At 36.4% G+C, this 72,089-nt stretch overlaps 1 long non-coding RNA gene across 3 annotated transcripts; it reads left to right on the forward strand.

The window, feature by feature from the left end:
- The first annotated feature begins 8,858 nt into the window (after positions 1-8,858).
- On the forward strand, positions 8,859-45,269 carry LOC109503549. 3 transcript variants are annotated; one of them, XR_006585220.1, is made up of 3 exons: positions 8,859-9,166; positions 20,969-21,356; positions 44,829-45,269. It is a non-coding gene; the product is annotated as an uncharacterized LOC109503549 (long non-coding RNA). The 3 variants fall into 3 exon arrangements; XR_002162616.3 differs by having other exon boundaries at positions 44,832-45,269; XR_002162619.3 differs by lacking the exon at positions 44,829-45,269 and adding an exon at positions 29,750-30,776.
- The last annotated feature ends 26,820 nt before the right edge of the window (positions 45,270-72,089 follow it).

A 72,089-nucleotide genomic window follows, 5' to 3' on the forward strand; every position in this document is an offset into this window, starting at 1 on the left:
GATGAGTTTTGCTCTTTGCTGATTAAAACACCTGCCACCAAACCAAAAATAATGAAACAGGATGGCCCAAGAGGAGCTCTAAAGAATACTCCATTTTGCTTTTTTTGAAAGGATAGTTTTTTGAAAATGGAGAGTTTCAGTATTAATTCCAGGTAATGCAATTCTTTGGACAATAATAATAATAATCCTACTTTGGGGTCAACTGGGTCCCTCAATATATAAAGTGATGAAGATAGATTCTTTTGACTATACATTTACATTGTGTATTACTTTCATATCTGGAAGTAGATGATGACTTTACAACCTTATATTTAGACTACAGAATTAAATAATTAATGAGATAATCTGAGGCAATGTACTATATAGACTCCTGGAGAATAAGGAACTGAAGAAGAAATAGTGCTGCTATGAACATTGGGGTGCATGTGCCCCTTCAAATCAGCACTCCCATATCCTTCGGATACATTCCCAGTAGTGCAATTTCTGGGTCATAGGGTAGTTCTATTTTTAATTTTTTGAGGAACTGCTACATTATTTTCCAGAATGGCTGCACCAGTTTGCATTCCCACCAACAGTGCAAGAGGGTTCCCCTTTCTCCAGATCCTCACCAACATCTGTTGTTTCCTGAGTTGTTAATACTAGCCACTCTGACTGCCGTGAGGTGAGAAACTTAACAGATGACAATAGGGGAAGGGTAGGAAAAATAAGAAGAAAACAGAGAGGGAGGCAAACCATAAGAGAACAAACTGAGGGTTGATGAGGATGGGGAAAATGGATGACGGACATTAAGATGGGCACTTGTTGGGATGAGCACTGGGTGTATATACGTAGGTGATGAATCACTGGAATCTACTCCTGAAGACAAGACTACACTGTTTGTTAGCTAACTTGAGAATAAATAAAATAAAATTGGAAAAAAAATAAAAAAAGAAGAAATAGAGAACAGGATGTTAGTTTCCATTCAAACCACATGTGCAGCCACTGAGTGAAAAGGGAACACTACTGGGTCGGTCTATGATATCTAAAGTTACCAAAAAAAAAGGTCTTTGTTTAAGTGGCAACCAATAATATAAAAATCCCTTCAATGTCTAATAGTATGTATTCAGGACATAATGCTATTTTTGTCACTGTCTCATCAAGAATGAAAAGAATGATAGCTAGTATTTAGCTAGTGCTATGCTTACCATGTAGCAGGTCTTTATAAATACCATTGTGTTTAATCCTCATGATATTATTTCCCCCATATTAGACATGAGAAAGTGGAGTCTCTGATGAGTAGTCTTGCCCAAGTCATGCAATTAGAAAGCAGAAGAGCTACAACCAAAACTCAAGCCTTTAAAAGCTTAAACTTTTCCCAGGAAACCACGGCCTTCCCCCAATTAGTGCAGCTCCTTCAACCTCCTGAGACGAACCCTTCTTCTTTGTCTTGGAGGGTAAACCACAGCAGGATAAAGCACCTGCCATGCAGCCTCTCTCCTGGCTATAGGGAGAAGAGCAGTTCAAGGAGTAGGGTCTGGCTTTCATTTAAGAAGGATGACGGTGACAACAGGGGTAGCTGTTCAAAAAACTGCAGAAGCCACAGAAAACCAACATTTCAAAACAAAAAAAGTTTTAGACTTTTGCAATAAATAGTCTGCCATTCAGGTCATTAGTTTTTATTCAGCATTCATGGTGGTGCAGATCTCTATATTAGCTCCCCCCTCCCACCCAATTTGGCTCAAATAATTCGGCAGTTTGAGCTGAAAAGAAACAAACAGTGTTTGTAGGATTCCATTCTCCATTTCATAAATCCTCCTGCAGGGCACTGACTGACAGCTTGCTACATTTCTTATAGAGTATTTCACATCCCTGGGGTGGGCAAAACACTTGCACGAATGTACAATTGGAGAATATCAAATGAAATGTTTACAGAGATTTTTCTGCAGCTGCTACCTAGGAATACTTTCTCCTTGGAAATGTTGCCAGGATTCCCCCAAATTAAACAGAAATAAACATCCTTTTCCTTAGAGTCAGCAGTAAGGACATTTTGCTAGCATTTCCCATAGGGTCATGATGTTATATTCTAAAGGTAATTCTCAGATAATTTTGGGAAATATGTTATCAGGTACTACTTCGGAGTAGTCAGTCAAAAGGAGTTGCTCAAAATAAACAAAATATTGTATAGTATATAGAATAGTCTTAAGAGGTAGATAGACCTAGATTCTACACTCTGATCTACCACTTTTTGGCTAATTGTATCAAATAAAGACTGAAAATTTTAAGTTTTAAAAAATGTTTATTCATTTTTGAAGAAGAGAGAGAGAAAGTGTGTGGTGGGAGGGGCAGAGAGAGAAGGAGACACACGATCTGAAGCAGGGTCCAGGCAGGACTCGAACTCATGAGCCATGAGTTCATGAGATCATGACCTGAGCCAAAGTTGGATGCGCCACCGACTAAACCATCCAGGCGCCCCTGGATACTTAAAATTTTAAAGAATTATTCCAAGGACAGAATAATTTTTGAAAAGTTACCTTCAAGACCTTTAGATTTGTAGACAGAGTCCTTATGTGAGAACAAGCTAGTGGTACCAATTATGTCATATGTGGTTCTAGGGTTGTGGGATATAAAGGCGAATAAGACATAACCCTCCCTGGAATGAATGAGGTACTTGTATTGGCAATATCAGCTATTTGATTTCCTGAAATATTCTGCTGGGTAATATGGTTATATCTGTATTATTTGGAAAATGACCCATTCATAGGTTCCAAGTATTCCTTAACAGCAACTGCCAGTCAGTGTCAAATCTGGCTTGAACACACTATAATTTCAATTAAGTGGCATACCATTTAAATATGCACATAAATAAATTGCATAGAAAAATTATGGAAGGAGAGCTGAATGATCTAACAATAATGCATGTCAAACTTACAGTAAACACGTATCATGACAAATTTCCCTGACATTCTTCTCTCATGTGAAAATATATACAATAATATTTCTACTAAGGATGCTTTAAACAATAAACTTTGATGTCAGAAGCTTAGTTGTGAGAATGAGAAGGAGAGATAGAGATAATTTTGGAGGAATTTTTGTTTCAGCACACTTTAATGGGACACTGAACTCAACTGTTAAGTGTATGTCCCTGGAGAATTTGGTCTTCAGGGCTACATGACATATTCTGTCCACTTTTAAGAAGCCAAAGGTCAGGGAGCATTTTTGCCCTGGAGCCTGTTTCGGATTCTGTGTCTCCTTCTTTCTCTGCCCCTCCTCTGCTCACACTGTGTCTCTCTCTCTCAAAAAAATAAACATGAGAAAAAAAATAAAAATAAATGTATGAAAATTACCTAGACCATGATGAGTATTTATAAATGGTAGTTATTTTAAACTAAGCCCTCATTTGTGTGTCTACTATGTTTGGGGGTCCTGTGGTAGTTGTTACAGGGAGCAGTAGATTTACAGTGTGGCTGATGGACATCTTGAATGATGAAGAAGGAAGTCTCATATGCTTGTCTTGTGGTGCTAACAGCTGTCACAAATATATAATACCTCTAAACTGGTTTGAGGATAAAGTAATTAATTGCCTCTAAGCATTTACTACTTTAAAAACATTTTTTTAATGTTTGTTTAATTTTGAGAGAGACGGAGACAGAATACAAGTGGGTTAGGGGCAGAAAGAGAGGGAGACACAGAATCCGAAGCAGGCTCCAGGATCCGAGCTGTCAGCACAGAGCCTGATGTGGGGCTCGAACTTACAAGCTGTGAGATCATGACCTGAGCTGAAGTCGGACACTCAACCGACTGAGCCACCCAGGTGCCCTGTATTTACTACTTTCAATAGTTATCAAATGGCTTATTCTGACACTGAGCCCATATGTTATACATGCACATGAAAATTATTTTCTTCCAAATCACTTTTCATCTGGTTGATATGTAAAATATATTTTTGACTTTTCCACTAGTAGGTACAGTATAGACATAGATATAGACATCAAGATCCACTTCGCTGACCAGCCAGCCACCCAGCCACCCATCTATCCATATCTGTCTGTCTATCTGCTCAAATTTCACCAGCTTTAAATACAGTGCCATGTGCCCTAACATGTTCTGCAAAATAGACTCTGTGAAAGGAAGTGCCCTTTTAAGGCTGGTAATACATATTTCAAATATTTTTCCATAAACGCTTCTGGAAGATCAAAATAATATGTGCACATCCATATGGAATTATATTTGATTCAATTTTACTAAGCAGTGATAGGCTGATGAACCTGGAAGGGAATTGGTGCAGTCATCCAGAAGGAGGAAGAAAGGAATGTAGTCTTTACTCAGAAAAAAAATCATAGTTATATAGACTTGAGTTTTCTAAAAGGACAGGAAACTGACACGAAGAAATAAATGCCATCTGTAAAGCACTGGGGATGCACTTTCAGCACCATTGACTAACATGGCCAAAAATGACAGAGATCCCTTTGTCATATAATAAAATTTTATACAGACATTGCTTACTATTTGATAATGTTGCCTCTGAACTTTCAGGTCAATAATACAAATTATATTAAGATTTCTTTTAAGTATAAAATTCCATCAAAATATCATGAAATTATATCATATAAAAAATCAACAACAAATAGCACACTAGGGGAAAGAGCAACATTTAAATAAAATACCCTCAATTTTCCCTGAACTCAAGTGATAGCTTCTATTTTATCATATTTTTATAGTTTCCTTGATAGAAAAGTGAGATCAGGAGCAAAACCCTTATTTTAGAATGTGTGGTCACTGGACAGTATTTTTCTCTTCAGATAAGGTTATCTCCTGACTTTTGAAAGATTATTTTGACCATCATTTTGCTGTTCTCCTATAAATCTTACTTTCATCCTGAAATGAGACCAATTCCAGTATGGAGACCTCAGTTACAAATTATCCATGGCCAAAATCATTATCCTGAGAAAACGAAGCTCAAAGTAGTGTTTCTGAATTATGGTATGCAGAAAGTCACTGAAAGGCTTTGTTCTTTACGTTTCTATTATCTTAAATCTTGATTTACCCAACTATTCCATTCATGAACAATACAGTATGATACAAAAGCTAAAGGCACAAGGTTATTTTTAATTTTTAGTTGTTACTCCTTTTATTTTTGTAGGAAAGTAGAACCCAGGCAATACAGATAAAACTATGTGTGTTACAGATTAAAAGATAGATCAAAATATACTCTTTGTAGAAGAGAAAAACATACTTTAAAAAGAAAATGTGGACAAGTAGTTTTTGATAATAATATTTGAATGAGTGAATAAATAAATCTGTTAACTACCTATCAAGTGCACTGCACATGTATGGTATGAAAATCTCAGTGCTAGTTGCTGTGAAGGGAGACAAAGATGCATATACTGTAAAAACCACTGGGAATTAAAATCTAATGAACACTCTTCGAACAAATGAGTAATATTTAGAATCTTCCCATTGCAAAATTACAGAATTTCCATAGCAGCTTTTTCCTTTTAGCTTGCCTAATACCATACACATTTTATTTGTGCATGTACTATGAAGTAATCATCTTAACCGACAAGTTTTCAAATTCTTTGTTTCTTTTCTATTCCTATTTGCCAATAATCCTTCTCTTCCTCATTAACTAGTTATATTATATGTTAGTTATCATATATAAAATGATTATATATGACAGCAACTAAAAGGAGGAGAAATTAAGAAGTAGATATGTATGTTTGTATATATACATATTATATAGATATGTAATATTTGAGCTATTCTATCCTAATGCTTCATTATTATTCCAACACTTCCCTTTCAATTATTGCAGTATGTTTTTAAAAAACAGTCATGTTATCTGACCTCGAATACCTTTCTTTTTCAGATGTTTCTTTGCATTTTGCTTGTTTAGTCTTTCAGTGTACTTTAGGACCCACTCCCTCCCCCCACCCATTTGTTTAGGGTATTTATTGTAATAACATTATATTATTTGTTTCCCTGATCACTAATATGCCATAGTTGTACACTTAGTGTTTTAACATATCTTTTAACAATATTTAAAATTTTTTTCATATAAGTCACGTACTTTCCTTGTGAAGGTTTTCATAAAACTACGTAGAGAGTTAAAAGCATATATTTTGGGGCACCTGGGTGGCTCAGTCAGTTAAGTGACTGACTTTGGCTCAGGTCATGATCTCACGATTCGTGAGTTCAAGTCCCGTATAGGGCTCTGTGCCAACAGTTCAGAGCCTGGAATCTACTTTGGATTCTGTGTGTCCCTCTCTCTCTGCCCCTCTCCCACTCATACACTCTCTCCCTCTCTCTCTCAAAAAATAAATAAACATTACAATTTTTTTAAACAAAGAAAAAATTATTTTTGAAATGAATTAACTTTAGTTTTTTTCTGGCAGTTTATACTTGATCATAACAATTTTCCTTGGGTGTCTATTAAGAACTGGGCACTACAGCAGTGCTGACAAAATATGAGAATGCTCCTGGACTGTAAATATACAAGAGGGAGAACTATGGAATTTGGAGTCACCAGACTTTATTCAGGAGGTCCTTGAAGAATGAGTAGCTTTTAAGGAGGAAGGTAGAAGGGGCTTGGGGTATTGGCATACTAGGAAAGAGGGAAATCTGAAAGCCCACAGGTAGGCCCCTGGTCAGTGCTGCCTTAATTAGAGAAATGGCAGGTGATCCTTGAAGGCTTAAGGAGAACATACATCCCTTCGCTCTATCCCCACCTGAACCACTCTTAGGAAAAGTACTTTAGTTTTATTTTTACTCAAAGGTATTTAAAATGTTATGATGTAAAGTAAGAAAATTTGGTAAAAGTCCTCTTTTGTCTCTATTAGATTACAACCAGAAAGAAGAAAATAATAAATTAGTGACATATTCAGAATCTAAAATGACTCTGAAATAAAAGGTTCACAGATCACATAATGTCTTATATTTAAGCGTCAACCCTTCTTGTTTAAGAACTTGTATGAACTAATTTGGACAATAGAGTAAAATAAACATGCAATTTGTCAGACACCATGGATTTATAAAATCATAGGATTAAGTCTTTAACCTTTATTCATAAAGGATTAGTTGGAATACATTTTTAAAATTTATTTTAAGGAGTTATTTTCAGAATTAAATAGTTTACAATGGCCTAGACTAAAGGAATTCACCTAAGGTTCAATTTAGGGCTAGTTTCTATCATTTACCCGTGAAAATTGACTTCTAAACAACATATATTATTTCATTCTTGAATTAGTTACAGAAAAGATCTAATATGCACAATTTGTGTATCTTCAATTGCATCATAATAATATTCAAAATAGTGAGCACAAATAATACATCCAGATAGAGTTCTCACTTTGGGAGGTACAGAGAAATTAGTAAATTAATGTAGAGGTTGATTAGTGAAAGATACCCTATTGACCTGAATGACTTTACCTGGTAAGCCGTTTATATATAGTAACTAATTTATAGACTGGGAAAAGCTTATCACTTGTCTACTCTCTCTTCCTCCTAATATGTTGTTCAAAAAGCCTTTTAAAACAGTGTAATAACTTGCAGGCATAGACATGCTTCCATAATAATCCAGATAATCAATTAAAAGGAAATGAACTCAGAATTTTATAGCATGTGAAAAGGCCAAGTTTTATTTAATTGTTATAATATGACAAGGAGAACTAAGAATCAAAGGCATAAAAAATTTTATATGCAACATTTCTATCCCTTTTTAATTCCTCTTCTAGAATTATCAAGGGACTATTTGATTGGCAGAATGAGAGTATAATCCTAAACTAAAGCTTGTAAAAATCTAGTCTGCAGACTCTTGAGGTCCCTGGGACCCTTTCAGGTGGTCAATGAATTCAAAACCATCTTTATGATGATAATAATAACAGGTTACTTGCTTTTTCACTGAGTTGGTATTGTGCACCAAATGTGCGCAAACAACAGTGAGTAAGCTTCTGGTGACTTAAGACAGTGGCACTAAACTACATTAGTAGTCATTATATTTTTCACTTCCACTCAGTTACACTAATGAAAAAAGGCCAGTTTCACTTAAGAATTTCCTTGATTAGGGGCGCTTGGGTGGCTCAGTCGGTTAAGCATCCGACTTCGGCTCAGGTCATGATCTCGTGGTCCTTGGGTCTGAATGCCTCATAGGGCTCTATGCTCAGAGAGCACAGCTCAGAGCCTGGAGCCTGCTTGGGATTCTGTGTCTCCCTCTCTGCCCCTCCCCTGCTTGCACTCTGTCTCAAAAATAAACATTAACAAAATAATAATAAAAAAAGAGAATTTCCTTGATTAAATAGTTAAAGTTATTAGTTTTAATAAATCTTGCCCCTTGAGTACATGTCTTTTTAAAAAAAAATTAACGTTTATTTTTGAGAAAGAGAAAGAGCACAAGAGAGCAGGGGAGGGGCAGAGAGAGGAGATAGAGAATCCAAGGCTGGCTCTGAGCTGATAGCAGAGAGCCCCATGTGGTGATGCTTGAACTCACAAACTGTGAGATCACGACCTGAGGGGAAGTTGGATGCTTAACAGACTGAGCCACGAAGGCTCCCCTGATACATGTCTTTTTAAATATTCTGTGAAAGAAAAACAAAATGGGAATATGCATAAAGTACTTCTGTGTCCTGAAATAGTACAGTTGTTTCAACAGAAGCACTACAGTAGTCCACCCAATCCAAGGTTTGCTTTCCACAATTTCAGTTACCTATGGTCACTCATGGTCTGAAAGCAGATGATCATCTTTCAGTATGTCAGAAGGTCAATGGTAGCCTAACACTATGTCACAATACCTATGTCATTCACTGCATTTCATCTCATTAGGTAGGCATTTTTTCATCTCATATCATCACAATAAGGGTGAGTATAGTGCCATAAGATATTTTGAGAGAGATAAGACATTTACATAAGTTTTGTTAGAGTGTATTGTTAAACTTATTCTATTATTAGTTACTAATTATTAATTATTATTAATTTATTAATAGTTATTGTTGCTAATCTCTTAGTATGCTTAACTTATGAATTAAACTTTATCATAGGTATGTATGTACAGAAAATAACCCATGGAGGGAATAGGGTTCAGTATTGTCCCTGATTTCAGGCATGTGCTGGGAATTTCGGAATCTTGGAACATATCCCCTGTGGATAAGGGAGGACTACCGCATTAGGACTGTTTGAGTTGCAAGCCAACTTTATGGTAAGATCAGTGGTGATATTAATCAATATGATTTGATTTTTAAATATTGTATAATGAAATGTGTCAACATTTGGAAGGTTTGAAGTGAACTAATATTTTCCAAAAGACTAACAGTTTTTCAAAAACATGTGTAGGTAAAAGATCTACTCAAAGTGCAAAGAAACCCAATGGATTTTAATATAACAATGCACAAAAAGTCCACCAATATTGTTTCAAATTCCTTATTGAAATTATCACTTAAAAAACCACATTTGTCTAGTTTTGAGGTTGTATCAAAGAATAATATGCATCATTATCTGAAAAAGCTATTAAAATACTCCCTTTTCCAACTACACATTTGTGAAAGTCTAGATTTTCTTGATGTACTGCAAAATCACAACAGATTGAGTGCAGAAGCAGATATGAGCATTCAGCTATCTTCTCTTAAGCCATATATTATAGGATTTGAAAAAAAATATAAAGTAATGCCATTTTTTTCATGAGGTAACTACAGTTATTTCTAAAAAATTAATGTTCACATATAGTGGGTTCTTTATTGTTATTTTTAAATAAATTGTTAAATGTTTTAAGTTTCTCAGTTTCAGTTTCTAATATGATAATATTGATAGATACAACTTATATAAACAAGAACTCTTTGGGGTCTTAAGTTATTTTTAAGAGCGTAAATGGTTTCTAAGGCCAACAAAATTTGAGAAACAAAATTTAAACAAATACTTTAAATATTTAGAATTAGATTTTACTATTACCTAAGAGATGAAAGGTAAAGAAATAGTTATAGCACAATTTTTCTTTTTTTTTTTTTTTTTGGATAAAAAGACTGCTCTTCCTTTAAAGCTCACATTCAAATGAGCATAATGAGTTTTGTGTAAATTATTTGGAATTTCAACCCCCACACTTACATACTATATAAACTTGACCAGGCTGCTTACTCTCTCCATGACAACTTTCTCATCTGTAAAATGAGAATAATAATAATAATAACAATAATAGTGTCTATCTCAACAGTTGTGAGGTTTAAATGAGATAGTCCAAGTAGTTGAACACAATGCCTGTGACTGAACAAGTACTTGTTGTGTTGTTATATTTTGAGGTTAACTTCCTCCTTGATTTCATAGTAACAAAATGTGAACAATACTTGGCATATCTTTTGAAGTTTTTAAAAAAATTTTAATTTAATTTAATTTTTACATAAGAGAGAGAAAGAGAGAAAGTGTGTGTGTGAGTCAGGGAGTGGGCAGAGAGAGAGAGAGAGAGAGAGAGAGAGAGAGAGAAAATCTTAAGCAGGTTCCATGCTCAGTGTGGAGCCCGACATGGGGCAGATCCCAGAATCCTGGGACCATGACCTGAGCTGAAATCCAGAGTTGGGCATGCAACCGACTGAGTCACCCAAGCACCTCTCTTTTGAAGTTTTTAGGTATCTAAATAAGCATATTGGACAACATAATCCAAATATTCTATTACTATTGCTTCATCGATTTGTAGAGAAAAATAGTTAAAGGGAAATTTGATTGGCTTTTACTAAGGTTGGCAAATAATCTTTTTTCCTGCCTTTGAGAAAGACTGTTTTCTGAACATCGTCAATGTTTTAGTCTTATGATTTAAAATTATGTTTGTGCTGCATCCTTTAAAAAAATTTTTTTAATGTTTATTTATATTTTGAGAGAGACAGAGACAGAGACAGAATGTGAGCCGGGGAGGGCAGAAAGAGAGGGAGACACAGATTCCGAAGCAGGCTCTGAGCCCAAGTCAGACGCTTAACTGACTGAACCACCCAGGTGTCCCCGTGCTGCATCCTTTTTATTAAATCAGCCCAGCAGAAGGATTAGTATCTTCTGATATATTGGTTTATGCTTTGGTGTAATTGAAGGAAAAGTGTTAAGACACTGAATAACCTGCCTTTTGACACAAGTCAATAAATAAATATTCTAACATAATCAAAGAGAAGGGAATTAGCTCTCTTTGGGAGTAGGCTGTGTTACAGGAGATACTATGCAGTTACTTGCAATCTTCTTACATCCTTCAAAAGAAGAATTTATGAGAATGAGTTAGGTAGAAGTGAAAGTTGAACCATATAAGGTGCAATTTTTATAATCCTAGGATTATTCGGTATATATGTGAGGTTGAGAAAGTTTATCATATATCTCTGAATAATCACAAATCATAACTGAGAAGTAGAAAGCTAAACTCAAGTCCCTTTCTACATTCAAGACATAGTCTTATAAATGTAAATATTTAGCTTAAATCATTGAATAGCATATGCTTCTTTCCATTTAAAAAAATATTTATTTATTTTTTTGAGAGAGGGACAGTGGGCAGGGGAGGGGCAGAGAGAGAGATTGAGAGAAAATCTCAAGCATGCTCCTCACTGTCAGTGCAGAGCCCAAAGAGGAGCTCAATCCACGAACCATGAGATCATGATCTGAGCTGAAGTTGGACGCCTAATCTACTGAGCCACCCAGGCACCCCTGAAGAGCATGTTTACAACAGTATTAGTGAGATATGCTGCCATATTTCCCTCTTCTAAATTTTTATATTTTTACTGAAAAAAAAAAAAGAAACAAAAATCAAACCTTTTTAGCTCTAAGAAGTTGTAAAAGTAACAAGAGAGTTAGTTATGATTTTTCAGTTCCTTTTTGGCATTAAGAAAATTAGACAGCTTTTCTAGGGGTGCTTGTGTGGCTCAGTAGGTTGAACGTCTTACTTTGGCTCAGGTCAAGGTCACACTTACAGTTTGTGTGTTCAAGCCCTGCATCAGGCTTGTCTTGTCTGTGCTGACAGCTCAGAGCCTGGAGCCTGCTTCAGATTCTGTGTCTCCCTCTCTCTCTGTCCCTTGCCCCACTCACACTCTGTCTCTCTCTGTCTCTCGAAAATAAATAAACATTAAAAAAAAAGAAAGAAAATCAGACAGCTTTTCTAAATGCCTTTAAAAAAGAAAAAAACCAACACAGTCATTGATTCACTTCCCTAACAAGCTTTCAGTTTACTGGAAAGATACAGAACAAACATGATGAGCTCAGAAGATTTTAAAATCCTAAGCCTATTTTCTAATTGTACAAGCTATATGTCTTTTATCCTTTAAAATGAATGACAAAAAAGCCTATATAAAATAAGGCATAGAAAGGGAAGCTTTTTGTGTTTTGCATACCAATATCTACCAAATCTAGGAAGACACTGTCAGAAAAATAAGGCAAAATGGATCCAGAATTTCCCACATTTGAAGTGTAATGTACATACCTTGAAAGAAGAAAAAGCTAAAAGAAATGACTTTAATTGTGTGATTTGTATCATAAGGCTTACAATTCTCTTAGTGTCTCATACCACAGACCCTGTTACACCTTAGCAGAAGAGTCCAAACGGAGATATTTACATGTTTTGAGCTAAGAGATCACCAATTTTATACACTGCAAGTAAGCATGGACTTTCAAAAGTCCATGGTGCATATAACTTACATAAGCCAATAATTTAAGACTTTTGTCTCTTCAAAATGTTGCTTAACAGTCAAGCTAATTGTGCATGTTGAAATTTATGATGGGCAAGTCACATCATAATTTTAAAATAGCTTTATGACTTAACTGATCATTTTTGTTTCTTTTTGTGAAATTTTTAGTCTGAAAATTTCTTTCTGTGAAAATTTCAGTCTGACTGAAAACCCAGCACTAGTGCTTATTCTAACTTGCCAACCCACAGATTTTGGCGTTACTATGAAATATGTTATAAGACTTTGCTTCTGGCTTTAGCAATGTGCTTTTTTTTTTTTTTTTAATGTTTATTTATTTTTGAGACAGAGAGAGACAGAGCATGAACGGGGAAGGGGCAGAGAGAGAGGGAGACACAGAATCGGAAGCAGGCTCCAGGCTCTGAGCCATCAGCCCAGAGCCTGACGCGGGGCTCAAACTCACGAACCGTGAGATCGTGACCTGAGCTGAAGTCGTACGCTCAACCGACTGAGCTACCCAGGTGCCCCGTTTGCTTCTGGCTTTATATTTAGCTTATTTTATTTAGTTGGCTTAAGTGACTACATTAGTTGTTAACAATGAAACTTAACTCATATCGGGTGAGGGTGAACTGGGGACTACATCTGGGACCTGTTACAACCTGATGCCGCATGGGTTTGTTTCAACAAGGAAAGGAAACGCATTTAAACTCCAGCTCTGATTCAGAAATGATTCTGAATTCAGTTATTCTGTAGCATTTGGACCTTGTCCATGTATCAGTTATTACAAATCTTCCTCCCACATCTTGTCTTCCCAACTGGAAATAAGCAAACTTTGTTTTTATCAGTCTCTAAGTATTTAAATTTGCATATGGCACCCAAAAAGCATTTTGCTTTGCATTTGCAAACTTCGGCTTCATTAAAAAAAAAATTTTTTTTTCAAATCATGTGTCTTGTGAAGAATTACATGGAGAACATTTTGTTGTTAATAGTCATTTAAATTATTTACTGGCTTTTTTTCATTTCCCTGGAAAACACTGAGAACGTTCTCACAATGTGTCTGGCTTCTCTTGGAAATTCATGTTGGAATGTGAATCCAAAGCATCAGAATTTGTGAAAGCAGAGTGTTTTCCCAAAAGTGTCAAGCAGCCAAATGGTACCAGTTTCAAGAATGATGCCAGAGTGTTTTTCAGAAAGACAGTTTTTGTTTAAATCCCTGCTTTTTGTCTAGTATCTATAGTTGGTCTATTTGTCCCAAAGACAAAGGGCCAGAAGCACCTGAAACTTCTTTTACTTCCTTTGGAAAGTCACTTGACATTTTGCTGCAATATTTTAATTTTATTATATTATTTATTTATCTTATTAAATCTCTTGTTGATCAGACATAATTGAGGGAAGATTCATATTTTATAAAATAGTACATATATTTTAGACAAATAATATCTTTTTACTCAATATCTTTTATATTGATGTGTAAACACAAATGTAAGATATCAAAGACTAGATTTAGGTTGATTATTATTTATCATTTTTCATTCATTCATATATATATATTTATTAAGCATATACAAGGTAGTTGCTAGATTTTATGAAGGAGCATAAAGATGAATCAGACATAAATCTAATCTCATTCCCCTCTATTAAAAAAGGTAATATTGGGGCGCCTGGGTGGCGCAGTCGGTTGAGCGTCTGACTTCAGCTCAGGTCACGATCTCGCGGTCCGTGAGTTCGAGCCCCGCGTCAGGCTCTGGGCTGATGGCTCAGAGCCTGGAGCCTGCTTCCGATTCTGTGTCTCCCTCTCTCTCTGCCCCTCCCCCGTTCATGCTCTGTCTCTCTCTGTCCCAAAAATAAATAAACGATGAAAAAAAAATTTTTTTTTAAAAAAAAGGTAATATTAAATAGATAGCTAAATAAGAGAGGGAGGAAGGAGGAAGGGTGGATGTGTGAAGGAGAGAGAGAATAGCAGTGATAAAAACAAATGTGGCAAAATGTTAACAATTGGTGAATTCTGGACAATGAGTATAAAGGAGTTCTTTGCACAATTCTTATAACTTTTCTGTATGTTAGATATTATTTTAAAAGAGAAATTTATTAAATGTCTGTTCTGGAAAAAAAGTAGATGAAATATCTAAGGGACTGAGGTTTGGGATGTCTAGAGTCCTCCTCAATGATGGGAATTGCATCTCAAATCTTTTTTACCTCCCTAGTTTCTAAAATCATTCTTTCAACTTGGGAGACGCTCAAGAAATGTATAAACAGTGAGTGCTTACTTTTTTATTTGAAATCTTAATTTTCAGGCCAAATTTCTTCAGATCAAGCCATTAAACTATTGTAAATGCACATACAATACACAAGAGAAAACGTGCTAGAGACAACTTTGAGGCTGGAGCTTAATCTTTCTCATCTTTATACATCCAGCAGAGACCCTGTGTGTAGTAAGTGCTCAATTCCTATTTGTTGGCCGTATGAATGAATAAACACAGACTGAAACACTTTTGCGCCAAAGATCTTCAAATTGGTTTCTCTTATTTTGCTTCTCACACCAAGGCTACACTGATCTTCATGAGGTTGAGTTAGCCCAGAGTGTTCAATTTGACACATAGGATTCTTTACGACAGCCTTTCTAATTAGAACTGCAATGTGCAAACAATATTTAGGAAAAGGTGTACAAGGATTTGTCAACAGGAAAGTAGATTTAAAATCTGGAGAATATTCATGGTCAGCTAATATATTTGGCATGTGGTTAAATAAAATGTTTTATTGTGTCTCTTTAAAATCAAAAGCCCTATATTATGTATATGCTTTTCAAATGACATTTGAATAAAAATGTAAAAGGCATCTAAAGAGATGAAGGGCACTTCTGGAGTTAGAGCTCTCAGGTTTGATAATAACATTTTGAGTAATCTAAATGCATACCTATTATCACTTAAGTGAGCACTGATGCTGCCAATGGATCTTATACAAATATTCAGATTTTTGTTTTCCTCGTCATTCTGAAGGTTATCTCCCTGGTCGCTCTGAAAATCAGGTGACAACCATTTCCCATGATGCTTTAAGGGCTGTCAAACTGTCCATCAAGCTGTCACCTGACCAATCGTTCCCATGGTTCTTTTAGACTTCCAGTATGATAAATTGAAAGGCACTATTATCTGTCTGTTGTGAAGAGGAACTGTTTGGGCTTTGATAAGATATCACTACTCCCAGGTGAGAGGCGGCTGACAGCACATCAAGGCAAAACAACACGTAGAAACACTGAACAGGGGAGCACAGGTTTACAAACATCTGTTGTCATTTATTACTTTTCTTTGGGCTTAAGTTTCTGACTCATCCTTAGATAATTCAAGAACAGATATTTTGCTTTCTAGCTTGCAAGCAACAATTGCTGCTCTTTTCATCTTGGGAGAAAAATCTAGAAATTGAAAACACAACCGCCTACCTTTTTCATGCATGGCACACAAGTGTTCTGCCTCGTAACCAACAAGTTCTGTGATGTCATCATTTGCCTTTTTACAAACGTATTTGAGAATAAGTATATTTAACTATGATAAATAGTTGGGTGTGGGGGGCCAAATAATAAAATTAATTACCTATGTCTTAGAGGTTATTATCAACTTACCAATAGACAAACAATATGAACTAGTTTAAGTGTTTGCACATATTGGTTAATTTATATTTTAGTATTGATGATGAGGTTAGTAAGTCCAACATTTCATGAGAAATAAAGTTTGTGATTTATTATGACAAGCCTCACTTTTTAATTGTTCTGAATTGTGCTAACATAAACTTCAAAACTTGAATTTATACACAAGAGACGAATAGAGGATAAGACATTGCCCTCAATGGATCAACGGTGTAGTCAGGGTTGGGATAAAGAAAACTGTTTGTAAAGGTTGCAGGGGGAGGTTGTGAGGTAAAGGCTTTCTGAGGAAATCTTTCTGAGAAGTGGGAATAGTTTATTAGAGCTACAGAAACAGTTTTACGTTTAGGATTTAATCTTTGGACTTAAACATCCAAATACGTGTCAACAGAAACTTATTAAAAGGTATGAAAAGCTGGATACTTGAATCCTTACTACATGTAAATGTAACTTTATTCTTTAGAAGTTACTCTCTTTTTCGTGATTTGTCTTTTTTCTTTTCCTTCCCTTTGACTTTAATGACCCATGATGACAGGTTTCTTATGTGCCCTGTGCCCTTACATACTATCATTATATGAGTACCTGAACATACCCTTTGGAGACCACTCAGGGAAAAACAATCTGTTGTTATTTATTGTGGAATAAAAGTACTGTAGTTGGTTGCTAACATCACCACCTTGTGTACAAATATTTTTTTGCACGCAGTTTCCTGATGTCATTAAGCAGTATTGTAATTTCATTACATAGTAATGTAGCACTTCGATTAGAGACAACATTTAAATGATTTTGTAATTCACAATCTGAAAAAATAAACTATGGTTTATTTTTAGTCCTTTGTAACTATTTAACCACCTTACACTCTTCTTCACTCATGCAAGAAGCAAAAATGCCCCCAGAGTCCTCAAGGACAGAATTTGTCAAAATGCTCTCTAAAACAATGGCCAAGGAATTCAGAGTAAAAAGGAAAAGAAGAATTAAATTTCCTGAATATTCATAATAATACCAACAGTACGTGCATTCAGTGCCTACAGTCTCTATTGGTGAAACTCCAATTTCAACTGTTTTTTTCCCTAAGCATTCTTAGCTCACCCAATAGGCTAATATTGGAAATTATTACTTACTTGAAAGTATCACTTTGGTCTCTATCCAAAGACGAGGGGAACCTCTTCATGAGGTTCTGAATATCAAAATTCTTTTTCTAGTGGCTTCTGGTGTGTGAGAATCCCACAGCAAGTTTTACAATTTTCAACAGTCCTTGGAGATCCATGAAGTAAGCTGATTGGACTCCATTACTTTTCCAAAAGGACATACCTTTTGGTCTAATGAAGGAGGTAGTGGCTGGAGAGAAAAAGACCAGAATATTCAATAAATTCTGTGTAGGTCTCAAAGGAGACAAACAAACAATGCTCCTTGTTAGTCTCTCTCTCTCACAACAAGCATTCTGATGGATTTCTAGAAAAAACTATTTCAATTTGGATTTTAGTGTTACTTCTTTCATAATTTCTCATTCCCTCTTTCGGTATCTTTAAGTGATCTTATAATGTATTACCTCACATAGTAGCTAAATAACAGTTGTTATAAATGATTGAAAGTAGAATCCAGTGCTTCCTTCACTTCTAGAGTTTTCCTACGTAGTTTGATTATATGGTAAAAACTTTAAAATGTTCCTAAAGATCCTAGGCAAAATATAACAATCTAAATTTGGGGTGTGTGTGTGTGTGTGTGTCTGCCTGTCTGTGAGAAACTTGGGTATTTTTAAATGGAAGTTCACTTGACAAGCCTAAGAAATCCTGCTACATTAACTAATGGTTTAATTTTCTTCTAATTTTGACTTTAACCGGATTTTCTAACAAGAGACTAAGAAAATCTTGGAAACACAGGTAGCTTTGGCCAGATGAATTCGGGGGTATTTTTACAATGATAATTTTTCTTGTAAATTTAGCAGCGAAGTCACAAAGTAAGGCTAGATTTCGGTACCTCTTACTTGAATTCTAAAACTTCTTGTCAAATCTTTTAGCTCTGGTTTCTGACTAATATTACATGGGAGGGTTATGAAGAGGAGATGGATTGTCTCAAGATTATTTTTCATGATGTTTTCTAAATTGTAATCATATTAACGTTATCTTCATTGATAATCTCATTTACAAAGTTCAAAAATGATTTCTTTTGTGTCAACAACTATACTATGAGGTAGGTAGGGAAGGCACCCAGTTTCACAGATGAAACTCTTCTTCACTGAGTTGTGAATCTCTCTTCACAGAGAGATTGAAGAGTAGAGGCATGACAGGGAAATGCTCACAATCATATAGCTGTTAGTAGCAGACCCGGTGAAGGAAAGTTTTCGGATTCTTAGTTCGATGTTATAGTCCACCCTCACACTGCTCTTGTCTTTGGAGACAAGAATAGCACCTTAAAAATACAGCTTTTAGAAGTGAAGGCCATTTTGGTAGATGTTTCCTCATGTTTCGTAGAGGTTTCTTCCTGTAGAATTCTGTGCTGAACAGTCACCCGGTGCAGTGCTGTCAAACGCGAAGTAGGGTTATTGCTGACTCCTTATGTTTTCAGAATGAAACACAGTCATTACAGTAGGCTGCTTTATTTAGCTTTGACAAGCAGTAAATGGGTACATATTTATATGCATGGTAAGTATGTAGAACTTGTGAGATATCTAATGATTTTAAAAAGCACAAAATAAAGTTGTTAAAAATGTGCCGAAAAGGAATGAAAATCCATAGGCACTTTCCGATTTTACTTAATATTAAACAAATGTTTCAAGCATTGGTGTTTAAAAGAGGCCAACCACTAATGGTCTTTAAAGGGAGAAAATGAACTTGCAAAAGCTTCAGATGTTTGGATGTTTTCCCTTTATGTTGTATCTACTTAGGTCAAGCAGTGTGAATTGAATGAAATCGAACTGAATAAAACTGTAATGTTAAACTGAGATTCATTAAACCCTTCACCTTTTTTGACCAGTTACTTGTATTTGTGAAAAGCTGCAACAGAAATGAAAAATAATGTTTTCCTATTCTAACAAAAGTGATATTTTGAGACTACAAAATAGGATAAAATAGCATGTATATTATTAAAATCTCATTTTAATTTTTTTAATGTACACAGAATAAACTAATAGTACTTGTGGAAATCATTTAACAATTTCTCACTTTCCCCAAAATATTCAGTTGATGAAACAGACTTCTGTAGGACGAAATACAGCTAAGTGCTCTCTTTGGCAAATGCTCCAACTTACTTCTATGCTTGAATTGACCACACCTATCACTACCTGGAAAAGAAAGAAGTAAACAGTGGAATGTGATCTAAGCTAACTTTATATCCCAAACTCAAAATCATAACGATGAAGTTCTTTACAATGAGGAACTTTGTGAACTGAAGGAAGGGGCTATAATTTCTTCCCATGCCATCCAGCTCAAGAAATGAAGGGAGAAAATCATTCTCTGTTAGCCTCCTGTGTAAAATTTCTTTTCTTATCATCCCATCTCGTCATATCTTTCTGCAGTTTGAATTACCCTCTTTTCCACAGACTGGTAAGGCAGTGAAAGGATGTTTGTTCTGCTAATTAACTTTATTACCCTGATAACTCCCTGCAGCCTTTTACGAAAACAATTACCGTTACTCCTTTTTTCCCCCACTGGCAAAAAAAAAAAAAAAAAAAAAAAAAAAAAAAAGGAAAAGAAAAAAAAAAGACTATTAATTAGAAACGAGGCCCAGGTCCCTGCCATGTTATCCTGCCACGTTCCCAGGCCCTCGAGCAGGATAGCATTACATTGTCAGTAGTAATTTAGCTCTCATCTGTCTCTGCTAATTATTGTCACATTCATCAAATTCATCAACAAAAGTGCTCTCAGAAGGATTGCATATTTGCAGTTAATACAGCATAAACTGGTATTACCCATCACCACATTTGTGATGATGAGAGGGACACAACTTATTCATCCCTAATTAGAGCAAGCTGGGTAATTAATTATGCATTCCGCCTTATTACTTCTGAGTTCCCAGATATTGTTTGTCTAAAAAGGGGGAGAAAGCAGGAGAGAGAAGCCTGAAAATGCAAAAAAAAAAAAAAAAGGGTGATGTGTTTTGTCACATGCGCTATGCCATAATTCCCACCTGACAAACTAGCTGAATCAGTGGAAAATTGCGACTTGTCAGCAGCAGAATAAACTGCCGTAATAGCTGATTAATGATCAGCACCTGTGACAGGTGCTGTACGGGACTGTAAACTTGGTTTGATTAACAGTCACTGGACGAATAAATATTAGTGACAGTCAGCGGAGAGCAAGTTTGCTTGTTTTCTTCCCTGTTAACAAATCGCACACATTAAAGTTATTGATATTTCTGTCTGAGACACTCTATTTTTTTGTAGTTATCTGGCAACATTGGCAGTGAGTTATAATAGATTGTTTCTGTTCTGCTATTTTATTTCAGAACCTAAAATTGTATTTTGACAAAATGACCTGTAGGGGTTTAAATTTACCAGGTGTAGAAGAAAAGACTAAAAAGTGACAGGATTCACACTTGCTTTAATTTATGCTCACCTGCTAGTAATCTCTGTGTGTGTATATATACACATACATACATATATTCATTGTATCCATTTACGTGTATGTACGATCACTATTAAGGAATGTTCATACTAAAAAAATCACATACATACGTTTAGGGTATGTGATGTTCACTTATTTAAAAAAATGTTTTTAATTGTCTTTTTTTTCAGAGCTGAATATTTTCCTGAAACACTGGCAGCGTGATTTCTCCCAACCATGTGTCTCCATCCCAAACTGAAAAGACCATTTTCCTGAGGCAGCTATTCAAAACTGCGGCCAGCTTGACCGCTTTTCTTGAATTGAGTTACGAACAGATTGGTCAGAAAGCGATACCTGTTTGAGCTGACTGATTATTAACCAAGAGTCAAATTATGTGCCTAGACAAAGTGTGAGTTATGGGAAGAACCCAGTCTCTCTCTCTCTCCTTTAGGTCAGAGTAAAGGGAACCATTGACTTCACTGTAGTTTTGGATTATGCAGGGAATGGTCAGGGTTGTTTTGGAATCCCAAAGATCTACTTTCAAACTTTGGTCCTACTGAGGTAGCTGCGTGAGTTTGGGTAAGTTATTTAACCTAATTTTTCAGCTTCTCAATGTAAAATGGGAGCATTTCCAGTCTATATAATAGTGTTATTGTGGGGATTAAATGAGATAATGTAGGTAAAGCACCCTAGCACAGTGTCTAGCATGAAAGTGCTCAATAATGAACAATTATTATTAACACAACCGTTTAAAATTTGAATAGTCCAAGTACCTTCAGTTTCTTTCACATAAAAATGTTTTAAGAACAACTAATGATCTTTTTTTCCTTTGCACACTCCAAAATAAACAAAACAAAACTTAATGCTCATTTATCCCTGAGTGAGAACTGAGAAAAGATGAATAGTGTGCCTGGATAGTAGATATCCCAAGGTGCTACTTTGAGTTATTTAGCCGCTTCTCAGAGGCACAAAAGTCAGAATTGATGGGGCGGGGCAGAGGCTAGAAGAGGGTGGCCTATTTCCCTCCAAATCTCTGTAATAATGTCTTCAGAAACTTCTGGGGTGATGGTAGAGACAGATCTGTGTCATGTTTACTTAGAAGAATCTCATATTCTGTAGAACTGAAACAGTAAAGCACCAAGCACAAACAACAAAAATAAAAATAACATCAGAACAAATGCGTTTTGGTAATTTAGTATGTATTTATTTTGATATTAGCCATCTAACAGAGAATGAAAGTGACAAAAGAACACAGAGAGACAGTATGATGCAATTATAGTTTTTGAAACACTGTTGAGAAGTAATAAAACTGTCATATTTCGAGGACATTAGGGAGTATGTACTTATTAGATCCCATTTAATCAATACCTAAAGCCAATTTATTTAGGTTAAAAAAATAAAGGAGGCTTACAGTTTTAGTTGTATGTATACTACTCCTAAGAAAATGTTGGAAGTAGTTTTCACAAAGAGTCAGAATGATTCTTTTCTCCTTTTTAAAAATTTTTTAACGTTTATTTACTTTTGAGGGACCAGGAGCAACAGAGAATGAGCAGGGGAGGGGCAGAGAGAGAGGGAGACAAAGAATCCAAAATAGGCTCCAGACACTGAGCCGTCAGTGCAGAGTCAGATGTGGGACTCGAACCCACAAACTGTGAGATCATAACCTGAGCTGAAGTCAGACGCTTAGCCGACTGAGCCACCCAGGTGCCCCAATTATTTCTTCTTTTAATAGTGTACCTAATTCACTTTAAAATTTTAAAAGGGTGTATTATAAAACTTTCAGAAAAAATAGCAATGTTTAATACTAAAGTGTATCACTCTTGTTTGGTCATCACCAAAAACAGTTTTTTTTTTTTCAACCACCACACACTGGAATTATCTGGAAGAAATTTTTTAAAATAAAATTATCAAGAGGCACCTGGGTGACGCAGTCAGTTGAGCATCAGACGCTTGATTTTGGCTCAGGTCATGATCCTAGGGTCAAGGGATAGAGCCCTATGCTCAGTGTGGAGCCTGCTTGAGATTCTCTCTCTCCCCTTGCCCTCTGTCCCTCTTGCCCACTTGCACTCTCTCTCTCTCTCTAAAATAAAAAATAAAGGGGCGCCTGGGTGGCGCAGTCGGTTGAGCGTCCGACTTCAGCCAGGTCACGATCTCGCGGTCCGTGAGTTCGAGCCCTGCGTCAGGCTCTGGGCTGATGGCTCGGAGCCTGGAGCCTGTTTCCGATTCTGTGTCTCCCTCTCTCTCTGCCCCTCCCCCGTTCATGCTCTGTCTCTGTCTCAAAAATAAATAAACGTTAAAAAAAAAATTTAAAATAAAAAATAAATAAATAAAGATATCAGGACTCTCCACCAGATCCTCATTTTATTGGTCTTGGGGAGCCTGGTGGGCATTGGCATGTTCAAAAATTCCCCAGTTGATTCTGATATATATCCAGGATTTAGAACTGGAGATAAACACACACAATTAAAAACTTATGTAGCAAGATTTAATGCATAAAGTAAAAATTCTTTCAGACTAAAAGAACTAATATTGTGAAGTGGATGTCTAGAAATTGAAGTGTATCACACGTGCGACCTTTAGCGTTATCTGAAGTTACTACTTAAAGAATCATGTTGGAAATACTTTTTAAAAGGTAATCCAATCAGAGAGAAAAAGATCTAAAAATTCAAATGGTAAGAATGATATTCTGAATTCACCAACTCACTTCATATCATTTATTAGAATTGCAGGGTCAATTGCCTTATCTCATTGGAAAAAAAAAACAAACAAACAAAAAAAACAAAACAAAACAAAAAAAAACCATTGAAGGCGGCCAGACCATTTCTGTGGCTGACTGATGAACTAGATGGTGGCAGGGCTGACTGGTGATTGTGACCTGCTTCCAAACAGATATCCTGCTACATAAATGGTGACAGAAAATCAAGAGACCAGAATATTCCTGCCATTTGGCACATATTAAACATGGATTAAAAATCAGCTAATAGGCACTCTGTGCACTTCTGTCTGTACTTTGTTATGTGAGCTTTGGACCATTCTTGTTGCATATGAGTGCATGGTTGTAGGACGGTTCATTGGTTTATCACTTCCTCGTTGCTTCTCATGGTCAGATCACCCAGGCAACCACATAAAATAAATTGGAAATGGCCTGTTTGACTAAAACACTGATATTCCAGATTATTAAACAGTTCCATTAGGGAGGTAGCTCATTCTGTGAACTTCTACATCCATGTTCTAGAATTCCTATGTTTCTATAAAGTCTTAATTAAAAATTTTAATTATTAAAGGAGTGAATTATATTTCATCAAGCTTGCTCAAAACAAAAAAAAATAATGCATCTCTGGTAATTTAAAGAGGGAAGTCTTTACTAAATTAAAGTATAAAGTCTTACTTGGCACATGGGACTTTGGGGTGGGTCAACAGGGAATGCCTCACTTCAAAGAACAACTTGATCCTACTGAATTTTTCATAATCCAGAACAAGGATAGGAAAACAATGGCTGGTGGGAAAATCTGGCCTGCCACCTATTTTTCTAAGGCCTTGCAAGCTAGGAATGCTTTTTACATTTTTAGGTGATTCAAAAACATTTAAAAAATATTTTGTGACATGAAAATTATACGAAATTCAAATTTCATTGTCCATACATAAAAGTTTTTGAAACATAGCCATGTTTACTTATTTTCATATTATCAATGGCTACTTTCTTATGAAAATGGCAGAGTTTAGTACTTGCAATAAAGACTGTACATTTTGCAAAACTAAAATATTTGATATTTGTCCTTTCTGGAAAAAGTTTGCTTGTCCCTGCTCTAGAGTAGTGCTTCTCAAATTTTAATTTGCATACAAATGTAGGATCTTGTTAAAATATAGATCTGATTCAGTAAGTCTACAGCATCTGAGATGTGATTCTGCATTTCTCATAGGCTACCTGGTGATGCTGATGGTTTGAGAACCATACCTGAGAAGCAAGGCTATAGAACATGACCTTCACTATACAGGCTCACAAGACTGATGTCAGTCTGATCAAGAGCAGATCTTTCAGGGATGGACTCATTAACCTAGTTCACAAGATTGATGCAGAAACCTGGGAATCTAATTTACTAGTCTGTAAGGAGAAATATGATAGGGACTGATCCAGAATCTTCTGTCCCTATAGACATGCTACCTGAGATGCTGAATTAGAACAGAAGGAAAAGAAGGGACAGGAAACAGCAGGAGATGGCTATGTGTTTAGATTATTCAACGATTTCAGACGAGTAGAGATTTGCTAGCTCACTGCTACTGGCACCAGAGTAATGGTTTTAAAATGTACCTGGGATATATGGAAGTGACTGTTATGAAGGAATAAGATCCCTAGAAATAGGAGGCATAGCATGCTATGCAAGGGGGGAGCAGCACACAGGGAGGGATTAGGGTTGGTCAGAAGGCAGAGGCAGCAAGGGAAAAACATGAACAAGGGCCTTTATTACGGTTGTTTAGGGTATGGAAGAGGCAGGATAAGCAGGTTTAGGATTGGTTTGTTTTAATAATTTCAGCAGGCTCTGGGGTTTAGGGGTATCTCTTGGGTCTGGTACTGAGCCCTGGAGTGATTAGGGCAGGTGGGTAGTGGCCCAGAGTCTAAAAGCTAGATAAAGGAGGGATTAAGGGGTATGGGCTTTGATTAGGTTGGTTTGCATATGAAAGTATAGTCTCCTTGAGTTGTTTGCTCTCTAGGAATTAGCTAGCCCTGGGAAGTGTCCCCAAGGCCCCAGACACCAAAATACCAGGAAATACAGAAACTAAAAAAGTATGATCAGTAGCGGGTCCTTGGACCAGGGCACCTTGTCTAGGATAGTTATGGGATGGACACTGCCTATATATACCTCTTTGTTTATTTTCTGTTTTTGTAGTTGACCAAACTCTTTTCTAATTGACACATTCTTCTGTCAGATCTGCTCATTCTTTTAGGTTATGGAGAAGTCCTTCTGGTCTGGGCATCCTACAGCCTCTTTTAATTGATTTTGTGTGTTGATGATCAAGTTTGACATGGCTCCAATCTAGCAGATGTTAATTACCTAGTTTAACTTGGACAACGGGATTGTTTTGCTCACTACCAAGTTGGAAAGGGACCCGATATAGTGCCCAAAATAGACAACACCCTATTTTATATAACTTTGACTTAATATGACTATTTATACACTTGTAACGCCCTACCTCAGACTATGGAGCCCTCAGTCTTTTCCAGATTGGTAATGGTAACACTTAACTGCTGTATCTGAGTGGGGGTCATTTTTTATGACTCTACGATCACCTGGAGGATGGAGGTAACATTGTGATCATCTATAAGCTTCTGTACATCCTGCTTTCTGCATAGAGATGCCTACAGGCCAGAGCGAGAAAAGTTGTAGCAGCTGTTCTTTGTGCGATTAACTGCAGCATCTACAGGCTGGTTTTGAGTGATCTTTCTGGGAGTCCTGCCCTCGCCACTCTAGCCAAGGAGAATTAATTGCCTATAATGGCAGTAACTTCATTCTACCTCTCATTTTCATCACACAACAATTCCCTAGTCTTGGTTCACTGTTTATGATTATCTTACAATATTATGCCATGCCATTTTAAAGGATTTCCTTGCAAATTTCGTTTTAAATATGTCATAACTCTAAAATTACCAGGAGTAGCACTGATAGAACAAGATCTGTCTCCTCATACTAATTACTGTGTGACCATGGTCAAATTACTTCTTTTTGGCCACCAGTCTCCTCATCAGAAATAGAAAAATTTTGGATTATATGATTTCCACAAACCCCTCCAGCTTTAAAAAAACTAAGCTCAACTGGAATGTTTCTGTAAAATATGCATAAAAATGGGTTTATTTCTTTATTGCCCCACTCTTGGCATATGCCATATGGTAATCTGGACCTCTATTTAGCTTTAATTTCTTTTTCCTGGTGTTTTTGTAACTTGTTTAAAAGTCTGTTCCCAATTTTCTTCATCAAAAAAGGAAAAAAGTATAAAATTTTGGGGGCAGTTATCTTATTTGACTTTGTATTCCACAGCTTTTGTATAAATAGTCCATTTGATAGATGTTGGCTGAATTACATTAACGTGGGAGTACCCTGAAAGCAAATTACTTTGGGGTAAAGAAATCTTAAAAGCTTGAGAGGCTGTAGCCTTGACAATAAGGCAGGACTTTGACAAGCTAGTTGACTGGATGTGTGGCAATTGTTGGCATCATATTGCAGTAACTGCAGTTTATAAAATTATAAAATAGTTTTGTTTCTCTGGAAACACCGAAAGAGTAACTTGACTTTAAATTTCCTAATGGTCCATTTATTTCTGATGATTAAAGTGATTTCTGATAGTTCTATAATTAGCTTCTATCTAAATCCTGTAAGGATGAAGGAAATTTTTGCATTGAGGTTGGAATTTTCACATTTTTCATGGATGGTAGGAAGGAAGAAAGTCCATCCAGAATAATGTCACTGCCATACCTATATATCCTTGGTGGGATCAGAAAAAATCTTCAGAAATGTATTTTTCTCCTCTTAATGCATTTCCACTTATGTGCAACGATTTTGATCAGAAAACTAAAATGTAGCAGCGGGTGGGAAGGGGGGAGGCACTGAATATAGAATTGGTGCCAACAGATGCAAAAATGCCATGGAAATCTTTGGCCCAGAAATAATAGCTTACCAAAATACACACACACAGTTGTTGGACTCTTGAACAGATACACAGCCGTCTGTATAGACAACAGTGCTGTTGGCCAAGAGTCCCGGAGACAGGCCAACCTCCCATCCAGATGCCACTGCCAGTGAGGAGCCATTTGGCATCTACTTCTCTGGCTGCCAACCTTCTTTCCCATTCTCTGGCATGAAATTTCACAGGGGCTGCTCAAGGAAATTAAGACTCTGAAGAGTTCTGTATTAATATGCTGTAACAACGCAGTGCCACAGGAGCCCTTTATGCTATTTGAATGTTTTATCCCTTTATTTTTTTTTTTAAGTGTCAAAGAAACCTGATTTCTATGTATTTGCCTACAGATAAATGCAATTGCTTTGGAAATTAAGAATGATGTATTTTGATTTCTGCATGGAGCCAACTTTCCCTAACCCAGAAATAAATACCTTGAGGATTTTTAAAGCAAAAGCAATTTGAAGCACACAGCAGAAAAAGAAAGAGAGGAAGGAAAGAAGGAATGAAGGAAGAAGGAAACAAAGAGGAAAAAGACACAAAATGTACTGATCTTTTGGGAGAGTGAAAGCAATTGCTCACATCTCTTCAGCTCTAGCAAAGTGAACGCTAAAAAATCTACTGGTCAGGAGAATTTAATAAGCATACTTTTTTCTCAGTGAAAATCGAATAGGTATCAATATACTTCCACAATAGTTTGCATGTGACACCAACTTCCCAGGGGAAAAACAATCAGTACAAGCACTGTCTTCTCCCCTTGTAATGTCATCAAATTCCAATTTCTGCTTGTGTGAGGTTGTACTTAGCACTTGCACCATTTAATACTTCCCAGCCCTTCCGTGAGAAGCTTTACCCACTGCCTGCTTAGCCCCTCCCTCCCATCAGTGGGGCGGGCAGCCAGACAACCTGCTGAAAGAGCTGGCTTTTTTTTTCTGCAGCTACTTAACAAGAGCAAAGTTTTAAGATTCATCTGATCAAAGGGGAGACTTATCAGAGGCATAATCTCTGATGATTTTGATGAATTCAGAAACATGTCATAGTTCAAATCACATATTTTAATTTGCACAACAAATGGTACTTTTAAAGTTCTGTAGTGTCAAAATAAAACATTGAACTTCTATTTCATGCTTCAAGAGGAAAGGATAAGCATAGAGGTCGGCTTCCATGGCTTATCCTGCCTCTGCTAGCTAATTTCGCACAAATGTAACACTTGAACTGGGGAAATATTTTTTTGTGGGTGCTCATATTCTTGCTCCAATTTGTTCACAAAAGTACAATAAGCTCTTGAGATTGGCTTGTTAGAGTTTTAGTCACAGAGTAAGTGACCTTAAACATATAAGAAGCAATGTTTTCCCTGGATACTTTCAATGGGGCTGCCATACTAACTTTGCTGGAAGCAACATGAATTGCTCTCAGACCTCTAAGTATCATTGACATTGATAAATCATCGGCAGAGAGACATGAACAAATGAATCAAATGCTCATCATCGCATTCGGGAAAGATAAACATTTTTACAACAAGGAATAATATATCAGGCAGCTACTTATGTAATGCTGTGTTGCATAAAGATTTCTTGATGAGCCATACAAAACTATCCAGGTATAAATTGTGTGACTAATGCATGGAAGAGACAGCTTAATCATAAAAAAGCATGTGGCCAATGTACACTGTAGAAAACATAATATTCCATTCCCCTTTTGACAAAAAAAAATCTATACAGTCATTAGAGTCAAGTGTAACTATTTGTTTCCCAACAGTACATTAATATTAATAAAATCTTCCATTTGTCTATTGTGTAAATGTGATGAAATTATTATTGACTGCATCAAAGTGATGTTTAGAGAAAGTTCTTCAATAATATATAAGATATGTGGTTGTGTAGCAAAGTAATAGCTATACAAACATATGGAAAATGGCAATATTAGTTGTCTGATATTTCCTTAGGATTTACTAATTCACCAACCTAAACGAAGTCTGCTGCATTTACTTCATATTATTTTCTTTTATGATTTCACCTAGCTATAGATTTTAGAAGAAAACCAATTGCTATTTTTCTCCCTACATAATTCTTTACTTTTTGTTTCAAAGAAAGAACATGACTTATTTTTCTTTGGGAACGGTAATCACTGCAAAAAGCATCTGTCCTCTTTGTAAGTTGAGGAAAGAGGTGAAATTAATGGAAAGACAGATACTCTTTTTCCACCGACTGGTTAAGAGTAGCAGCAATAGTCAGTGCTCCCTTTTCTCTCTGCCTTTTCTTTATCTGCCTTTGTGTACCAGCTTTCTCTTTATCCTTCCGTAGACCATCTGTGTGCCTACAAACATCTAGAGAGACATCAGCAGATCCCCGTAATGGCTACAACACTGCCTGGCCTTTCATCCCTGAATGAAAACTCCAAACTCTGCCAGGACTGCAAATCGTCTTCCTCACAAACACGAGCTACCTGAAAGTCTTACGATACATTTTGTATTCTCAGCGGCAAGTTATAGACCTACAGCAATTACTCGCATATGCATTTTTATGCATTTGTCTGAATGTTTACGACGGCATGTTCAATTATGTTCTACAAACACTAATTTTGAGGAATGCTAACAATTTTAGTACATTTGTTAAGCACCTAGTATGTGCTTTACATGAATTTTCTCATCAAATGCTCACAAGTGGTATTAGCATTATTTCCATTTTATGGATGAGGGAAGTGAGGATTTGAGAGGTGGCATGACATGGCTAAGCAGTTGAACTGGACTTTGAATCCCACAGCCTGACTCTGGAGATCACACCCTTAAATGGTACAGCATAACTGTTAGGTAAAAAAGGATGTTGGGGTCAATGAATTTGGAAATACAAAGCTAAACTAAATTGAAAAACTTCTTTCTTGCACAATTTCTCAGTCAGTCATTGAGTCTCTAAGGTGAAATATAACACACAGTATTTCCTAAACTTACCAAACCCCATCGATCACTCAAGTGCTTGGAGCATGAGCGCCTAGTTTCAGATGCCAGTTTTGCCACTTGCTATGTTTGTAACCCTCAGCAAGTGATTTAACTTCTTATTAAGTTACTTACTCACCCAAAGAAGATTGAACTATATTTAGCAAATTGTACCTACCAAGACAGAAGAATGGCCAACATGTCTCTGAGTAAATTTTCAGAAAGACTGGAAATGGGATTTTTCATTAATATTCAGGTTAGTGAATGAGAAATATTTAACTAACCGGAGTGTCTTTTTTTTTAGAACAGTTTAATTAACCAGTGTTTGACTTTTTCCTGAGACCTTTCTGATTTAAAGTTTTTCTATCTTTTAAAGTTTTTCAGGTATTTACATTAAAAAGGAGGTAATAATAATTACAATCATGTCCTAAGTAATTAGTGCATTTTATAGTAATAATTTCTTTGGATGTTTGTATTATTTACTCTAGTTACCTTTTCATAATATTAAATATGGGCTTTTTAAGTGTGTGCGTGTATATATGTACATATACACACACACACACACACACACACACACACACACACACACACACATATATACATACATATATGTCTATACACATAAAGGAGTAGGGCAGAGTTCACTAAACATTATTGGTATTTTTTTCACAGTGCCACTAGGCCAAAGGAAATATTTAATAGTTTCATTTATTAAGCAGTAAGGTTCCAAAGAACTTAATAAATATTTATGTTTTAACAACTTCGCAGCCTTTGCAAAAAAATACTACACATAAATTAAAAGAAAAATATTTTTATTTTATTCTTTTATGCATTTTTATTTATTTATTTTTTAAGAGAGAGAGGGAAAGCACAAATGGGGGAAGAGGGGCAGAGGGAGAAGGAGAGAGAGAATCTTAATCAGGCTCCATGACCAGCATGGAGCCTGACACGGGGCTTGATATGAAAGACTGTGAGATCATGACCTGAGCCAATATTAAGAGTCAGTGCTCGGGGCGCCTGGGTGGCGCAGTCGGTTAAGCGTCCGACTTCAGCCAGGTCACGATCTCGCGGTCCGTGAGTTCGAGCCCCGCGTCGGGCTCTGGGCTGATGGCTCAGAACCTGGAGCCTCTTTCCGATTCTGTGTCTCCCTCTCTCTCTGCCCCTCCCCCGCTCATGCTCTGTCTCTCTCTGTCCCTAAAATAAATAAACGTTGAAAAAAAAATTAAAAAAAAAAAAAGAGTCAGTGCTCAACTGACTGAGCCACCCAGGCACCCCTATTTTTATTTTATTCTTGAATAATCACAATTACTTCCTAATGGGACATGTGCACCTGTTGGCTGCTATAAAACTCCTCAATCTTTGGAATCAGATTGGTTCCCATCTTTCCTATTTCCTGTTCCACATTGATTTTAGTATGGTACTTGCTTTTTATCAAAGCAAGCACAGAAAACTCTGCTTTGCAAAGACATGAGGTCGCCAAATGGGAAGCAGAACAATCTAATGTTGAAGCTATGGACCACCTAGAGCTGGTAGTTTGCACTGTGTCTGTATTTCCTCCCCAAATAGAAAATATCCTACAGTACTCTCTGTGAGTTCACTAGGGCACTCTGAGATACTGTAGTGCATAGTTTGGGAATTATGGTATTAGAGTACTATATATGATATCCTATCTTTTAATATAAAAGTATTTAAGTATTGAAAGTGTATTTTATATGCATCTGTGTATGTGCGTGAGAGAGAAACCCTGTTATTTAAAAATCAAACTGACTGTAGCCTTTTCCATTTTTGAAGAAAGGTGGCTTAATTCATATGAGGAGAGCAAAACATCTTATGCTATTCTTTTCCCTTTTTAGTGGAGCGAAGAAGGAAGGGTGAGACCCAGTAGAAGAATGAGTCTGTTGATATGCAATGGGACACCAGAACCTAGTTTAAAATAGACTAAAAAGAACTGAACTGCTCTGCATAACAAAGCAAGCAGTGGAGTGAAAGTAAGAGGGGGATACGCAACATGATAGGAAACAAGATCTCCAATCAGTACAAATGGCTGAGCAGATTTTTTAAGAATAGTGAAATCTGATACTCTACTTTGTTATGTTACTGGGTTATGAACCCAAATCATCTCCCCAAAGTTTCAGTGTAGTTTGCTCCATACACATGCCTTATGTGAGTGGGTTTTTTGGTGAAAATCAAAGAGGGCTGAGGATTACCCATGGATCAGCCCAGAAGAGACACTAGGAAGTGGTGATGTATGCGTGACATTGAGAACTCCGTGGGGATAGGCTTTCAATGTCAGAAGTGACCATAACAACCCAGTTCCCAGGAATACCCAGAAAGCTTGGGTAGGAGGATGGGAGGCTTGACAAGAGATGTTGAGAGGCTCACTTAAGGTTTGGGTAGATCATGAGACACTGAGCAAGGGCCACAGCCTGGGGATAGAGGGAACAAGTCATTAACGTAGAAACTGTTGATCTAGTAGGAAGAGCTGAGATTGGAGACTATCTTTGGTGAGTCAAGAGACTCAGTTCCCATTGGAGGGCCAGCACAAATGTGTCATCTAGATCCATAGGCAGAAGTGGCATAAATCATGACATAAACAGAACTGTTCAGGCTAGAAGCAAAGATTTTATACCAGATACTTGACAGAATCAGAGTGATTCCTTCCTTTTACCCAGCCTAATTTTGGTACTGCTAGATAAACAATGATGCAGAAGTTTCACTACTTCAAGAGACCCAGACATGAGGCAAAGAGTTGTTTTACAATAGTTTTTCTCCACTCAAGACATTATAATATCCAAAATCCTTCCAGGATTAAAACAACTCAAAAACTAGGAAGTGAAGGGAACTTCCTCAACATGACAAAGGGCATTAACGAAAGCACCAATGGCCAATATATTCAGTGGTAAAAGATTAAAACTTTTCTCCCTAAAGATATGAACAAGATAAGAATGCCCTGCTATTCAACACTGTATTAGGAAATTCTAACCAGAGAAATTATACAAGAAAAAAGAAACTCAAAGAGGGAAAATAAAATAAAACTATCTCCATTGACAGATGACATGATCCTACGTATAGAAAATCCAAAAAAATACAAAAGAAAACTACTACAGCTAATAAACAAGTTTGACAAAGTTGTAGAATATAAGATCAACCAACAAAATTAGTTGTGTTTATATATGGCAAAAATGAACAATCTGAAAAGAAAATTAAGGAGGCAATTCCATTTACAATAGTACCTAAAAGAATAAAAGACCTAGCAATAAATTTAACCAAGAAGGTAAAAAACTTCTACACTGAAAACTACAAAACATTGCTGGAAGAAATTAAAGATGTAAATAAATGGAAAGACATCTCATGTTCATGGATAAAAAGCCTTAAAATTGTTAAGATGTCAATACTATTCAAAACTATTTACAGATTCAATGCAATTTGCATAGAAATTCTAACAGCCTTTTTTCCCCCAGAAATGGGAAAGCCAATTCTCAAATTCATATAGAATTGCAAGGGACCCAGAATAGCAAAAACAACCTGGAAAAATAAGAACAAAGTTGGAGGACTCACACAAAATAAGTTTGAACTCTCATATGCTGCTGGTAAGAATGTAAAGTGGTACAGTGGCTATGGAAACCAGTTTAGAGGGTCCTCAAAAAGATAAAGCACATTATACAGCAATTCCGCTCCAAACAGGATTCACATACTTGTATGCACTGCAGTATTATTCACAATAGCCAAATAGTTGAAACAACCCAAGTGTCCATGAACAGATGAAAGGATAAACAAAATATGGTACATACATTCAATGGAATATTATTTGGTCATAAAGAGGAATAAAATTCTGATATATACTACAACATGGATGAACCTTGAACACATTATGCTTGGTGAAATAAACTAGACACAAAAGTATAAATATTGTATGATTCCACTTCTATGAAATATCTAGAATAGGCAAATTTGTAGAGACAGGAAGTAGAATAGAAGTTACCAAGGATTAGGTGGGAAAGAGGAGAAAATAGGGAGTTAATGCTTAACAGGTAGAGTTTCTATTTAGGGTAATGAAAAAGTTTTGGAAATAGATAGTAGTGATGGTTACACAACATTGTGAATGTAATTAATGCTGATGAATTATATAGTCCATCAACGGGATGAATGGATAAAAAAAAATGTGGTGTATATACACAATGGAATACTACTTGGAGATGAAAAAGAATGAAATCTTGCCATTTGCAACAACGTGGATGGAACTGGAGGGTATTATGCTAAGTGAAATAAGTCAGAGAAAGATATCATATGATTTCACTCATATGTGGAATTTGAGGAACTTAACAGAAGACCACAGAGGAAGGGAAGGAAAAATAAGATACAATCAGAGAGAGAGGCAAACCATAAGAGACTCTTTAAAAAAATTTTTTTTAATGTTTATTTTTCAGAGAGAGAGAGAGAGATAGAGAATGAGTGGGGGGAGAGGCAGAGAGAGAGGGAGACACAGAATATGAAGCAAGCTCCAGGTTCTGAGCTGTCAGCACAGAGCCTGACATGGGGTTCGAACTCATGAACTGTGAGATCATGATCTGAGCTGAAGTTGGACGCTTAACCAACTAAGCCTGCCAGGCACCCCAAACTGTAAGAGACTCTTAAATACAGAGATCAAACTGAGGGTTGACAGGGATGGGGTAAATGGGTGATTGGCATTGAGGAGGGCACTTGTTGGGATTAGCACTGGGTTTTGTATTTCAGTGATGAATCATGGAAATCTACTCTTGAAGCCAAGACTACACTGTATAACTTGACATTTAAAAAAAAGTTAAAATTGCAAATTTTATGTTATATAGATCTTACCACAATAAAAAAGGAAAAAAAATTGGGCAGTATTATTTAGGGGAGCTGAGGGAACAGGTAAGTATCAGAAAAATTAATCTGTGTTTTAAGGGTGTTAGAATTCTTAAGATGGGAAAATCTGAATAAATCAGTCAAAAAACTCATTAATGTATACAATTCAGACATTGGAAAACAGTTTCAGGTCCCTATTTTCTTCTTTTGTCTAAGTCTAAGTATATGTATATTCTCTAAATTGTAAATAAACTGGATATTTGCTTCAAAGACATGTGGAGGCACTCTGGCAATTTTTGATTGACAATAATGACATCCATTGTTTCACTGGAGGAACTAATTGGACAAATCACACTTAGTTCTTTGGTTGTGACATTACACAGAAAATGAGGAAACTTTTGGACAAATACTTCCCACAAAAAAGTTGCAAACATTGTCCTTCCCATGAATTCAATATTGTTACATTTTTCTTTTTGAGGGATATGAATATGGAAATTACTATGACTCCTTGAAAATACTATCCATCATCGTATATTGTTTTCCTTATTTTTACCTCAAGAGGCTCTATAAAAGAGTGTTTGATCAAGGATTCCTTAAAACAGATTGTGATGTAGATCTGGTTATCTGGGACATAGGAGTTGAAATGAAGGACTTTGGGGCCACAAAACAGGATGTAGGTGGTGCCAGGGTGGGCTCTGTAGGAGGGAGCTGGACCAAGTAGGTGAGATCCAGCTACTGGGTGCCAGAGCAGTGGGTCATCTGCTGGGGGAGGTGGGGTGATGAGTATCAAAGCCGATGTGAATAGTGAGTCGATCTCTTGTTATCTATTGGAATCCTGCATAAGGAATGAGATAGATTTAAATAAATGAGTAATAAATAATTCATGCTTCCTGCTTGGGGTTGAACATAAAGCTAAACCTACCGGTGGGGGCAAGAAGGCAGCCTGGACTAAAGGAACATGGTATAGGAAGAACCACATTCTTATGCATGTGAAAACATATTGTCAGCATTATGAAGCACTAAACAAACCTTAGGGTTCTGGCTATTCATGGATGTGAAATTTAAGACCTATTCCTCAGTAGAAGGTTCTGGTCATTCTGAGAGCCCTGATGGTGAAGCAACCTCATTTGTCATTATACCACTGCAAAATGATGAGAATTAGGGTCTAAAGAGGAAAAATAAAAGTTCAAATGGTCATGTTTTTAAGCTAGAAAAAAGGAAATCTCTCTGGTTTTAATCACAAATTTTAGACTTTTTAAAAATGGGCTTATCATTTGAAGTCTTCGGGAAAAACCTCTACAAAAATAAAGAACGTGTCTTGTATAGCATACCCCCAAATAGATATGGAGTTGTCCTCATAAAGAAGGATATTTGGTGCAAGTGCTTATTTGCTGTAGCAGTCAAGAGCTAATATTGAGAATTTATCATATGCTAGAAGGTGTCCTAGGTACTCCAAGTGTGTCAAGTTATGTAATGCTCACAATAACTTTGTCTTCACTAGGTACTACCATTTTGCCCACCCTAGAGATAAAGAAATTGAAACCAGGAGAGGTCAAGTAATTTTTCCAAGGGTCCACAGCAAATCCCAGAGTTTAAATGCCAGCAGTCTGGTCCAAAACCCACTCTCCAAACCACTGCATTATTCTCCCTTTCACAACTAAAGAGAAAGGTCTCTCTTGGTGAAGAGAAGTGGTGCCAAATCATTGTCTCCAAAACATGACCCAAAAGACAATGGCCCCTCAACATGTTTCATGGCCAAACAAGGGTTCACTGGTGAAATGCTGAACATTATATTTCTTTCTTCCTTACACCCACTGCAGGCTCTAATAAATTTTGTCATTAATACATCTTTTTATCATTTGTTTCACCCAGCACAGGATCTTTACTTGTATAATATCTTATTACTCTTACTCAGAATCAGTACTTTATAAATTGTATGTGGGGAAGTGTTGGATTAAAATATAAAAATGCTGCTCTAATAACTGGTCATGTTACAAAAATAACCATTGCTAATTGTTTCTTTGACTAATGTAAACCTGGAATCTTACTTTTGAGAAATCATATGAAGTTAGCAAGGCAAACTAGATTTGGTGAATGGGCCTTAAAGTTAAAACCTTACGTGTGCCTCAGTCAGAGAAATACTATTCAAATGAAATTTTTCTTTTTCCCAGGTTATAGAGATATATTTTCTATCTTCTTTGACTTTATTTTACTTTCCCTATATTATTTTGGTCCTATGCTAGTCTATATTGGCTTTGGCCACTTTAATTCAGGACCCCTTTACTGTTTACAGATTATTTTTGGACTGTGCTAATGAAATCTCTCAAAATTCACTTAAAGGAGCATAAATTCACCAAATGATCTTCATGAAAGTTTGCTCTTTCTAACACACACAAAAAATATAAGTGACTTCTCTTATTAAAACTGTGTAGTGAGTCTGTGCTCTATGACATGCTATCATGATGGAAGAGAGAGGGGTTAGCGTCTTCCTTTTTAGCTAAAAGAGTAATATCTGAATTGGTTGTTGAGTTGAAATGTATTTCTCCAAATGGCCAGAAACATAAGCATTATGAAACCCTCCATCCTCTGTACGACTCCCACCCGCATAGCCTTCTGTCCATTTTGTCAGAATTTGCCTTCTTAAATCTGCTTTATTCTGCATGTGCAGTCTTTACATTGCTTTCCATATGACTAATCTTACTATTGGATAACACATGATAGTTTCTTTCTTAAATTTTTTCTTTCAACATTTATTTTTGGGACAGAGAGAGACAGAGCATGAACGGGGGAGGGGCAGAGAGAGAGGGAGACACAGAATCAGAAACAGGCTCCAGGCTCTGAGCCATCAGCCCAGAGCCCGACGCGGGGCTCGAACTCACGGACCGCGAGATCGTGACCTGGCTGAAGTCGGACGCTTAACCGACTGCCCACCCAGGCGCCCCGATAGTTTCTTTCTTAATTATGTGATACTATCTCTCCACCAATGTTCTGACAGCTTTATTACTGCCAAAATCTATATTTCTTTTCAGAAATGAATTTAAGAGACACAAGTTCCAGGAGTGAGTATAAAAAGAGGATAGATCCCAAAAGCCACAGAAATAAATCAGTGCATTTTTTTGTTTGTTTGTTTTGAGATGGTGGAAATTTTCAGGACCATGCATGCCTCCATATTTCTTTAAAGTAATATGTTCACTTACATGCACAGAGTCGTGCCCTGCCATAGCCCCAGTTGGGATTTCTACAAAGCAGTTATATGTCATGTGTCCACATGCATGTACATAGGTGCTTACATGTTTATAAAATGCAATAATTTTAAAGGTAAATCAGTGATACCTATCACCCATAAATCCACCAACAGAAAACAACTACTATTAATAGTTTGGTGACTTTCCTTTCAATTATTTCTACCATGCCTTTGTCAGCATTGGATATAGCATTAAACTTCTTGTTGCTATTGTTAACTTCACAAATTAAAACATTTTCCCCCTTAAATTCCCATTTCTTTAGTTATTATGTAGCCTGAGCATTTCTCATAACCAAGTTACTAGCTCTATTTCTTTTTTTATAACCTTTTTCCATATATTTTTGCATGTTAACTTGTTAATAGTGTTTTTTTTTAAGACAGACTGTATTTGAATCTTGGTTCCACCATTTACGTGAAAATTAGGCAACTTGTTTAAGCTTTTTGCATCTTTGGCTTCTCATCTATGAAGTGAGGTTAATAACATTCACTTTCTAGTGTTCTTGTACATATTAAATGAGTCAATATATATAAAGCACTATCTAGCTATGGCAGATGCAATATTATGGGTTCACTACCCATTTCATTTTCCTTGCCATGGGGGTAAACTACATTTCCCTGTTCCCCTAGAATCTAGGTGAGGTCACAAGACTACGTTTCACCAATGGAATGTAACAGAAGTGATATGTCACTTGTAGGTTGGGGCAGGTAAAAGTCCTCTCTATTCCATTCAAAATATAGAAGAGACTTTGAGGTGACAAAGTTGCAGGTTGGAAAGAAGGTGTCTCCTTGAATCATCACTTAGAGAAAAGCCACAAGGAAGAGCCATATGACCCATATCAGATTCCACTGCTATCTATTAGATTCTTTTTTTATTAAGCTGCTGTGAGGGTTTAGGGGTTTACTGATTGTAGTAGTTAGAGAGATTTACCCTGCATTACATTTGTATGGGGGAAAAACACTTAAGGAATGGAAGCTATTCTTCTTCTTCTTCTTCTTCTTCTTCTTCTTCTTCTTCACAATGAAAAGGAATGGCCAATGTCAACTTTAGACTTGAATCATACTTAATATTAACTGACCAAAAGAACTAAAACAATTTTATTCTGACTCTGAAAACTTTTCTCCTTACCCCACTTTTAAAAAAGTAAACTCTAGGGGCGCCTGGGCGGCGCAGTCGGTTAAGCGTCCGTCTTCAGCCAGGTCATGATCTCGCGGTCTGTGAGTTCGAGCCCTGCGTCGGGCTCTGGGCTGATGGCTCAGAGCCTGGAGCCTGTTTCCGATTCTGTGTCTCCCTCTCTCTTTGCCCCTCCCCTGTTCATGTTCTGTGTCTCTCTGTCCCAAAAATAAATAAACGTGAAAAAAAATTAAAAAAAAAAAGTAAACTCTGAATATCCTCAGAAGACTGTGTTTACATGAAGTGTGAAGAAGCACAATATTTTAGATTTTACTATAATTAGCTAAATTTCTTTAAGATCTCCACCTATCCTGAACTCCTTAAAACCACTGGCTCTTATTCATCTGAATGACTGCTTTTATGAAACGGAAATGAGTACAATACATTGGTAGACAGTACTAATTAGTACAGTTATCATTACTCATAAATCTGCTTGGACATAACTTTGGGTATTTATAAACTAATGAATTTAAGTGCATGGACATGCATCCTGTTAAAGTAATTTGTTCACAGACACTGAATAGATATAAAATGTCTAAAATAATACTAGGTAGAACAATTTAACTTCATTCAAACCCCCCACCCCCACATACTCCATGTATATTCTGGAAATGAGAATTTCTAAGTGCTCTGATATTGAAGTATTTTATTACTCTTTTTAAAAGTTTTACATTAGAAATTCATCCAGTGGCTAATGTTTTGAGACTCTGATAGTACCCAGCTGAGTGAATAGAAGGAGTCAAAGGGTAAAGGAAAGTGCTAGAATGGTTCTTCTTGGTTGAATTGTGTTTTTTGGTGAGCTCTGGGAGATTCTCCCACTTTTTCCTTCAACCTCCAGTTCCTTCCCTTCTCATCTCTTCTACTTTTTTTTTTCTTTCCCAGATTTTTCAAAAAGGAAAAATGACCCAAAGGTCTTTCTTATATACTTAAGTGACGGGAGGCTAAAATCTTTATTGTTCCCTTTCCCTGATTTCCTCAAGTATAGTCATGACTAATTATGAAAATGGGAGTGAGGAGGATCTCTTGTCAGCAAATGAAGCATACTTGAGATCAGTGTGTTTCCCAATACACAAAAAGGCACCCCAACCTTAACTTAAAACACCAAGCACAAGTACTCGGCACAATTCCTAAAATGGGTAATTGCATCTCCATATTAATGTCTCATTTGACCATCAGAGCAGCCTTCCTTGTGAGACTGGAAGAAAATAATATTCCTTTTATTGAAGAGAATACATGTTCAAATATGATAATATTGGTAAGAGCCCATGTGTAATGCTTAAGCCTGTCTCCTGACTCTACCATGCTAATCGTCAGATACACCAAAAAATATGGAGAATGTGTGATGGCCAGGTGCCACTTAAATGCTGTGTGACTTTGGGCAAGTTACTGAATCTTCCTGTTTCCTCATCTTTAAAGTGGGGATAATACCAACTTTATAGGCTTGTGAGAGGATTGACTTAACTTTAACAGAGTCCTGAGAACAGAGCGTATCCATAAGCTGATATAAAACATAATGTGGTAATTATCACTAGTATTTCAAATTAGTAAGTGGAAGAATTTGGTTTTTAAAATAAGGTGTAACTCCATCCACATCTAGTGCTTTTTTAATCATAGAACACTTGTCTTAGATCACCTCACTATTCCTCAGAAGTCAACTAGGTGTAATATAGCACCACAGAAACACACAATTGAATAAAATTAGTAACATGTATTAAATAAATATCATTGATTTAGTACTCCAATGCTAAATAGCTACTTAAAATTATAAGCATTACTAAAGTACACAGTATTTTTATTCATCACAAATAATTTATATGCAGCAAAACTCATCCTCTTAAAGTGTACAGTTCTGGGTTTTGACAAGCACATACGGTTGTGTAACTACTATCCTAACCAAGGCATAGAACAGTTTTTAGAGTTTATTTTTGAGTAAAAATTTATGTGAATATTCTATAAGGAATTTTTCTAACATTAGAAGCCAATAGAAGCATATTTCCTTGATTCAGGGACTTCAAAGTTATTTGAAAATTGGATAATAATTCTCAGTCATTTGTACACTGATTCAAGAAGTATTTACTGACTTCTTCCTATATGCATAGCATTGTGCTGTTGTCTATGAAGATGAGGAGAAAATATAACAGTTTTCTTTAGTATTTCTACCTCAGTGCTAATAGATTAATCAAGAGAGGGAAATAATACAGATTTTCCTACATTCATTCTTAAAAGAGGGCACGAAAAGTGTCAGTACCTCTCTAGTTAGCATGTATTAAAAAATTATAACTCCTCCCCCAATAAAATCTACAACTCAGTTTAATTCCTCAAATATTTGTGGTAGACAACCTATCATTGGGTGGACATAATCCTTATCCTCAAGCAGTCTGTAGTAGGGTAGAGCAGATAATTACAATACAAGGCAGAAACCAATCAGAGGTATAAAATTATATGTATTAAGAGACACGTGGGGGAATATTGAGGTGGGAGAATCAATAACGGCTTTATAAAAGGGGTAGTATTTAAGCAGGGTCTTTAAAAAGAGGTAAAATTTCAACAAGTGCTATTCATAGAGAGAGGAGAAAAGCTTGGTATGCTATAAAGCTGCTGCATTGTCCAATATGGTAGCCACTACCCACGTGTGGTTATTTAAATTTCAATGAAAATAAAAATAAAAATAAAAATACAGCTCCTCAGTCACACTAGTCACATTTCAAATACTTAATAGCCACATGCAACTAGTGGCTACTGTATTGGACAGGATAGAGCAGAACATTTCCATCATAACAGAAAGTTCTATTGGATAGTGTTTCTATAGAAGCAATGACAATGAAAGGTCAGAAGGTGGGAACAATGAATTACCCAAATCTCTGTTCAAGCCTTTGAACAAAATACCAGAAATAATGGTATATCCATGTTTTTCCTCCCCAAATATAAATTGGAAATATAAGCCTATGTAAAGATCAATGACTCATTTGTTTCACTGGCTGCTCTGGTTCAATAATCATGCTGAGTTCATACTATAAATCAATAATGAAGACATAAGACTTAACAGGCCTATCTAATTGCTCCATCTATCTGAGCATGCAGATCATAGTGGCTGAAAGCCAGGTCCTAGGGCCCAGCCAAGTGTGGGTGCTGCTGTTTTCTCTGGCAGATTCCTGTTAGCTCACTGGGTCCAAGCTGAATGGCTTGGGCCTGTCATAGTTGCAGTCCCCTAAGAACATGCTCATTGTTAAATCATTTGCTTCTTTTTTTTGAAAGTAGTGACAGTATCCATTGCAAACCTAAAGGCAGGTAGAGGTATGAGGAAGCTATAACTCAGAGAAACAAATTCTGCCACATGAATATGGATGAAATGGGCGATGTGTGACTGCAGTCATTGATAAACTTGTAAAGCCGCAGACTTTAGCCTTTTGATAAGAGCTGTTGTCTGCTGTGTCTGAAGTGTGGTTTGGCTAAACCACACAAGGTTGTAGTGCTGTTTTTATAAAACCAGTCATGTCATCACTTCCCTGGGGTCCAAATGGATGGTGTGTAGGACCAGAAAACCATGTATCATGGCTTTATTCTTTATCCATGAGAGTCCAAAATGTGTGCCTTCATTGGTTTGGAAAAAAAGTTTAGAAAATCAATTATCTGAGAAAATCAAAGGCAGCCACAAATATACTGAATTTGTATCTTTTGGTTGGGTGGTCCCACTTAATTTTAGATTCAATCATTGCTTACAACTTTACTTTGAGTCCTTTAAAATATTATTCAATAATAATTGACTTTTAATGTGCATATTTGTTTTTGGACACCATCACTGGTATCACATTTTATTTACACATGCTCATTAAACAGCAAATAAGTGTCTTCTCTTAAAAGGGCTTAACAGTACCAGGAAAAGGTGGGGAGAAAACCCAGCAAGATATTAACTTTAAATAATTACTTTTCAAAAGTGAGATATATTATATGGGTAATATACATCCTATAGATACATGTGCACTTATTTGTTTTTCTTATGAGGAAGCTCATCCAGCCATATTCTTCCTCTAAAGACTGGCATTTAGAAGAGCCATCTAAGCCATCTTGCAACACTATTAACAGATAATCACCTATTTTCATATAGTGTCAACCATTAGAGTGTCAAGGGAAAACATGAAAGTAAGAATCTGCATATCAAGAAAACCTATATAAATACAGGTTTAATATTTTTCAGTTAATTAGTTTTTTTAAGTGCTTAAAGAATTATACATGGGTTTCAAACATCTGATGCTTTTTGCCTTCACATTTGGTTGGACTATTCCCTCAGTGAATTCAAAGGACTGAAGGAGAAATTATTTGTCTTTTTGGAACAGTCAAATAAGGGAAAAATGATTAATCTCAGTTTTCTTTATTTTCAGAAGGCTTCTATATTTCATAGGTGGGGAAATCATACTGATGACTCAACCATCCATAGTGTTATTTTGCTGTTTCATGCTACCTCAGTGGAAAATAACAAGTCTAATTTTTACCCCCTGCACGATAAAAAAATCTATTATTTTTATTGAGGAACCTACCGTTGGTAGAAACTCATTTATTTCAGGATAATCTGGTTCTTAAAATATTATTGATAGCATTTATGTTTAACTGGATTGCAAGAACAGAATACACACAAGTCATTTGGTTCCCAGTTTTATAATTTTGGCTTCCGTACCTTATTTAGACAAGCTTAGGCTTCCTTTGCTTGGCTATGACAGACATTTTAGAATATCTCCGGACTCATGAATATAAATAGTTGTGCAAAAATAAATTTTATAAAACCAGAGCTGGTAACAAAAATTACCTAGAGATCAACAACTCTAAAAGAATCTAGTGTCACATTCCTTAGAATGTCAGATTAAACTAACATGTGCCAGTCAATATTGCTACACTGCGACCCTTGATGCCTCCTAAGCAAAACTATTAAGTCCAACATTCTCTCCTGTAAGCACTTATCTGTAAGGATGGCTAACATGTCCTCTGAAGCAGATATTGAAACTGATTGGACAATAGGTAGATACCAGACAGGGGCCTGGGGGCCGACCTCTAGAAATAGGGGGAGAAAATCTTAATCTGCAACACAATGCCGTTCTCTTGAAACCCTATCATTTTCACTTCCCATGTGTCTGCTGCCTGACTGTGAATGGATTTGAAAAGGAATGGTTAGTGCTGAAAATTGGATCAGAGCTAACATTCTCTCATTTTTATCAGCAGCTGCCAAAGGTCATCTGACATAATAGCTGATGAATTCAAGCCCAGTGGATTTCATTTGCAATTTTCAATTTACTGAGGCCTCCAAACCCCACGGTGATAAAAGCTTCCCCTATCGTGGCCTGTCACAAACATCAAGAAACTGCACAAACCCACAAGAAAGAAAAAAGAGAAAGCTGTGCATCCTCGCAGGTACAGATAAGGAGAACAGGAAGAAATGGTATCATGCGGGAAGGTACGGAGCAGCTTGTGTGGCTGGTTCTCTAAATGCCAATTGAAAGGAAAAGACTATGAAGAACAATCAAATAACTTCCACAGAATAACATCATGTTTCTTTGGGGCCTTTGTGTGAAAATTGCCTTCTAATCTTTTACTTGACAAGTCCCCAAACAAAACTGTAAGCATAAATATGCAAACAAATAAATGAATAAATAATCCTTTCTTATTTGGTCATGGGAAAAAAGCACACTCAGTGTATGTTGTATTTACCATACTTTTGATTAACAAAATGCATGCTTGTAAAGGATATTGTATCAAGGAAATGTCGGTCAGCCCTAAGAAATCATTTATTTTGTTACAGAGATATGGTAGATCCTTTGATTGATTTGCAAGGGCAGTCAAAGAACTGACAGAGCAACTACTTGTAAGTGGATCTAGATACAGTGTATATATATCACAGATGTATTAGCCAAAAAAAAAAAAAAAAAAAAAAAAGAAGGCCATTTTCCCCCTTGTAGCACTATTGGCAGTGAGCTTAGGCAGGATCAGGGACTGAATCCTGCTCCCAGGAATTGTTCAAATTGAGTAGACCATATGCATGCTCCATGGAGAATGGCAAGTTTAAAAGCTGAGCAGTCCATTTCCATCCTATCCAACTTGTCTCATACCATAGCCAAGAAAAAAAAAAGGAAAGCAAAGAGATGTTTGAGGTGTAGCTGCTGGGAGAATTTAATTTCAGACATGGATGTCTGGATTCCATTCCTACCAAATAGAGTCAGAAAGGCTTATGAAATTGGTCTAATGAGGCAAGAGGACTTGGCAGTAGGCATCTACCAACTTGCCTAATGACAAAATTTTTCATGACAGTTGACAAGAAAACCCAGAATGACATCAACAGGACTAGGATATTAACTTCATCAATGTGTTGGTAACTGTGAGACAATCACAACTTGGAAAGGAAAAGAGAATAATTCCTGGTTGAACTGATGTAATTGTGAGCGATTGACTAGTGTAGAATTATTCTTTAAATTGTTACAGCATATATATATATATATATATATATATATACATATATATATATGTATATATATATAGGCTATTCATCATAATTGAATCCTTAGTTCTTAAAATTAAATTATTTCTTAGGATTTTCTATTGCCCCCAAATTTAATGACCTTTTAATTCTTCAAAGTTTCAAAATAGAAAAATGGTTCCCTCAGTAGCTAAAGGCAGGAATTAACATTTTTAAATGAGGGGTATAAAGTTTTATTCTTAAGCTACAGAAAATATGGAAGATAGCCATATTTTTGCATTTTTGTAATTTTTTCCCCCACACAAAATTGTCAGAAAGCCACTTTTCAAAGGTTACTTTTCTCCACCCCCCTTTTAAAGTTACTATAGGTTCAAAGAGAGCTCTCCCTATAATTTGCAGTTTCTATGGGTTCTCTTTGGATTGATAGCATAATACAGAAACCCTGGTAGTGGTAAAAGATTATTTAATGGGGTCTTAATTTAATCAGTCCTCTAAAATACACACAACTTGGTGAGGGTTTTTTATTATCTCTGTTCTTCTATGGCAGTGATATAAGGCAAGCTGTACCAATTGGTCTGTAGTCACATAGCAGAAAGGTTAATCTCTTTTATGTTCCTTCTATTAGAAAGGCAGATCTTGAATCTTCAAGGCAGAGTCCTAAATTATTCTTGTAGACTGGTTCAGAGAGATTGTTCTTTCTCATGCCCTATGGCTAATTACATTCAGTCAGGCCAGAACATTCCACATTTCATCAATTAATTATTTCATTCCTTCATCTAGCATTTATTTAGTACCTACTAAGTATAGGACACTATGTCAAGAACTATGAATGAGACTTGCCCTACTTTCAAGCAGTTTACAGAAGAGTAGAATACAAAATACTTTAAATCTGTTTTCTCCCCCTCCCCCAGAATTGAGATTGTGTCATATAGCTATAAAAACTTTAGGGGGGTGATGTCACCAGGAACCTGACATGGATTAGTATCTTGACTTCCTTCCCCCTCCCAAGAACAACTAGCAACTATTCAAGAACATAACACCACTGAGAGAATCGTAGAGCATGGGGATGAGGCTGAAGCAATCCCCAACCACAGAGACCACGACAGATTGCATTGGAACAGTAAGAAAAGCAGTTACACACTGGTTGCATTGCCCCTCCCCGAGGCCAGCACAGCACTATGCAGAGAGGTCTTTCCTGCAACTCCAGCTCCTCCAGCTCCAGTGGGAAAAGAGAACTCCAGGAGGACAACCAGCCATTTCCCTAGCATTGTGGATCACTTTGTGGGAGTACTACTCTGCTCTTGCCCCACAGGGATTGCAGTGGAATCTTCAGGGCTCAACCCCCGGGAATCTGATTGTGACAGAGAAGGGGGGGAGGGGCTTGCAACAATTAGCATGCAAATCTTGGCAGACCAAATTCATACATGTAATGCTCAAGTAATAATCACAACCAGCAACTTTGCTCATCTGTGAAACCAAGTCAGTGGTGTATTCTGACCAGGGAAGTCAGTGGGGTACAGATATACTTGATTCAGACCCCAAATGAGGAATTCTCCCAGCCCTAGAGCATGGTTTGCATATATCCAGAGAGAGGCTGAGTCACAGTCCCACGATCTGTGGAGAGTGATCGGGAACTATCACATCTGACCAGAGGGGCTGACAAGAACACCTGCAAGCTGTGCAGCCCAACAATGCTCAAGTTGAGATGCACAAGCATAGCTGATCACCCTCAAAATAGCCAGAGGGATTAATCCATCATGCTGAGGGTGGCTTCTGGACCTTCCCAAATATTGGGTAAATTGAGAATTGCCTAGAGTAGTTCCTCCCTTTCCCACCCAGGCAAGGGAGCTGAGATGCTCCATCCACTAGCTGTAGAACCTAAAGAGCTGGTGAGAACACTTGGAAAATGCAACACAGTGGTGCTTAAGACAAGACAAAAGCAGGTAGAACTGATAGTTGGCAGAGCAAAGCTAATGGACCTGTTCAGCCAAAGTACTTGCAGTACAGGTTCACTTGAGTTAAGACAACACAGAGCTTTACTGGTCTTACAGCTGCTTTTCCCACTGTGCCTAGGCAGGTAAAATAATTTGTAGCCTTACTCGTTACTGAATACAGCCTCTAGCCTACCTGACCAGGGAACCTAACCAAAGCACACAGGAAACTGCATAGTCCACCCAACAAGCCCTGCGTATGGTGGCACTGGAACAGAGAGCATAGCTCATGGCTTTCCCTGTCTGTAGAGCAAAACCCGTGGTCTCACCTGACCAGGAAATTCAGTGTACACTCTGGCCTGATTCAGATCTCCAAACAAAGAGCCATATAAGCCCTGGGTTCTGTCCTACTGTCACACCAGGGTAGGAAGCTAATTCATAGCCCCATCTATAACTGAATATGGTACCCAGACCTGACTATCTAGTAAGCCTTACCAGAGAATCCAGATAATTGCAGAGCCCATCCCACAGCTTCACTTGGGTAGGGCACCAAGCCAGCAGTCTCATGTAACTATTCTTAGCCAGTAGCACCTCCCCCCAGTCCAACTGCAGAGCTTGAGCTGTTGCCTCTCCCCAAAATAGACCATAATAGCAGACTTCACTGCCTAAGGATATTACCAGCAGCACACCCAGAAAACCAAACTGAGTTGACTGGTAAAAATCAGTCTCTGCCAAAGCAAAACTCTCAAGCTTCAAACAGGAATCCAATTACTCAAATGTACAGATACCAGTGTAAGAAATCAAGAATCATGAAAACCCAGGTAAATATGACACCACCAAAGGAAACTAATAATGCTCAAATAACTGATTTAAAGAAACGGAGATCTATGAACTATCTGACAAAGAATTCAGAATAAATCACTTAAAGAAGTTTAATGAACTATAAAGACACATGGGCAACTAAATGAAATTAGTTGCATGAACTAAATGAGAACAAATCAATAGAAACTATCAAAAAATGTACAATCCTAAAGGTAAAAAAAAAAATACAATAACGGCACTGAAGAATTCGAGTTTCAAAAGCAGACTCGACCATGCAGAAAAAAGAGTCAGTGACCTGGAGGATAGGACATTAGAAATTATCCAGTTAGAGAAACAAAAAGAAAAAAAATAAAAAAGGATGAAGAATACCTATGAAACTTACAGATATCATAAAAAACCAATATTCACAAAATAGGAATTCAACAATATGCGAATAATAGAAGGAGAAGAGAAAGAGAAGGAGACAAAAAGTATATTTAAAGTAATAATGGCTTTAAAACTCTTGAACCTGGAAAGAGAAATAGATATCCAAATATATGAGGCTCAAAGGACTCCAAATAGGTTGAACCCCAATAGGGCCACACCAAGACACAGTATAATTAAATTGTCAAGAGTCAAAGACAAAAACAAAAATTTAAAGCAACAAGAGAAAAAGAGAAGTTACATAGAAGGGAACCCCCCTAAGACTATCAGTGGATTTCTCAACAGAAACATTTCAGACCAGGAGTGAATGGGATGACATATTAAAAATATTAAAAGAATAAAACTGTAAACCAAGAATATTATACCTGGCAAAGTTGTCCTTCAGAAATGAAGGAGAGATAAAGACTTTTTCAAACAAAAGCTGACTATGGAGTTCATAGTCATGCCTTACAAGAAATGCTAAAGGGAGTTCTTTGAGTGGAAGTAAAAGAATGCTAATTAACATCATAAAAATGTAAAAAGGTAGCATCAATCTCACTAGTAATGGTAAATAGTCATTGATTTGGCAAGATGGTAATAATGATGTATAATTCACTTACAACTCTAGTTTAAAAGTTAAAAACAAAAACACAGTAAAAATAACCATAACTACAATATTCTGTTATTAGGCACACAATATAAAAAAGATTGCAAATTGTAACATCAATAATTTAAAATGTTAGAGGGAGAAGAAAAAGTGTAAAACTTTGGGATAACTACAAGAGAACTGGAAAATTGTAAGGAACATATGATTTATCAAGATTGAATCAGCAAGAAATAGAAAATCTGAATAGGCCAATTACTAGTAAGAGATTGAATCAATAATAAAACATCTCCCAATGACGAAAAGCCCAGGACAAGATGGCCTCACTGGTGAATTTTATCAAATATTTAAAGAAAAAATTAATACCAATCCTTCTCAAACTCTTCCAACAAATTGAAGAGGAGGGCACACTACCAAACTCATTGTATGAGACCAGCATTATCCTGAAACCCAAACCAGGATAGAGCACTAATAAAAAAAGAAAACTATAGGCCAAAATTCCTGGTGAAAATAGAGGCAAAAATTCTCAATAAAATACTAGCAAACTGAATTTAGCAATATATCGAAAGAATCATTCACCATGATCAACTGGGATTTAACCCTGGATGCAAGGATGGTATAATGTATGTAAATTAATCAATGTGATACATCATATTAATAGAAGGAAAGGAAAGAATCACATGATCATTTTAGTAGATGCAGAAAAAGCATTTGACAAAATTCAATAGCCATTCATGATAAAAACTCTTAGCAAATTTGCCATAGAAGGAACATATCTTAACATAATAAAGCTCATATATGATAAGCCCACAGCTAACATCATACTCAAGTATATGGTGAAAGGTTGGAAGTTTTTCCTCTAAGATCAGGAAGAAGCAAGGGTGCCCACTCTCACCACTCCTATTCAACACAGTAATGGAAGTCCTAGCTAGACCGACCAGGCAAAAAAAGAAACAAAGGTATCAGGATTAGAAAGAAAGAAGTGAAACTGTCTCTACTTGCAGATGACATCAGTTTATATACAGAAAATCCTAAATTTGCAACTATGTGGATGGAACTAGAGGGTATTATGCTAAGTGAAATTAGTCAAAGAAAGACAAAGATCATATGACTTCACTCATATGAGAACTTTAAGACAAAAAACAGATGAACATAAGGGAAGGGAAGCAAAAATAACATAAAAACAGGGAGGGGGACAAAACATAAGAGACTCTTAAACATAGAGAACAAGCAGAGGGTTGCTGGAGGGGTTGTGGGAGGGGGAATGGGCTAAATGGGTAAGTGGCATTAAGGAATCTACTCCTGAAATCACTGTTGCACTATATGCTAACTTGGATGTAAATTAAAATATAAATTAATTATTTTTTAAAAAGCAACAGAAAGGAAAAAAAAAGAGAAGAAAATCCTAATAAGTCAACCAAAAAAAAAAAAAAACTATTAGATCAAATCAATGAATTCAGTAAAGTTTCAGATACAAAGTTAATGTATGAAAATCAGTATGGTTTCTATACACCAACAATTTTATGAAAAAGAAATAAAGAAATTTATCCCATTTATAATAACATCAAAAACAGTAAAACACTTAGGAATAAATTTAACCAAGGAAATGAAAGATCTCTACTCTGAAAACTATAAGCCAGAGATGAAAAAAATCAGACACAAATAAATAGAAAGGTACCAAGTGTTCATGGAGTGGAAGAATTCATAACGTTTAAATGGCAATACAACCAAAATCCATCTATAGATTCAATGCAATTCTTATCAAGATTTCTTTTTTTTTCTTTTTTTTTTTTTTGTAGAAGTAGAAAAAACACTGCTACAACTTATATGGAACCATAAAAGATTCCAAAAAGCCAAAGAAATCCTGAGAAAGAAGAACAAAGCAGGAGGCATCAGACTCTTTGATTTCAAGTTATACCTTAAATCTGTCATAATCAAAACAGTATGGTATTGGCATAAAATCAGACAAATAGAACAAGAGAACAGAACTGAGAACCCAGAAATGAACCTAAGCATATAGGTTAACTAATACTTGACAAGGGAGCCAAGAATATTCAGTGGAGAAAAGACAATGTCTTCAATAAGTGGTGCTGGGATAACTGAATATACACATGTAAAAGAATGAGACAAATTAACTCAAAATGTTGATACATGTACACAATGGAATATTATTCAGTCATAGAAATAAGGAAACCCTACCATTTATAACAACATGGATGGACCTTGAAGATACTATGCTAAGTGGGATAAGTCAGACAGAGAAAGATAAATGCTATGTGATTTCACTTATATGTAGAATCTAAAAAACAAAAAACACCTAAAACAAAACTCATAGGAAAAAATATCTGACATGTTATCAGAGTCAGGGGTGGGAGAAGGGGGAATTGGAGGAAGGTGGTCAAAAGATACAAATTTCTTGTTATAAGATAAATAATTACTAGAGATATAATGTACAACATGATGACTATAGTTAATATGCTGTATGATATAGAGGAAAATTGTTAAGGAAAATCCTGAGAGTTTTCATCACAAAGAGAAATTTTTCTTTTTATTTCTTTTTATTTTTATTATATCTATATGAGATGATGGATATTAGCTGAACCTATTGTGCTAATCATTTCACAATATATGTTAAATCAAACCATCATATTATATGTCTTAAACTTACACAATAATGTTTGTTGATTATTTCCAATAAAACTGGGGAAAAATGTCAAAATAATGGACAGTTTATCCTGAGAATTTGGGTAATGGAGTGACACTGTTGACATCTGGACATCTTATTTTGGGTAAAAGCTGTGTTTCCATTTTTGTTTTTGTTTTTGTGTTTTTTTGTAACATGTGAATCACTATAATATTTTTTTGCCAACTCTACCTATACTTATTTACTGAACACCTTTCTTTGGACTCAGCTTTTTAAAACTAAATAAATTCTATTAGGAAGAGGTCATTATCTACACTACCACAAATGAAAACCCTGTATCTTGAATAAAATAAAATTACAGGTGCACCTGGGTGGTTCAGTCGGTTGAGCATCCAACTCTCGATTTTTGGCTCAGGTCATGATCCCAGGGTCATGGGAGGAGCCTGAGTGAGGAGCCTGCTCAAGAGCCCCTCTCTCTCTCCCTCTGCCCGTCTCCCCCACTCACGCCTGCTCTAAAATAATATATATATATATATATATATATATACATACATACATACATATATATATATACATATATATATATACATATACATATATATATACATATATATATATTTTTTAATTTGGAAAGAGACATGGATGTCTACTATTACTATTCAACAGTATATTTGATGTCTTAGGAAATGCAGTAAGGCAAGAAAAATAAAAAGTATAATGTTTAAAAAGGAAGAAATAAAATGATCATTATTTACAGATGACATAATTATATATGTAAAAAATAAAAAATAACCTAGAGGTAAACTACTGGCATTAATAAGTAATATTTAGGGGAGTGATATAAGGTCAGTATATAAAAATCAACTGTGTTTTATTTTTTTTATTAAAAAAAATTTTTTTTAACGTTTTATTTATTTTTGAGACAGAGAGAGACAGAGCATGAGCAGGGGAGGGTCAGAGAGAGAGGGAGACACAGAATCCAAAACAGGCTCCAGGCTCTGAGCGGTCAGCCCAGAGCCCGATGCGGGGCTCGAACCCACAGACCGCGAGATCATGACCTGAGCCGAAGTCGGACGCCCAAACGACTGAGCCACCCAGGCGCCCCTCAACTGTGTTTTTTAAACCAGCAAAAATCAAGTAGAAAATAAAAAGTTTTAAATGTTATCATGTATAATAGCATTAAAATCATTACATGCTTAGGAAAGATGGTCAGTATCTCAAAAAAAAAACTCTGATACATAATTGGGAAAAATTTTAAATGACCTAAATTAATGGAAGAATGTAACACATTTGTGGACATCCCCAAATTGATCTATAGATTAATATAATCACAATCAAACTCTCAGCAATATACTTAGGGCAGGTGTTAGGATTAGTAAAGAACTGGGTCTCATTAAATGACTTAGAAGAGTCAAGTAGCCCCACTAAGCTGAGTCAAGAAAGGAAATCCAGTATTGAGAGATCTGGGCCTTAAAATCAGGGAAAACCATTGGACTTATTAAGTTAAATAAAGCTGGGGCACCTGGATGGCTCGAACGTCCAACTTCCGCTCAGGTCACGATCTCGTGGTTCTTGAGTTCAAGTCCCACATCGGGCTTGCTGCTGTCCGCTCAGAGCCTCCTTCAGATCCTCTGTCCCCCTCTCTCTGCCCCTCTCCCGCTTGTCCTCCCTCAAAAATAAATAAAAATTTTTTTGAAAGCTAAAATAAGCTATATGAGGGAAAAAATATGATGTTTCTTTCGCGCTTCACAGTCTGCACTTGTCTTTTGCGTCCATAATCTCCTTGAGAACTGTCAGCATCGTGAGCTGGAGGATCATCACTCCCATTCTACCAGTAAAGAAACTAAGGCTCAGAGAGCATTTTAGAGGCCAAAGCAATTCAAAATTATAGAGTAGGGATTAGAACACAGTTTTTTTCTGGATTTTTGTCCAAAGCTCTTTCTGGAAAAAAAGATGTTAAGAAATAACATATACATACCATTCAGGGAATGTAGGTGCATCCTAAGTGTTATTTGAAATTTCAGATATATGAAAATATGAAAAGGAAGATACACACATATGACTATTGCAAAATGCGTGCTTTTGAATACACTCTTCCCTCAACTTTGAATGCCTCTCACTCCTTTATTCCCCAGTTGTCCGTTAAAATTCCACTGTAGCACTTTCTCCTCTAAGCAATTACCCTTTCCACACAAACAGACTTCAACACTGAGTTCATTTTCAGAGGTAGCATTGTGTAGAGATTAAGAGCAAGGACTCTAGAGTCAGACTTTGAATTGGCATCCTCGGTCTGACACTTAACAGTTGTATAACTTTGGAATGGTTATTTAGCCTTTCATTATATGTATTTCCTAACTGTAAAATAAAGATGATAACAGTATCGTCCATCTTTTAGGATTGTTGCAAAAATTAAATCAGTTGATAATGTAAAGTGCTAGAACAGTGCCTGGTACGCAGTAGGTATGATATAGGCGATAACTGGGATTAATATTATTCAAAATCATTTATTGTACACCTACAGGATGCCAGTGACTGTGCTAAGCTTTGTTGATAGAAGTGAAACAAAATTTCCTGCTCTGTAGTGGAGGAAAGAGACAGTAAGTCAGTAAATAACTAAACAAGATAATTTCAGACTTCAAAATTTGCATAAAGGACACAAACAGGGATGTAATAGATAGTAGTAGGGGGTGGGTGTTGTTTTCTTTAAGGAGGTTGGTTACAGAAGTGATGTGTAAGTGATCAGAGGGGGATATAAGTCTTCACTGCTAATAATGAAGAGGTATGAAGAGATCTGGGAGAAGAATATTCCAGGCAGGAGGAACAGATAGTGCAAAGATGCCAAGATTAGAACAAGTTTAGTGTGTCTGAAAACAAAAATGGTACCTGTATGGGTGGAAAATGATGGAGAAAATAAGAGAGGTAGGAGGTGAAGTTGGTGAGGAAAACAGAAGCTGGATCATGCAGGACTTTGTAGGCCATGGAAAGAAATTTCAATTTTATGTGTAGGTAGAAACTATTGCAGTAAATTATAAGAAGTAAGGAGATATGATTTGATCAATGTTTTAAAAAGATCACTCTGACATCTCTGTGGAGAATGGATTGCAGGAAGGCAAGACTGGAAGCAGAGAGGTTAAGGAGAGTGATAGGGCAAAAGACGGTTATAGCAGTAGAAATGCAGAACAAGAGATGGATTCACAATGTTTTGGAAGTGCAGTCTAGACTTGCTGATAAACTGAATGTAGACACTAAGGGAATGAGAGAGCTCCAAGATGACCACCAGGGTTTTTAGCTCCAGCAACTGGGTGAATGGTGGGGCTATTTACTGAGATGGGGACTGATCACTTTTTCTTTATCTTATTTTTCTTTCTTTCTTTCTTTCTTTCTTTCTTTCTTTCTTTCTTTCTTTCTTTCTTTCTTTCTTTCTTTCTTTCTTTCTTTCTTCCTTCCTTCCTTCCTTCCTTCCTTCCTTCCTTCTTTCTTTTTCTTTCCTTCCTTCCTTCCTACCTTCTTTCTTTCTTTAATTCCAGTGTAGCTAACATACACTGAATGTAACATATGACTGCTATATTTGTTTCAGATGTATAATATACTACATTATAGTATATATAATTATATATTATATGCGGTTATATATATAGTATATATTATATGTAGTTATATACATAGTATATATTATAGTATACTCACTATATTATAGTGATTCAACAATACCATATATTACTCAGTGCTCATTAAGATACATGTACTCTTAATTCTCTTCACCTATTTCACCCATAACCCCACCAATCTACCCTCTAGCAATCATTAGTTTGTTCTCTATACTTAAGAGTCTGTTTCTTGGTGTGTCTCTGTTTTTCCTTTGTTTGTTTGTTTTGTCTGTAAATTACACATGAGTGGAATCATATATTTATCTTTCTCTGATTGCCTTATTTCACTTAGCATTATACTCCCTAGCTCCAACCATGTCATTGCAAATGGCAAAATTTCTTTCTTTTTATGGCTGAATAATATTCCTCTGTGTGTGTGTGTACCATATTTTCTTTATCCATTCATCTATTGATGGACACTTGGGCTGTTTCCATAATTTGGCTATTGTAAATAATGTTGCAATAAACATAGGAGTGCATGTATACCTTCAAATTAGTGTTTTTGTATTCCTTGGGTAAATACCCAGTTGTGCAATTACTGGATTATAGGGTAGTTCTATTTTTAATTTTCTGAGGAATCATCATACAGTCTTCCACAGTGGCTGCACCAGTTTGCTTTCTCACTAACAGTGCACAAGGGTTCCTTTTTCTCCACATCCTAGCCAACATTTGTTGTTTCTTGTGTTTTTAATGCAATGTTTTATTATTTTTTTATTAAAAATTTTCTTTTAATGTTTATTCATTTGAGAGAGAGAGAGAGAGAGAGAGGCAGAGAGAAAGGGAGACACAGAAACCAAAGCAGGCTCCAGGGTCTGAGCTGTCAGCACAGAGTCCAATGCCTGGCCTGAACTTGTGAACTGTGAGATCATGACCTGAGTGGAAGTTGGACGCTTATCCGACTGAGTCACCCAGGCACCCCAACACAATTCTTTAAATAAACATTTCAAAATAAAATAAAATAAAATTTAGTTTATGACAATAAACTGAGAAAACTGCATCCTCAATTCCTTGAATTTAGAAGTGGCCTGGAGTCGTCATGTACGGACATGAAAAAGCTTGCCCCACAGTCATCTTTAAAATAACCCTAGTCTGGAAATAGAAAAAAATATAGATGAACATAGGGGGTAAAAAGAGAAAGGCGAACCATAAAGCAGACTCTTAACTATAGAGAACAAAGTGAGGGTTGCTGAGGGGAGGTGGTGGGAATGGTCTAAATGGGTGATGGGTATTAAGGAAGGCACTTGTGATGAGCACTGGACGTTATTTGTGATAAATCACTAAATTCTATCCTGAAATTAATATTACACTATATGTTAACGAACTGGAATTTAAATAGAAACTTGTAATAAAAATAAGTAAATAAATAAATAATAAAATGCAAACAAAGATTACATTATAGACATGCTTACAAAGCTTCAAAAAATAAAAGGCTATATGCAGCTTCACCCTTTACAAATATAACTAGGGTAAATTAATTATCATTAGGCTAATTAATTAATCATTAATTAGGCTGAAATGAATAATCCTTTATTAGTTCCATTATGCAGAAATTGCTTTCATATTATACTCCTGGTTAAGACATACTTAAGATTGGATAGAACTAAAATGGGAAAATAAACAAGCAGATTTTCAACAAGATAGTGTGTTGATGGTCGTGGTTGTTGTCTCAAGTAGGACAGTGGTTGACTACAGGGACCCAAAAAGAACCAAAAGGCCAATGTGAGCCATAGCATTTCTTGGGTATATATAGTTACACAGCACAAATTTATAAGTCATTTTAACTCCTCTCCTTTTCTACATATTTCCTTACCAATTCTTCCACTTATCCTCAATGTTGCTTTCTAACCAGTACTTTCTATCCATTTCCCTCACTAGAACACACACAAAGAACAGTTCCTTATTTCTAGGCTCTCCCCTCCCTGTGAGGTTTACAACTGATTGTCTGATCTTCCTCAAACAAAATTTTCATTATTTCACTTCTCATTCAGGAATGTTTTGGGATCCTCCAAGTTTTATCTTCTCTCATCTCCTCAGTCAGACCTTTGTCAATTGTCTCAATACAAGTTCATCAACCTTTCTGGGATATTTTGTTACTCTCTGGTTTAAAGTCATCAGTGGCCCCATAAGATGATAATAGTAAATACGTTCTCATGAAACTTCTTCTCCAATAATTCTTTTTTTTTTTTTTTAGCATTTTTTAAATTCATTTTTGAGAGACAGAGACAGAGTGTGAGCAGGGGAGGGGCAAAGAGAAGGAGACACAGAATCCTAAGTAGGCTCCGGGCTCTGAGCTGTCAGCACAGAGTCTGACGCAGGTCTCGAACCCACAAACCATGAGATCATGACCTGAGCAGAGGTCAGATGCTCAACCCACTGAGCCACTCAGGTGCTCCTAATAATTCTTGTTTTAATTCCATTTCTTAGCCTAGTTCTCCACTTCCTAACAACTGACCATACTTGACTTTCTTAGGCTCATCTCCTGCCACTCCTTCCTTCCCCACAACCTCCTGTATTCAAGTCACCGTAGGCAGTTTGCCATCCCTGGAAGACTGATGATTTCCCACATCTCTTTGCCTAGATTAATACTATTCCCAAGGTCATGAATGCTTGTCTTCTTTTAACCACGTATAGAAAGGTAGGAACTATACCAATATCACTTCAGAAACTTTCCTAACTCCCTGACCCTGCATTATACTTCCTTTCTATTCACTGCTTCCTATTCTATTTTTCCACAGCATTTGGTTTAAATTTTGTTTGGATTTATGACGAATTCTATATATTGCCATACCTCAGACTACACTGTGTGAAATCTTTAGGGCAGGAAAAGTTTCCTGTAGTTATTTCTATATTTCTTATATTCAGCTCTTATTCTTCAAAGGCTGAGATGGTGCTTAATAAATGTTTGCATTTTGGGGTGCTGGGTGGCTCAGTCGGTTAAGCGTCCAACTTCGGCTCAGGTCGTGATCTCACGGTTTGTGAATTCAAGCCCCGCGTCGGTCTCTGTGCTGACAGCTCGGAGCCTGGAGCCTGCTTCGGATTCTGTGTCTCCCTCTCTCTCTGCCCCTCCCCTGCTCATTCTCTGTCTCTGTCTCAAAAATAAATAAAGACATTAAAAAAATTTTTTAATAAATGTTTGCATTTTGAATGGATTCAGTTCCCCTAAATTCTATGGTCTTCAGGCTACATATTGCATTTCTGTACTCTGTATTCCATTTTAAGTGTCCTAAGTTATTGCTTATGCATAAGGTATTTCACGAACTGTAAGATGGCCTTTGCCTGACTCCACAACTACCCTCTTCCATCTCTGCCACCTCTTCTTAGTAACTCTCCTTCCCAAGTGCTTAAAAAATACTCTATGGCATTCCACAAAGTCAAGGAAGTGTTCCATAAACATTTTTGATTATTGAGGAAATGTAATTCCCTTGGCTATGGCTTCCAATAAAATTTAAGACAAGAGAATCACTAAAATCAATCACGGTTGAAAAGGAAGTTAAACCCTGGTGTTATTGTCCTTCTCTGTTATTTTTGCATGGTTTATATACACCTTTCTCAAACTGCTGATAATAATGCCGCCCTTTCATTGAGAATATATGATAAGCAGACACTGTGTTGCTGGCCTGACTTGCATCATCTCACGTAATCCTTATACCAATCCTGAAAGTCTGTTCTCAAGATTAGAAAACTGAGGCTCAGAGAAGTATGGTAACTTGTCCAAACTCACGTGGCTAACACACTTGTGGAGCTGATCCCCTTAATAAATGATTATGTAGACTTTGAGTCATCACTCCCAGTGACAGGTAAACCCTTATGTCATTTGAAAACAACACCTGTAGGCAGTGTTAAGGACTTTTTAAAAATATTGAACTGTAATGTATAGCTTTCAGCTTTTGGTCCTAGTTCTGTACACTAAGTTATATATGTGGAGAGTTTTAATTATTATTTCTTATGCTAGCCTTATTAATATTTAAAGGCTATTGTTATTTTTTTCATTTTTCTTTTCTTTTCTTTTTAACACCAAATATCTTCATCTCTTTCAGCTGTTCCTCATGTAACTTGGCCTGAGGCCTCACACACTCCAGGTTGCTCTCCTTTGGACAAGCTCTGGTTGTGTCAATCAATGTCCCTCTTAAAACTGGATGAAGCCCAGGGCTGAACATAATGTCCCCTAACTGGTATAGACTGCACTCAAACTATCACCTCCTTTATTCAGATCCTTTACTTCTATTAATGTAGTCTGAAATTGTGTTACATTTGCTGGCAGTGCTGGCAGTTAAAACCCTGAGGGTTTTATTTTCCATATGAATTACAAAATTTATGAATGTGAGAGCAATTTACAGACTATAAAACTACTATACTAATATGATTCATTAATAGTAGCATAAATGGCAGATTTGATCTACTTTCAAAGCAAAACAGTTCACAGAATAAATTTTAATTGGTGGATTCTAAAAATCTAATTCTAAAAATCTCCAAACCGTTAAAAAAAACAAACAGGGTAAGCCAATTTGCCTGCAAATAATAGAGGCAAGTCTCTGTAAGTAGGAGCTTTGTCACCCATGGACTTTAATATTTCTAAAACACTCCAGGGTTCAACTTTAATGTAGAAGTTAAGCAACATGATTTTTATTATGCAGGCTGCTCTGGACAACCACTATGACGTGAGAACATTCATAGTTAGAGCAAAGTTTCTTCATCAAATACATACATGTAAATTGTAGCCTTTGATAGCTGTTTGCGGAAAAATAGTCATCATGGGAAAGCAGAATGGGCCTTGACTAAGAACTGATATCAACTATTCATTTCAGTTCAGAAACTTTTACTAAGCACATAGTACGTGTAGAGCATTATTATAGGTGCTCTGAAGGAAATCAAAGAAAATGGGATTCCTGCCCTCAGTCATAAATACGCTCATCATATAAAACCATCATTAATGAACCCACTGTCATATTTTCTCAACACTATGGAATAATAAAGATCACTTAGAACCACATCAATTATTTTTAAGTTATCCGGAATTTTCAGTTAACCCAGGAGGCTTTAAGTTTTCCATATACCCAGTAATAGCAGAGTCACCTCTATTGATACAGTTGCTCATTAATTCATTCAACAAATACATAACACTAAGGAAACTCTAGTAATTGGGTCTGCCTAGAGTTAATGCATTTATGGGGAATGAAATCTAATAAGGTTACATTCATAAGTAGGGGCCAGATACAAAGGGCTTTGTATGTTGAAGTGGAGTATATGTTGTTTTTGTTCAACCACTATTTTTCTTCACATTCTCTTGCTAATAGAACTCTCGTTTCCAGGACAGGGCCATCTTCATGTTGCTGGGGGGAGGCAGAATGACTCTGGCCCCTTCATGTCCCACCCAGACCTAAGCCTAGACAATCAGAGTCCCTTATCCCTCAGGCTGTGGTGATTGATACAGGGCAGGCAGGTGACCCAAGCCAGGCTAATCAGGGTGCTGGCCTGACATTTTTTGTTAGAGTTATTAAAGAACAATTGTTTCCAGAGGGGTTGCTAGACTGCTACGATGGAAGTGGTGGTTTGGGGGGAGGGAGGTTTTTCAGCATCAGCCTGATGCTAAGTAGAGACAGGCTAAGACAGAAACCAAGAGACAGCCCTGATGACATCCCTTGCCATGGAATGAAGCCAGGTCTGCCCCTGGATTTTACAGTATGTTAGCTCATAAATCCCATTTACTGTATAGGTTAGTTGAATTGTTTTTTGTTGTTTATAATCAACTTGATTCTAACTAAAACTTATGTTACATAAAGAATTTGATGTCATGACATTCATATTCAAACCTACATCATATCTATAAGTAATATATATATGTGTATACACACACACACACATCTATCTATCTATCTACCATGTCATACAGGTTCAATGCTGTGCTCAGTATGACGATCTAAACTTTATCCAATTTCTTTTTTTTTTAATGTTTATTTATTTTTGAGACAGAGAGAGACAGCGCATGAACGGGGGAGGGTCAGAGAGAGAGGGACACACACAATCCGAAGCAGGCTCCAGGTTCTGAGCTGTCAGCACAGAGCCCTACGTGGGGCTCGAACTCATGAACTGTGAGATCATGACCTGAGCTGAAGTCGGACGCTCAATCGACTGAGCCACCCAGGCACCCCAAACTTTATCCAATTTCAACCTCATCTTCAGCAATGCATATTCTCTGTCTCTGTATTCCATGTGTAAAATAGATTTTTATTAGTATTCTTATGAAGATGCTTTGAGAATTAATGAGCTAAAATTAGCTAACTTAGGGAAATTTTAATAGAGCCTGCTGATGCTGAGTGATTATTTAACATACACTAGTGACCTGTTGAAAGCAGGCGTATGAGGCCTCCATAAACCCATGTCTTAATTGTGGCAAACTCCAGCATTTCTTTAGCTTCTAATTTGGGATGAATATCCAAATTCTGAAATTTACTATCCAGTGCTCTATTCACTAGAGAATATTGCAATCTTAAACCATGCTTCAAAATTGTTCTTCACAAAATTTTATGATGTATCAAAATAAGTCATGTCTGAAGTAAATGTTCTAATTTTAGATGGTGCTTCTTTTTCTATCAAAAACCACTTTCATGTAGAATCATTTCCAGTACACTTACTGGTAAAGACATATTCCAAAAGAAGGAAGTAATTTGCAAGGTTTTTTTTCTTTCTGTCTGAATGAGGCCTCTAAAAACAAATACTCATCTATAATGCATGGAGTTTATTTTAAAGCAAAAATTGTGTCACATTTTACCATGAGTAAATAATTACATTTCCTACTTTCTTCCTCCTTTTCTCCAGGACTAGTAATATTTGAATTGATCCACAGGAAAATCACATTGAATTTTATCAACAAGTCAATAAAATACAATAATAGCATTGATATTATAGATGGTCTGCACATGCAAACCTGGGATAATTTGACCAGTTACATTAGTCTAATTTCTTATTTTTTTAAAAGTAATCAAACAACCATTTTCATTATTTTTTGACTGAGTGTCCAACTGGGGTTTGCATGTAGTGACCAAAAACAGGCCTAAGGCATCAGAAAAGATTCAAGCTTTGCCCATGAGGCCTATACTAAAACACAACTGCTCAGTGCACTCAGAGGCCTGGCCGGGCCTTACACATGCAAGGTTGAAACAGTCTTAGGAAGATACGTGATACCTATAGCAAATAGGTACCAGAATTCAAATCTTTGTTTTGTTTCAGTACTTTAACAAACAGAGTTATGCAAACTCCATGTAGAATTGGGTCAACTCAAACTCAGTTTAGGAGGCTTGTTAATGCATTGGTTATACAACACAATACACACCTTCAAAAGTAAAACTTTCAATAAGCACATAGTGCTTTAAATGCCAAACATCTGTCTCTCCACAGACACAACTAATAAAAATCAGAATTAAAAACAAACAGGAAATCGTCTTTCAATACATAAACTAAAGACATAAACTAGGGGTTTGTATCCCTGGTTGACCATTAAAATCAGCTGTAAGATCTGATTTCTATGGCCTGGGGTGGGATCCACACAGGTTTTTAAAGCTTCTCAGGTGATCTTAATATACAGCTAAATTTAAGAATGGCCTAAACTTTTCTAATCTTAAAGTATTATTTACAGAGAAAGGTAATAAAGAGCATGATAGCTGTTTCTATTCTGCAAATTACTGAAAGTCCAAGAGCTTTGGTCTCTTTGTCGTTAAAATATGAATTATGCTATCTGTCACTCAGGATATTTTCAACAATTACCAATATAAAGGATGTGGCCTGGAGTAATGCTTAGCACATTATGGGGCGAACACTCAAAAGCCACCAAGTGATCAGGTAGGTAATCCCTCTGGGTAAGATGAGAGGGGCTGGTGGAAAATATAGCAAAACAAGAGAGACCCAGTCTAAAGGGGACATCCACTGTTTGGTCTTTTGCCAATGGTCATGTAGGAATATACTTCCACATCTTCTTCTCTTCCTCCTCCTCTTCTCCTCCTCTTCTTCCTCCCCATCCTGCTCTCCCTCTCCTTCCTCCTCCTTTTTTTAGGAAGAGAAAGAAATCTGGATATTTTAAGTATGAAATTTTCCTACTTTTAAAGCAGCCTAACAAAACATATTTGTGTCACCAATTTTCTCTTCTGGAAAGTCTTAATTCTCTTTTACCATACAAACATACTCTTGTCACATGTCTGTGGGTGGTTTCAAATTTTGTTCTTGTTTTAGGTTACTTTTAATTAATTAATTAACTATCCATTTATCTTTCTGCCAAGTATTTCTTCCCAAGTGGATCAAGGACTTCTAATTTACTTTCATTGAGGTATAATTGACATACAACATTATATTAGTTTCAGGTGTACAACATAGTGATTTCATATTTGTATATATTGTGAAATGATCACCACATGAAGTCTAGTCAACATCCATCACCACACATAATTACAGAATTGGATCAAGAATTTCTAGCTATGACTTTGTATGCTATAACCACATAATGAATCTATTAGTCATCAGGTATTAGGCAGTTAAAATTTGTTCATGATATATTTTTTCCCATGTGATTAATGACACAATTTTGTCTTCCTCTAGTCATGTCTCCCCTCCCCCATCAACAGTAAATTTTTCTTCAATTTCAACCTCAGCAATTTGTTATAGTCACCACTTCACATTTTTCATTTTTTGCTTTTATTTTGGGAATAAACAAATGTTATTTTTTGCCAACTGAATTGTACCAATAAAGCTCACTTTTTTCCAAAGAACGCCACATTTTCTTATTCTCCTGTATCCAATAGCAGCACTTAGCTTCACTGTTGCTACTACATACAATCTGCATGAATAAAAGCGGCTTCTTTATCTTTCCTTAGAAAGGAAAAACTCTTACGTTATACCAACACCGCTTGTTTACATATGGTAGATGAAGTACTTTGTTCTTTTTTTCCCCAAGTTTTTATTTAAATTTTAGTTAGTTAGGGGCACCTGGGTGGCTCAGTTGATTAAGTGTCTGACTTCGGCCCAGGTCATGATCTCGCAGTTTGTGAGTTCGAGCCCCACATAGGGCTTTGTGCTGACAGCTCAGAGCCTGGAGCCTGCTTCAGATTCTGTGTTTCCCTCTCTCTCTGCCCCTCCCCTGCTCACACTGTCTGTCTCAAAAAATGAATAAAACATTTAAAAAAAATTTTAAAAATTCTAGTTAGTTAACATATAGTGCAATATTGGTTTAAGGAGTAGAATTCAGTGATTCATCACTAACATACAACATCCAGTGCTCATCATAACAAGTGCCCTCCTTAATACCCATCACCCATTTAGCTCATAATTTAGCCCATCCCCCACCCATCTCCCTCCATCAACCCACAGTGTTCTCTATAGTTAAGGGTCTCTTACAGTTTGCTTTTCTCTCTCTTTTTTCCTCTTCCCCTGTGTTCATCTGTTTTGTTTCTTAAATTCCACATATGGGTGAAATCATAATCTATTTATCTCTTTCTGACTGGCTTATTTCACTTAGCCTGATATACTCTAGCTCCATCCATGTCCTTGCAAATGGCAAGATTTCATTCTTTTTGATAGCTGGTATACACCCCCCCCACACACACACACATCTTCTTTATCCTTTCATCAGTCAATGGACATTTGGGCTCTTTCCATAATTTGCTATTTTGATAATGCTGCTATAAACATCGGGGTGCATGTGCCCCTTCAAATCAGTATTTTTGTATCCTTTAGATAAATATTTATGGGTGAAGTGCTTTGAATTCTTTCTTTTTTTAAAGTTTATTTATTTATTTAGAGAGATAGAGCATGCATGGGAGGGGCAGAGAGAGAGGGAGAGAGAGAGAATCCCAAGCAGGCTCCACACTGTCAGCACAGAGCCCTATGCAGGGCTCGAACCCCCAACATGCAAGATTATGACCTGAGCCAAAATCAAGAGCTGAATATTTAATCTGACTGAGCCACCCAGGTGGCTTTTAACAAAGCATAGAGGTTCTCATGTCCTACAGTAGCACCTAAACATGAAAGTGACAGTTTTGTGACTGAATTTGCTGAGAAACTCTATCACTATTATAAGACATGAAGCTAGCAGATGACACAAAAACTTCTTCCATGAATTATGAGTGGAAAACCTAATCAAAGTTTTAAAAAATTTAGCACTTATTTGAGGACTATTATTGCTGTATAAAAGTTTAAGAAATTGGGGCACCTGGGTGGCTCTGTCGGTGAAGCATCCAACTCTTGATTTCGGCTCAGGTCATGATCTCATGGTTTGTGACTTCAAGCCCCACATCAGGCTCTGCACTGATAGTGCACAGCCTGCTTGGGATTCTCTGTCTCTCTCTTTCTGCCCCTCCCCTGCTTGCTCTCTCTCTCTCTCTCTCAAAATGAATAAACATTAAAAAAATAAAAAATAAAAAAAGAAGTTTGAGAACTTGTTTCAAAACTGATGGGAGGCCACAAAACAAGCTGATAGTTGAAGATGTGATTTATTTGTGAAAGGTCCCGTCTTTCAGATATACCTCCAACAGAGTTGTGTGTGATTAAAGATATTCTGTGTGAGATTAATTCAGGTTTTGACCTGAATTAGGGTATCTTGAAAACAACAGAATGATCTTTAAGCCCTCCTTGTGTGAATGCAGGCTTAAACAAATCAATTCAAAAATCTCCAATGTCTAGATTAGATGATAATTGAATGATATTTCACTTAATAGCAACAAACAATATAAATAGCTATAAACATAGTTATAAATTCAATCAATTCATGATTGATTCTTAAGCTGACTCCTGTTAACAGAAAAGGAGAATGAAGTAAACTTTTCTGTAAAACTCCAGTACTTGTGGAACCCACCGCTGCACTTAGAGAAAGAATGCCATTAACTACTTGGAATATGCAACTGTCTAAGGGCAATATTTTCCTTATTCTTCTATGGCAGAAAAAAAACATAGAACTTAAAGAAGTTGTCAGTATAAATGTGTGTGTGTATATGTGACACACAGACAAGTATGCATGCATATGTAACATGTATATTTTTATATGTGTAACATACATTTACCCGAGTTTGGCTTCCTTTCTTTCTCTCTCCCTCCCTTGCTTCTTTTATTTCTTCTTCGTAACAAAGAAATCAGTAAACAGTGCTATGATGCAATTAACTCTTGTGAGAAGGTAACAATCAATAATTACCGCTTACTGAAGTTTTGCCTAAAGTTAATATTTAAAAACATAACAGACAATTTTAGTTTAGTTTATTTGAAGGAAAAAGGATTCAAGAAGTGGACGATTCAAGTATTTTATGTACTATATTCAACATAGGACCTTTGCTAGCTGTTTTTCACAGAATCATAGAAAGCTAGACCCAGAAGCATTCCAAGATGGCATATAGATGAAATTCTCCTTGCAGGGGAGAAGACTGAAGCCCTTGCTAGCTAAGTATTTTCCACAGACAATTCAAGCCCACGTCTTCTGACTACAAGTCAGCAGCTCTTTCAACTCTACCAGCAGCCAATTTAAACCAAACCAAAACCAAACCCAAACCAAATAAAACCTGAGTCCATAATTCTCAGCATAAGGTTAGCTGAAAAGAAAAAAAATCTGGGTGACTGGATGGCTCAATCAGTTAAGTGTCCAACTCTTGATTTCAGCTCAGGTTATGATCCCAGGGTTGTGGGATTGAGCCTTCGTCAGGCTCTGCACTGACTGTGGAGCCTACTTATGGTTCTCTTTCTCTCCCTCTCTCTCTCTCTCCCTGCTGCCCCTCTCTCCCACTCGCGTGTGCTCTCTCTCAGATAAGAAATTTTTTAAAAAGAGAAAAAAATCCTTTCCATTTGGTGAAAAAGCCAACCAGAGTAGTAAGATACAATTAGACTATATTTTTGTTCATTTGTTAAAATTTACAACTTATAGTTTTCATATAATATACATCATTTAACCCATAGTTTCCCACCATAATAAAGTAAAATAGTAGTACTGGTCAAATATTGTTCTTCCTCAAATGATCAGCTATAATTATGTAAGTTGGCTCAGATATTCACGTTCATTGCCACAAACTAGATTAGACTGGGAATATTGAATGCTGTGTTACAAACATATTTGGCATCAGAAAACTCTGAGTTCCAAACCTACCCAGCTATTTACCAACCCACTGACCTTGGGAAACATAAACTCTCTGAACCTTGGTTACCTTACCAGCAAATTGGGTGTAGTAGCACATATCTTTGACGATTTCTCTGAGTGTTAAATAAGATGATGCACCCAAAGTCCCTGTCTCTCATGCTCACTAAGGTCCAATGGCTCATCCCTGAAATTTTAACAGCAATGGACAAGAAGGTGGTTGGTGAATTTTCTGGGGCTATGCAGAGATGACTGGCTGATGTCTGAAACTACTTGTAAGACTGGACACCTGTGAAAGAATACCTTATTTTAAGTTTTTTCATAAGCCATTTGAAATGACCAGTATATGGGTCATTTGGAAGCCTTTTTTGTACTCGCTGCTGGCTCGTAGTTTCCAAGGTAAACTTTATATCCTTGTCATTTCCCAAATGCGACACAAAGTGCTTATTAAATGCTTGTTGAATGAATGTCATTGAGCTTTACATTAGGCATGTATTTGGTGCATATATTCACACGCAGGAGCATGCATAAATGTAAACTCAGGGGCAGACCCTTGGCCCATTTTGTTTACAGCCATATCCCCAGTGCTTATAGCAGTGCTTGCTACACAGTGTTCAACATTTTTCTGATGAATAAATTAGTGAAAGTCTATGTGTATACTATCCCATCCTAGACATTGTAGGAAGCAAGCTATTAGTTGTCCCCACTCATTAAAAGCACTTGCTTATACCATTGCATCCAATGAAAGATTGAGAAACAACAGGATAATTGGAGAAGTTACTATACTTTCATTATTCAAGAATTCACATTTGTACACTGTTTTTAGCTCCTACCATCAGGAGAGGAAAGGTGAGATGACTTCTAAAATGAAACCAAAGATTTCTTAAGGTTCTTAAAGACTTTCCTAAAAAGAGATGATACCATGTGCCCTTGCTGTCCTATCAAAATGGCCACCTGTGTGGCCTTTCCTAAGTTCATAAACAACAATAAAGAAAATGTTATTTAAGGTTGTTTTGGTATATGTGTCTCTCTCCCCTGTTCAACTGCAAGTTCTTTGAGATTAGGGACTGTCACTAGTTGGTATCTGCATCTTCATCACCTGACATTGTCTGACATATACTTAAGTTCTCAATAAACGCTTGAAGGAGGAAGATGATGTTTGTTTGTTCAAATGAAATTTACCCAAGTACTAAAACCTATATTTATGAACCCAATTTCAATGTCTCTTTCACATTTCCTCACACGCTCTCTAAAGACAAGATCAGTTTTTTTTTTTTAATACATGACTAATTTTGGACCACATCTGGTCATTTTATGACAACTGAAATAGATGAATGCATATAGACAGCGTCTATAATAAGAACAGGATTCTTTTGAGTGACCAGAGCATCACGTTGCCATCAAGTGTACAGTGGAGAGGACTAGCAGGCTCCCTTTCCAGTTCTTCTCTTATTCTGTGCCAACTGGGCCCTCGGTCTTATTGGTATCCAATAATCAGCCCGATTACAGCTAGCCCTGGGAGACATGACAGAAAGAGAGTCCTCATCTTGCATTAATTGCTCCTATTGAAACTATGCCACATCTCTCCAAGCTAGATGTTGCTTAGTATCCCTTTGATATGATAATGACATGCTTCTTAGCAGATGAATATGCAAATTAAAAGCAGTAATTTGGTGGCATGCACCTGCTGACACTGCGCGGCTATGCTTATGTGCTCTGCTGTAACACTGCAGCCACACAAAAGCATCACAGAGGTAAAATTAAATTCTAATGTCGTATATATTAAACAGATGCTTCCACTTTTCTTTGTATATCTACTTTTACAGATTTTGCCATTGGAATCTCGGTTCTCTTCATGCAATTAATGGACATTGATGTGTCATACACAGAAGCGTACTCAGTGCCATTTAAGGAGGCTGATTTTAAAGAGGTGGCTTACATATATGCACATTAGGAGATGAACATTTCTTCTTCATAGCATAGAAGCTGATGACTTTACTCTTGTTGCACAAAGACTTCTATTCATACATGGAATGTATCTTTGGGCTGCAAAGCCAAAAATCACGTTTCTATAGCAAAGATGTGCACTGAAATAGAGTTACTTCATATCATCTGAAAAAAGATTCCAAAATGACTTGAAGAGGCTAGCAAAATACCCAGAATCAATAAGCTAAATTTCTCTGCTTCAAGAGGCGAGTTACAATGAATGAGAAATGGTGATTGCTTAGGTGGGAACCTAAAAGTCTTTATCAATGTGTCGTGTCAGAATTAAGCATTCTTAAGACAAAATTTTATAAAAGGTGCTACTTCTCTGCTTTTTCCCCTGCCCTTAATCCAGGTAGCATTCACACAGCTACATTTATATGTGTGTGAGTGTGTGTGTGTGTGTGAGTGTGTGTGTGTGTGTGTGTGTGTGTGTGACAATGGTTGAACTGATTGAGAATGAACTGTTTAATGAGACATACACAAATTAAGTACATATTTTAAGACAGTGAGCATTTTATACTATGCATTTAATGATTACATATTATACAAAGTAGACCCACTCCAATTTAATTAAACCTCTTTTGTTGGACATCTATGTGTTTTTCCCAATTCTGTAATTGCATAAACACTACTGCAATGAACATCTTCAAACATATAGCATTTTCCTTCCTTTTGATTATTCTCTGGAGTAATATTCCAGAAGTAAGATTACTTGGTTAAAAGATAAGGCCACTGTTAAGCTGAAAAAAATTCTCTGGCAAACTATTTGTCTCATTTCACAGTTTAGAAACTTAGCAAGAGGGACTCTTTTATGGTTACAGTATTGGAGACCCAATTTTCAAATTCGATATACAGGCATGTTACATGTCTCCATCTACATTGCTTTAGACACACTTTGTATATAAGTTTTACATTTAGATGGAGTGATTCATTGCTACTTCCCAATGCCACTAAACATCTAGGAGTAAACCCTACAGTGAAATGCAATTCTTCTCTTAATTTTGCAATCTTATGTTGGATATGGTTTATCAAACTCAGTAATAAAGAGATTCAAGGCTATTTCTTTTTTAATTTTTATTTATATTCTAGCTAGTTAACATACAGTGCAATATTGGTTTCAGGAGTAGAATTCAGTTATTCGTCATTTACATACAACACCCAGTGGTCATCATAACAATTAGTGCCCTCCTTAATACCCATCACCCATCTAGCCCATCCCCCACCCACCTCTCTCTATCAACCCTCAGTTTGTTCTGTATCATTAAGAGTTCCATTGAGGAGGGCACCTGTTGGGATGAGCACTGGATGTTGTATGGAAACCAATTTGACAATAAATTTTATATTTAAAAAAAAAGAGTTCAAGGTTATTTTTAATTGCATAAAAAGTCCTATTATTAATAAGCTTTGTGGAAATATCTGCTACATTTAAACATAAGTTAACGTTTTTACCTCCAGGAATCATATTTTCAAGTTTTCAATTGTAGTTCTTAAAAAATATACAGAATATGTGTGCAATACAAAGAAGGTCAGATTTGTGGTAATCTTCAAAAATTTCATTTTCATTCATATTATTCAACAAATAACTAGTATTGTTATATCATTTATAGATTTTTCAAGGCTTATAAGTTTTATTTAACAGCCATATCATCAACAAAATATAACTTTTTGACAGAATAAAAATAATGTTTGTAATGACTTAGGATAATGACTTAGGATAATCTGGGAAGTAGTTCCATTCTTTTCTGCCTCATTTTAGCCTTTGGAATTTCTATATGTTTCTTTTTATTTTCCTTTCTTTTTTAAAATTTACATCCAAATTAGTTAGCATATAGTGAAACAATGATTTCAGGAGTAGATTCCTTAGTGATTTTTACCC

Source organism: Felis catus, chromosome C2, assembly GCF_018350175.1.
Source record: "Felis catus isolate Fca126 chromosome C2, F.catus_Fca126_mat1.0, whole genome shotgun sequence".
Classification (NCBI taxonomy): Eukaryota; Metazoa; Chordata; class Mammalia; order Carnivora; family Felidae; genus Felis; species Felis catus.